General features: G+C 36.8%; 3 protein-coding genes across 3 annotated transcripts; 2 read left to right on the top strand and 1 right to left on the bottom strand.

Moving 5' to 3' along the window:
• The first annotated feature begins 28,628 nt into the window (after window positions 1-28,628).
• On the top strand, window positions 28,629-29,027 carry LOC139889347 (uncharacterized). Its single transcript, XM_071872305.1, has one exon. It carries the CDS (start codon window positions 28,629-28,631, stop codon window positions 29,025-29,027), a length of 399 nt encoding a protein of 132 aa, XP_071728406.1.
• Window positions 29,028-31,770: 2,743 nt separating this feature from the next.
• On the top strand, window positions 31,771-34,093 carry LOC139892558 (acetolactate synthase 2, chloroplastic). Its single transcript, XM_071875670.1, has one exon. The coding sequence runs from the start codon at window positions 31,841-31,843 to the stop codon at window positions 33,815-33,817; it is 1,977 nt and encodes a 658-aa protein (XP_071731771.1). The 5' UTR covers window positions 31,771-31,840; the 3' UTR covers window positions 33,818-34,093.
• Window positions 34,094-35,033: 940 nt separating this feature from the next.
• On the bottom strand, window positions 35,034-36,577 carry LOC139892559 (uncharacterized). Its single transcript, XM_071875671.1, has 2 exons — window positions 36,457-36,577; window positions 35,034-36,156 (listed from the first exon to the last, which is right to left on the bottom strand). The coding sequence occupies exons 1-2, from the start codon at window positions 36,541-36,543 to the stop codon at window positions 35,233-35,235; spliced, it is 1,011 nt and encodes a 336-aa protein (XP_071731772.1). The 5' UTR covers window positions 36,544-36,577; the 3' UTR covers window positions 35,034-35,232.
• Window positions 36,578-72,089: the final 35,512 nt, after the last annotated feature.

The following is a 72,089-nucleotide window of genomic DNA, read 5'->3' as shown; positions in this document are numbered from 1 at the left end:
TACATCTAACTGTGGACAACTAGTTGTAGGTTACTAACGAGGACAGCTGACTTAATAAACTTAAAACATCAAAATATATTAAAAGTGTTGTAAATATATTTTGAACATACTTTGATATATATGTATATATTGTTATAGGTTCGTGAATCAACCAGTGGCCAAGTCTTACTTCCCGATGAAGTAAAAATCTGTGAAAGTGAGTTATAGTCCCACTTTTAAAATCTAATATTTTTGGGATGAGAATACATGCAGGTTTTATAAATGATTTACAAAATAGACACAAGTACGTGAAACTACATTCTATGGTTGAATTATCGAAATCGAATATGCCCCTTTTTATTAAGTCTGGTAATCTAAGAATTAGGGAACAGACACCCTAATTGACGCGAATCCTAAAGATAGATCTATTGGGCCCAACAAGCCCCAACCAAAGTACAGGATGCTTTAGTACTTCGAAATTTATATCATATCCGAAGGGTGTCCCGGAATGATGGGGATATTCCTATATATGCATCTTGTTAATGTCGGTTACCAGGTGTTCACCATATGAATGATTTTTATCTCTATGTATGGGATGTGTATTGAAATATGAAATCTTGTGGTCTATTGTTACGATTTGATATATATAGGTTAAACCTATAACTCACCAACATTTTTGTTGACGTTTAAAGCATGTTTATTCTCAGGTGAATATTAAGAGCTTCCGCTGTTGCATACTAAAATAAGGACAAGATTTGGAGTCCATGTTTGTATGATATTGTGTAAAAACTGCATTCAAGAAACTGATTTCGATGTAACATATTTGTATTGTAAACCATTATGTAATGGTCGTGTGTAAACAAGATATTTTAGATTATCATTATTTGATAATCTACGTAAAGCTTTTTAAACCTTTATTTATGAAATAAAGGTTATGGTTTGTTTTAAAAATGAATGCAGTCTTTGAAAAACGTCTCATATAGAGGTCAAAACCTCGCAACGAAATCAATTAATATGGAACGTTTTTAATCAATAAGAACGGGACATTTCATCGTGTGCTCGTACAAGCCGCCGATCCTCGTATTGTCTTATTGTATGCTAGTTGATAGTTAGCATGTGTTGTTGTTAGTATATAGCTTGTGTGTGACTTAAGCTATATCTATTAGATAGATTCCATTCACTTAGCGGTGCGCTAATCCCCCACATATTCTCCCCTTGCAGGTTTAGGTACTGCTAGTCGGGAAAGGTGCTATTGCAGAAGACATGTTTGACAACCCAACTCTGATGTGGACTTTTGTATAAATAATGTTTTGTGATAACGTAACACCGTTGTGTAAACTTAAACGTAATGACGTGACTTATATTGTGTTTGTTAATAAAGTCTTCCGCTGTGTATTTAAAAAAAAAATGGCCGGTGTTACAAGTTGGTATCAGAGCATGGTTTGGCAGCAAATACGTACGCGTATTTTGTTCCCAAACCCTGAGGCAAGTCAAACATGTCTGTGGGAGTGGGGGCTAAGTGAAAATAGGATATACGTGTGTTAGTTGTGATTGAACTAACTGTTATCCACTAAGCTTTTGTGTGAGCTGTTTTGTAGCACAGCTATGGTTGATAGAAACGCAACTGGCCCATCCAACCCCGGAACATTCAGAGCGCCAGAAGAGGGTGTTGAGTCGGATGATGATCAGAGTAGTTACATCCTTCAGTTAGAAAGCAAGCTAAAAGAGGCTGAGGACAAAATTAATGAGCTTGAATTGGCGAGGCATTCTGGAAATGATGATACACCACCTGGATTCCCAACAGCACAATCCCAAACGATACCTAATGTGCCCCAGAACCAGTTTCAGAATCAAATACCTAACCAATATTATATGCCACCACAAAACACCTTTACTTACCAAAATCCCATGATGATGAATCCATACCAAATGCAAATGTTCCATCAACCTTACATGCAACCACCCAAAAGATGTACTTATAAGAACTTCCGTGATTGCAAACCCTCCGAGTTCTCTGGAAGTACTGATCCGACTGTAACTCTCAATTGGTTGCGAGAAGTTGAAAGGGTATTTGAAGCGTGTCAGTGTGAACCTGAGCTGAAGGTAACATATGCTAGTAGACTGTTGAAAGGTAGGGCTATGATTTGGTGGGATTCTTTGATTTCCAGTATACCGAAAGAGCAAGTGAGTATGATCACATGGGAGCAGTTTTATGGGAAGGTGTGTGAACAGTATTGTAATCCGTTTGATATGAACCGAATCAAGACCGAGTTTCTTGAAATGAAGATGACACCTCAAATGACGATTGATGATGTAGTAGAGAAGTATATGGATAAACTGAGATTTGTACAACAGTGGGTGCCAGACGAAGCTTCTCGTATCCAGCATTTTGTTAATATCATTCTGCCAGAGTACCGAACTTTTGTTAGAATAGCTACATCCTTGTCTCAAGCTGTTGTGATGGCTAAGATGGTAGAAAGTGATGTTCAGGCTGCCAGAAACAGAATGTTTGGTAATGTGCTACAACAAGGTGGGCAAGTATCTGGTCAATCAGGATCTAAATCCAAGAAGTCTAGTGGGTTTAAATCGAAGGGTAAAAGTGGTCAGAGTAGTACTGGATCTGGATCAGGTAAAGGGAATTGGTGTCACACATGTCGATCTTCTCACATTGGTCAGTGTTCTGAGGCTACAAGAAGATGCTTAAAGTGTGGTGTTGTTGGGCATGAGTCTTCAGCATGCCCGTATCCAAATAGTGTGTGTTGGAGTTGTCACAAACCAGGGCATCGTGCAATTAGTTGTCCGTCGAAGAGTGGTAGTTCCGGGGTAGGGTCAGGGGCGCGTTCAGCATCAACTGGAGGGTCAACTGCCTCGAGTGGGCAGAAGAGGAAGAACCCTTCAACAGCAGAGGCTAGAGCTTTTCAGATGTCGATTGAGAATGCTGTGACAACCGACGAAGTGATCACCGGTATGTTTCTAATCAACTCAATACCTGCTCGTGTATTGTTTGATTGTGGTGCCAATAGGTGTTTTATGTCCCTAGATTTCTGTGCTAAGTTGAATTTACCAGCTACTGTGTTACCTAAGCCGGTTAGTGTAGAAGAAGCCGATGGTAAGACCACACCCGTCACAACCTATGTGACTGGGGTTTGTATAGAGATCGAAGGGAAGTCTTTCCCGGTGACTTGTTTAGTGTTACCTATTCCTAGCTTTGATGTAGTACTAGGAATGGATTGGTTGAGCTCGCTTAGGGCTAATATTAAGTGTAATAGGAAAATGATTACCTTTCGTTCGACCGATGGAACCCGTGTTGTGGCCCGAGGGGAGCGGGGTGGGTATAATTTTTCGTTGATAACCATGATGAAAGCGAAAAAGTCGATGGCAAAGGGTTGTGAATCATTTCTTGCATATGTGATTGATGCGAAGAAAGAAAAGAAAACAGTGGCCGATATTCCGATAGTATCAGAATTTCCCGAAGTATTCCCAGATGAGTTACCAGGTCTGCCGCCGGTAAGGGAAGTCGAATATAAGATTGAGTTGGTTCCTGGAACAACTCCAGTTGCAAAAGCTCCATACCGATTAGCACCATCTGAAATTCGTGAAATGATGTCACAGATTCAAGAGTTATTAGATCGTGGGTTTATCCGACCGAGTTCTTCACCGTGGGGTGCTCCGGTATTGTTTGTTAAAAAGAAAGATGGGTCAATGCATATGTGTATTGATTATCGTGAATTGAACAAAAGAACAGTGAAAAATAAGTATCCATTACCTCGAATAGACGATTTGTTCGATCAGTTACATGGTGCTTTATTCTTTTCCAAGATAGATTTACGATCCGGGTATCATCAGGTTCGTGTTGCTGAATCAGATATACCGAAAACAGCGTTCAGAACTAGGTATGGTCATTATGAATTTCTTGTCATGCCGTTTGGGTTGACGAATGCGCCAGCAATCTTCATGGATCTAATGAATAGAGTGTGTCGCCCGTTCTTAGATAAGTTTGTGATTGTGTTTATAGATGATATACTAGTGTATTCAAAGACCGAAAGTGAACATGCTGAACATCTGAGACAGGTTTTGAACATGTTGAAACGTGAACAACTATTTGCAAAATTTTCAAAGTGTGAATTTTGGTTACGTGAAGTGCAGTTTTTGGGTCATGTGATTTGTGCCTAAGGTATAAAAGTTGATCCTACAAAGATAGAAGCGGTAATGAATTGGAATTCTCCGAAGACTCCGACTGAGATTAAGAGTTTTCTGGGATTAGCCGGTTATTATCGCAGATTTATCAAGGATTTCTCGAAAATAGCGGGTCCGTTGACTAAGTTGACTCGTAAAGATGTAGCCTTTCGATGGACTGATGAACAGGAAAAGGCTTTTCAGATTTTGAAACAGCTGCTGTGTCAGGCACCAGTGTTAGCTTTACCAAAAGGTTCAGACGACTTCGTGGTATACTGTGATGCATCATATGTCGGGTTGGGTTGTGTATTAATGCAAAGAGATAAAGTAATCGCCTACGCCTCGCGACAGTTGAAAGTTCATGAGAAGAATTATCCAGTGCATGATCTTGAAATGACTGCAGTAGTGTTTGCTTTGAAACTGTGGAGACACTATTTGTATGGAACCCATTGTGTTATATGTACAGATCACAAGAGTTTGCAGTATATCTTCTCACAGAAAGAATTGAATATGCGTCAGAGACGATGGCAAGAGTTGATCAAAGATTATGATTGCGAAATTAAATACCATCCGGGTAAGGCAAATGTGGTTGCAGATGCGCTAAGTCGTAAAAACTCAAGTGAAAATGTGAAATTTCTTCGTTTGAATATAACTTCAGATTTGATTAACAGTTTAAGAACCATTCAGGCATGTGCTTTAGAGGACGAACATATTAAATCTGAACAAATGACCAAACGAAAAGTGGACTTAATTGATGACTCACGTGGACTAAAGACCTTAAACAATCGTGTTTGGGTGCCTAAGCTTGGAGATTTGAGGGATTTAATCATGACAGAAGCTCACAAATCCAGATTGACAGTACATCCGGGTAGTAATAAGATGTATCATGATTTGAAAACAGTGTATTGGTGGCCAACAATGAAATCAGATATCGCCCGTTATGTCGAAAAGTGTCATATATGTGCTCAAGTGAAGGCAGAACATCAGAAACCTTATGGTTCGTTACGTCAGTTACAGATTCCAGAGTGGAAATGGGAACATATAACGATGGATTTTGTGACCAAATTACCTCGAACTCAGAAAAGACATGATATGATTTGGGTAATAGTGGATCGCTTAACTAAAAGTGCTCATTTTCTTGCTACTCGTGAAACAGCTTCGTTAAGTGAGTTAGCCGAATTGTATATAAACGAGATAGTTAGTCGACATGGTGTGCCATTATCGATCGTTTCAGACAGAGATTCCAGATTTGTGTCGAATTTTTGGAATAGTCTTCAACAGAATTTGGGTACACGTGTGAATTTAAGTACAGCTTATCATCCTCAGACAGACGGTCAGAGTGAAAGAACGATACAGACTTTGGAGGATATGTTAAGGGCTTGTGTGTTAGAATACGGTGGTTCGTGGGATACACATTTGCCGTTGGTCGAATTCGCGTATAATAATTCATATCATTCGAGTATAGGGATGCCGCCCTATGAAATGTTATACGGTCGCCGTTGCAGAACTCCGACTTGTTGGTTAGAAGCCGGGGAGAAACATTTTGCAGGTCCCGAAATTGTTCAAATGACAGCCAAAAAAGTTGCAATTGCGAGAGAAAAGTTAAAAGCCGCTAGAGATAGGCAGAAAATGTATGCTGATCCGCGTAGACGTCCAGTAACCTTTAATGTGGGTGAACGAGTGTATCTGAAAGTTTCGCCGTGAAAAGGGGTTATCAGATTCGGTAAACGTGGTAAGTTAGCACCGAGATTTATTGGTCTGTTTCCGATCAGTGAAGTGTTGAATGATCAGACTGTGGTGTTAAATCTTCCGTCAGAGTTATCTGGTATTCATAATACATTCAACGTGTGTTATCTTCGTAAGTGTAAAGTCGACGATGAAACACAACTTCTTCCTTTAGAAGATTTAAGGGTTGATTTGAATAAGAAATTGGTGGAAGAGCCGGTCCGTGTGGTTGACCAAAAGGTGACTAAGCTGAGAAAGAAAGAGATTCCGATGGTGTTGATTGAGTGGAAACACAGTTTGGGATCTAATCTTACGTGGGAAACGGAAGAGTTGATGAGAAAACGCTACCCTCGTTTGTTTGACCAAGACCAGATTCCGAGGACGGAATCTTTTTAAGGGGGGTGGATTTGTAACAGACTGAAACCCGGGCTAGTTGTAAGTTGCCTATTTTGCCCTTAGGGTTTGTGCTTAGTCTTAAGTGCTTTTATTTTAATTATTTTATTAGTATTTTATTATAATTGTGTTGTGACCAGTTTGTGACAAGGGTCTCAGAACAGGTTGGTTTATTTAATTTGAACTCCGTTAGGACCGCCTAAGGAGATACGAAAGGTTATCAGATAAGATAACTGGTAAATACCCGTGTGTTGTGGGGTATGGGTTTTAATACCCACTTAAGAGTGTAAACTGCTTCTATTTTCTCATTTCTAGACTTTTCTCAAACAAGTACGTACCAAACTTATCTCATCTCAAACCCTAATTGATCTAAGTCTTAAATTGGATTATGAGGCTTTAAGGATTGATTCATATCATCCTTGTGATCATTTATCCAGGTTTGTTAGCTTGAATTCGTGCTTTAATTCATAGAAATTGGGTTTTGGGTGTAAATGGGTTTTTGATGAATTTTGAGCTTGAATCTTCATATTATGTGTTTGTATGTGTTAATTGATGTTAGAAATAGGTTGTATATATGTTTAGTAGCTTCCATGTGCTTAAAAACGGATCAAAAACTCTCAAAAATCGAGTTTTGGGCGAAAAATGCTCAAAATCAGCGTAAGAAGTTCGAAACCCAGTTGCTACAGTATTTTGCTACAGTACCCGAACTGCTACAGTGTCACTATTTGCTACAGTGTCACTATTTGCTACAGTGTCACTATTTGCTACAGTACCCGAGTTGCTACAGTGCCCGAGTTGCTACAGTACCCGAGTTGCTACAGTCTCACTATTTGCTACAGTGCCGAGTGCTACAGTGTCACTATTTGCTACAGTACTTTTATGAAATTGAAACGGGCGTAACTTTCAAAACGTAACTCCGTTTTTGATGAATAAACTATCGTTAGAATCGTAATAAAGAATACTTTTTAATGGTGAACTTTTAAGAAACTAGATCAAACTGTTTTTGAGCCGGAAAAGGAGTTTTAGTGTGTATGTCGTGTTTTGCACGCACCTGTATGCCATTATTGAGTGGAGTCATGATGTAGACTCATAAAATTATGAATATATGGTGTTATGACCTAGTTAATTGTATGAAATGATTATATTATTTATTGAATATGTACATTAACTTTGTTTATGTTGTTCTCAGGTTATAAGGACAAGGAGGAAGCTCAGAAATAATAACTGAGCAGTTGCTGGTAATTGGTGAGTGGGTCTATCTACGGATAGAGTTTAAGTAGCATATCATGCTACTGTGGTTGACTCTTTTACCATGCATAGTGTAGAAATTGCCATGTTAGAATAATATAGTATGTCTGATGTTGTATGTGAATTATGTGTACACTGTGTGAATGGCACCAGTCGGGCCTAGGGAGACTGGGGACTCGAGACCGTGCCTAGGAGAGGTTAGAGTCCGTATGAGGTCAACCGTGCCTAGGGGAGGTTGGGTCCATAGGCTACTGATTGTAGAGTATAGTGTGAATGATGCATCCCCTGCATCTGGATAACTATACTGTGAATTGAGTAGCAGGGACTATCGGTAGACTCAAGTCTGATCAGCTAGGAGTCGTGTGCTCGTACAAGCCGCTGATCCTCGTATTGTCTTATTGTATGCTAGTTGATAGTTAGCATGTGTTGTTGTTAGTATATAGCTTGTGTGTGACTTAAGCTATATCTGTTAGATAGATTCCATTCACTTAGCGGTGCGCTAATCCCCCACATATTCTCCCCTTGCAGGTTTAGGTACTGCTAGTCGGGAAAGGTGCTATTGCAGAAGACATGTTTGACAACCCAACTCTGATGTGGACTTTTATATAAATAATGTTTTGTGATAACGTAACACCGTTGTGTAAACTTAAACGTAATGACGTGACTTATATTGTGTTTGTTAATAAAGTCTTCCGCTGTGTATTTTAAAAAAAAAATGGCCGGTGTTACAGTTACAAGCCTACTGAATTATAACACGTTATCAGCACGAAGTGCTCCGTATAATCATGGTTTATCTAAGCAAGCACACGTCACTAATCAAGTTCATGATGTATACTGCTGGAGTAAAAAATCAGTTAAATGGTGGAGATATTTGTATTGCAGACAGTGGTGCCACTCACACCATACTCAAATCTAAAAAATATTTCACAGACTTGAAAGCAACGGAAGGAACTATACATACTATATCAGGTCCTGTGGACTTAATAAAAGGAATGGAAAAGGCAAAATTCATGTTACCAAATGGTACGAATTTTCTGATAAATAATGCCTTATTTTCTCCAATGTCAAAGAGAAATTTGTTAAGTTTCTCTGACATATACCAAAATGAATATGATTATCAGTCAGTGACAACAGAAAATGAAAAATATTTAAGTATCACTGATAAGAATTGTGTAATTGAAAAACTACCAAGACTTCATTCTGGTTTACATTATACACATATAAATGTACCTGAAGTAAATGTGGTAGTTAAAGAAAAATCATGTGATCCTGTAATGATCAGTTTGTGGCATGAGAGATTAGGCCACCCAGGATCAACAATGATGAAAAGAATAATACAAAATACACATGGACATCCATTGGCGGATTAAAGGATCCCTCATGATGCACTTATCCCATGTACATCATGCTCACTTGGAAAGTTGATAATAAGACCATCACCTCTTAAGGTTGAAAAAGAATCACCAATGTTTCTTGAAAGAATTCAAGGTGATATATGTGGACCAAATTCATCCACCATGTGGACCATTTAGATATTTTATGGTTCTAATAGGCGCATCTAGTAGATGGTCTCATGTTTGTCTATTATCAAGTCGAAATATGGCATTTGCAAAATTTCTTGCTCAAATTATTAAATTGAGAGCACATTTCCCTGATTATACTATTAAAAGGGTGAGACTAGATAATGCCGGTGAGTTTACGTCTCAAGCATTTAATAACTTTTGCATGTCTATTGGGATTATTGTTGAACATCCTGTTGCCCATGTGCATACACAAAATGGTTTAGCTGAATCATTAATTAAACGATTGCAGCTAATAGCTAGACCATTGATAATGAGAACAAAACTCACAGTATCTGTATGGGGTCATGCAATTTTGCATGCTGCAACATTGATTCGTATTAGACCAAGCGCAAGTCATACATATTCTCCCTTGCAATTTGCTTTTGGCCATCAACCAAATATTTCCCACCTTAGAACATTTGGTTGTGCGGTTTATGTCCCTATCGCACCACCACAACGCACTAAAATGGGTCCTCAAAGAAGGATGGGAATATATGTTGGATATGAAACATCTTCAATAATAAGATATATTGAACCCATGACGGGTGATGTTTTTACAGCACGTTTTGCTGATTGTCACTTTAATGAAACATTATTCCCTAGATTAGGGGGAGAAATAAAAAATAAAGAAAATGATGTTTCATGGTGTGAACCTCAATTAATGTATCTTGATCCTCGCACAAAAGAATGCGAGACCGAAGTTCAAAAAATAATGCATATGCAAGAACTTAATAAATTGCCTGATGCATTTACAGCTACAAAAAGAGTGACTAAATCATATATACCAGCAGCAAATGCTCCAGCTCGAATTGAAATTTCAAAAACTGGCAATAATGTCATTCTTGAGTCTTTGCCACGCCAGAAACGTGGGAGACCAATTGGTTCCAAAGATAAAAATCCTCGAAAAAAAATCAGCTGATAATGAGGAAAAAGAAAGTGTTCAAGAAGAACTACAAATCAATACTCCTTCTGCAGAGGAGATTGATGATGTCAATACGGAATTTTCAATCAATTATGCACATTCAAAAATATTATGGAATCGAAATGAAATGAAAAATCTTGATGAGATATTTTCATATAATGTTGCATATGACATCATGAATGATGATGATGATCCAGAACCAAAATCTGTCATAGAATGTCAAAATAGACATGATTGGGATCTTTGGAAAGGAGCAATACGAGCTGAATTTGAATCGCTCAATAAAAAAAAAGTTTTCGGATCTATCATTCTCACACCTAAAGATGTGAAACCTGTGGGATATAGATGGGTTTTTGTGCGAAAAAGAAATGAGAAAAATGAAGTTACAAGGTATAAAGCTAGACTTGTAGCTCAAGGTTTTTCTCAAAGACCAGGAATTGATTATGAGGAAACTTATTCTCCTGTTATGGATGCAATTACTTTTAGATACTTAATCAGCCTGGCAGTTTCTAAAAATTTAGAAATGCATCTCATGGATGTTGTGACTGCTTATCTTTATGGATCACTTGATAGTGATATATATATGAAGATACCTGAAGGATTTAAGGTATCAGAAGCAACCAATGCAAAACCCAAAGAAATGTACTCAATCAAGTTACAAAGGTCTTTATATGGGTTGAAACAATCGAGTCGCATGTGGTATAAACGATTAAGTGATTACTTGATAAGCAAAGGGTATACCAATAATCTTATTTGCCCATGTGTTTTCATTAAGAAAACAACATCCGGATATGTGATCATAGCTGTTTATGTTGATGATCTTAATATCATAGGTACAAATAAAGAGATCCATGAAGCCATTCAACTTCTAAAGAAAGAATTTGAAATGAAAGATCTCGGAAAAACCAAGTATTGCCTTGGTTTACAAATTGAACATATGCCTAATGGTTTACTTGTACATCAAACAACATATACTGAAAAGATTTTAAAACATTTTAATATGGACAAGGCAAAACCATTAAGTACTCCTATGGTTGTTAGATCACTTAATGTTGACACTGATCCATTTCGTCCCTGTGAAGATCATGAAGATATCCTAGGACCAGAAGTACCATATCTTAGTGCAATTGGAGCTCTTATGTATCTTACAAATTGTACAAGACCTGACATTTCTTTTGCAGTTAATTTGTTGGCAAGGTTCAGCTCAGCTCATACCAAAAGACACTGGAATGGGATCAAACACATATTTCGATACCTTCGAGGAACTACTGATTCTTGTGGACTAGAACGCGATAAAAGTCCAACAACTATCTATGAAGATAATGTAGCTTGCATAACACAGATGAAAGAAGGGTATATCAAAAGTGACCGAACAAAACACATACCTCCTAGATTCTTCTCATACACTCAAAATCTCATTAAGGACAATCAGATTGAAATGAGATATGTTCAGTCCAGCAAAAACTCTGCTGACCTTTTCACCAAAGCACTTCCAACTGCTATTTTCAGAACACACATTCATAATATTGGCATGAGGCATGTTCAGAAGATGTAACAATTCAGGCGTTGCCTACTTGAGGGGGAGTCAACTCTATGCTGCACTCTTTTTCCCTTAGCTAAAGTTTTATCCCAATGGATTTTCTTTAGCAAGGTTTTTAACGAGGCAGTACTAGTTATTCTCTAATAAAATTGTCATCCAAGGGGGAGTGTTATAAAAGTTAAATTGGATGTTAATTTTATTATTATTATTGATATTGTATAGTAGATTTTTTTAGTATAAATATGTGTGTTATGAGTTTATAAAACACACACTAAATATATTCTCTCATATTCTCTCTATATACTTATTAGTCTACAGTCAAGAACTAGGCCACTAAAGGTAGTTATAAGCCTACTGAATTATAACAAAGCGAACATTTGGTTATAATTTAACTGTAATTATGAATATTTTGTTATAAGTTTTCTGATATGCTATTGTGTCTAGATAAGATTAATGGAAAGTTATTGTGCGACCAAATAATTGAAGTATTAATATCAACATCAATCACCTTTATTTCATAATCATAATCAAGGAGTAAAACATAAAGACTTCAAACCAACAATAATACAGTTTATGTTTTTTTTTTTAAAGCAAAACAGTATTTTATTAAATCATAACATTAAACAAGTACAAATGATAAGTATGCGATTAGATACTTTTGAAGGAAACAGACTGACTACATTATGAATAAGAATACATAAGAAAGAATTCGCTAGCCATGATCGTCAAAAGATGACGGGTTTAGAAGCCATTGATTCCAATCTAGCTTTATCTTCTTCGATCGACTCGATATCCATTCGAATGATTTGATTTGAATCTCATTAAGGATCATTGGACCGCTGCCTTTTTTCTTTCGAAATAGAGTATTGTTTCTGTTTTGCCAAATCAAATACCCACAAATCCATTCGATTGCTTGCCAAAGTTTTGAAGTTGAGTTCGGCACATTGTTATTTCTTTGCCCTTTGAATCTATCCCCAAGGTTTTTGTCCACCGAAAGTCCTAGATTCCACCAACGATAGACTCGACTCCAAATTTCTTTTGTGAAGGAACACTTGATAAGGATATGTTCCACCGTTTCAATGTCTTCATCACATATTGGGCACCTCAACGAGTATGTCTCGCTTGTCTAATTTGAATCATACCGGTATTTTTCCCGTAATTGCCCGCCATATAAAGATACCTATTTTTTGTGGTATTAGATTGTTGCACATTGTTCCAATCGAGTGAGCTGCAATTGGTAGAAGTTTTCCATCTATTTGGTGCGTTAAAGTTGAAACAGAAAACAATCCATTTGCTTGTAGGTTGCATTTCCATGTGTCCTCAACATTGGTGTTAAAAGAGAAATTGTTCAACATTCTTTGAAGCGTTTCGAATTCATCGAGCGTTCTTCCTGTTGGCCTTCTTAACCAGCCCCACAAACCAGTCCATGAGACACCATGACTTACCACTCTGTCAGCCTTGACGAAAGAGTCTACCAAATTGATCACAAAGTGCTTGAGAACCTATCCATTTATCCTTCCAAAAAAGTGTTGTATCACCTTTGTTTACCACCTTCACAAAAATGTTAGAAAACAAAATTCCCATGCTATTCAATTCATGCTCAATGCTGCGGATGGTATTCCATGTAGATCTACGGGTTAGATTTTGATTCGAATTCGGACAACCCAAACCCCCATCCCGCCCATAGATACTTTGTATAATTTTTGCCCAAAACAAGTTTTTTTCGGTTCGAAAACGCCACTACCATTTTCCCAATAACACCAAATTTTTGGCTTTAAGGGACCCAATGTTTAATCCCCCGCCCTCATATGGTAAAAGAATTGTATCCCATTTAACCCATGCAATTTTTGAGTTATCTCCCGACCCACCCAAAAAAAAGAACGTCTCAAACCTTCAAGCAAGTTTGGGACACACGATGGAGCACGGAATAGGGAGAACGCATAAAAGGAAAGGCTACTAAGTACGGCTTTTATTAGAGTGAGGCGACCACCGAAAGATAAAGCTTTTGCTTTCCAATCCGCTAATCTCGACTTGAATTTCCCGATTATTTTTTCCCAATCTTTCATACTACTCATTTTTTGGCCGATAACGAGGCCAAGATAGGTGAACGGGAGTAGACCAACACGACATCCAAGGTACGTTGCCATGTCATTCACTTGATTGTTAGGACTCCCAATTCCATAAAGACAACTCTTCGTCAAGTTTACCTTTAATCCCGAAAAAATTTCAAAACACTTTAAAAGTTTAAATTGATTACCAACATTCCTTTTATCCAAGTCACCAAAGAAAATAGTGTCGTCGGCATATTGAAGGTGAGAAACTTCAATACTATCGACACCAACTCTTAGTCCTCGAAACAACCTTGTCTCCAATGCTCTCTTTACAAACATATTTAACCCTTCCACCGCAATTATAAACAGATACGGAGATAAAGGATCTCCCTGACGAACACCTCTTTGGAGCGAAAATTCATTTGCTGGGGAGCCATTCACTAAAACCGAAAACGAAGCAGACTCTAAACACACTTTGATCCATGATATCCATCTTTTTCCAAATCCCATTAGTTCCATGATCTTGAATAGAAATTGCCAATTAATGCTATCGAAGGCTTTTTCAAAATTCGCCTTAAAGATCATACATTTCTTCTTATGATGTTTGGAATATTCAACAATTTCGTTTGCCACAAGTATACTGTCAAGGATGTACCTTCCTTTTATGAACGCACTTTGCTCACTTCCTACTAAATTACCGATAACCTTTTGGAGTCGATTAGCTAGAATTTTTTAGATTATTTTGTAATATCCTCCAATAAGACTTATTGGCCGGTATTCACTTAGCTTCAACGGGTCACCGTTTTTTGGGATTAGAGTTAGGAAAGATGCGTTGCATCCTTTTGAAATGCAAGCATACTCCCAGAACCATTGAATAGCTTTCATCAGATCGCCTTTTATTAGCCAGAAAAACTTTTTGTAGAAATTAAGGTTGAACCCGTCCGGCCCTGGAGCTTTGTTAGGTTCACACTCGTTTATAGCCTCCCATACGTCTTTTTCTTCAAAAGGTTCCTCTAACATCCTTTCCTCTTCGGTACTAATCTTCGAAAATTGCAGGCTATTCAAACTATCAAAGTCTGGCCGTGAGGTTTGTTTACACTTGAAACAGTTACTGAAAAAATTGAAGATTGCCTTTTTGATTAATGAAGGTTTTTCCTCCCATATACCATTTAAGTGCAGCCCTCTTATGTTTGTTTTACAGTTTCTTCTTCGGATTGTTGAATGAAAGAAAGCTGTATTGTAATCACCTTCTGCCATTCGTTTTAACCTCGCTTTTTGTTTGAGCATATTTGTAACACCCTCAGACTGGGCCTAGCTGAAATTGACTATTTTACCCTTATGTGTTATTAAATGTTATTTTAATAATTATATGTTTATAATTATTTGACTATTTGGTTGAGACCACTTTGTGACAAGGGTCACAGAACAGGTTTGTTTATTTAAATTGGGCCTCGTTTGGACCACTTAACGAGGTGTTTCGTATTTCAGATAACTGGTAAATACCCGTGCAAGACACGAAAGAGGTTTCCTCCCATTGAAGAAACCCCTTTAGCTTTAAAACTCCTGCTTATTCACTTATTTCCATTTTTGGAAATTTCAACACATACACACACAAAAGCTCTCAAATCCTCACAAACCCTAGTTCTTGATTCTCGTTTTTGTGTTAAATCGATTTGGGGTATTTATTAACAGTGATTTCGTGATCATTACAAGGTATTAACATGTCGATTTCATGTATAAATCTGTGTTTAATCTCTTGTTTTGTAAAGTTTTGTATCAAATGGGTTTTTGATCAAATCTTGATCTAAAGTGTTGTTTGTGTCAAATTAATGTTAGAAAACGCTTTTATATGAGTTATATATGTTTCCTAAGTGATTTGTAGTGTCAAAATAGTGTAAAAACGAGATTTGGGGCTCAAAATGACAAAAACATCGACCTGGTACTGATGAACAGCTCCCGTACGGTTGCAGGATGCATCCGTACGGTTACGAGGTGTATCCGGGACATTTTTAGTGCATCCGTGCGGTTGCAGGGTGCATCCGTACGGTTGCAAGTGCATCCGTACGGTTGCAGGTGCTCTCGTGCGGTTGCAGTCTGGCTGCTTTTTGAAAAACTTGTTTTGGCCGTAACTTTCAAACCGTAACTTCATTTTTGATGAATCAAATATCGTTGGAAATGTAATGAAGTGTACTTTCTAATGGTAAGGTTTTAAAATAATAAATCAGAATTTATTTTGGGTCAAAAAGACACGATAGCTTGTATGCTTTGTTTTACACGCGTATAAGGGATGTTTTGGCATGGACACTTATGTAGCCTTGTCAAATAATGAATGTAGAGTTATATAATGTGGTTTATAGTTTTAATTGATGATTATCATTGATTAGAGAAGTATACTAACTCAGTATATGATGTTCTCAGGTAATAAAGGAACGGAGAAGACTCAGTAACATTAGACCACTGAGTTCTTGCTGGTAATCGATGAGTGGGACTATCCTTATGGATATTGGTATTTAGTAACAGGTGTAGTTACTACCCGTTGTTATGCTATTAAATATTATGATAATCTATATATGCATGTTGATTACTGCTGTAATTATAAGTAGTAGGTGATGTTGCTGTTATCAGGTTGCCTGATTAGATTGAATCTATAGCATGCTTGATTAGGGTACCCTGTGGTTATTAGTGATGTTACCTACCATGAGGTTGTAGGTGATTTATGTGCACATGTGAGAACTATCCGTATATAGAAGGGACAGGAGAGGTCAACCGTGTATAGAAGGGTTGGGCTCATTGGTTATTGTAATGGCAGTATATTGCAATCGACGTATGTAAACGTCAGGAGAGGTATACTGTGTGACAATAACAAGGCTATCGGTACAGCTCTAGCTTGATCAGCTAGTAGTTGTAGACCTGGCAGGGTCAACGATCCTCTTTTATTTATAGCCGTTAGCGCTATGTATAGCCGTTAGTGCTATGAGAGTGAATAGCTGTGTAGAGCTATTGTTACTTAGTGAATAGCTTTGTAGAGCTATTGATACCCTCATTGTATAGCTATGTAAGGCTATGTTAGGGTAGTGCCTGTAGTGCCTTTACTGAATAGCTTGTTGATGTTATTACTGCTCTGATTGTTTGCCTAGCTCTATATAATACAGATGTGTAATGCTCTATTATATGATAGCCATGTAACGCTATGTCCACATGACCATGACCAGATGCATGATCCCTAAAATCTAGGCTTGGTACTTGATAGTAATATCTGTTGGGATATCTCATTCACTTAGGGTTATGCTAATCCCCCACATTTTCTCCCCTGCAGGTTATATTGTTGTACATGCTAGGGATGGGAGAAGATAGATGTGCTTGGGTTATGTTTGACACACTGAAGAACTCTGATGTTTAATATAACTATGTATAACTGTTTTGAAAAGTAACACCAGTTTTATTGTAATATATAAATGTTATATGCTTTAAATACTTCCGCTGTGATTTAAAAAAAAAGTACAGTGTTACAACTTGGTATCAGAGCATAGGTTTGGCAGCATGTACATTGTGATGAATGTCATGTTCCCAAATCTTGATTGGATTTGTGTCAAACATCCTAGTGGGGGGAAGAAGAAAGTGAATGTAGGTGGAATACGTGTTAGTTGCTAGGTACTAACCGATTATTCACTAAGTGTTTGTGAGATGTTGTGATAAGACAGGTGTGGATGATCAAACTCGAGACGTCGATACCCCCTTGATCCCCAGAATAATGAGAGCATCCCCAGAGGAGCATAGTGCAAAAGATGACTTGCAAAAGCATAATTTTCAGTTACATAGTCAGTTGAAAGAAATGAGGGATAGAATACAGGAACTAGAGCAACAGCAGTCAAAACCAGTTGATACCACTATTGCTCTAACCATAACTAATTCATCAACACCGTCGGGTTTTCTGATTCCACAATATGTGTCTTTGCCTGTTAGAGACGCACAACAGCAACCACAACCACAATTCCAAATTTTACCTCAGTTCAATTATTCACATTTTGACTAAATGATGTATCTATATCAGATGTTTCAACAACCCATAATTGAAACCAAGAAGAAGTGTACCTATAAACAGTTCTATCCTCCTACGTATTCGGGCAGTTCTAATCCGAATGTCACTTTAAATTGGTTAAGAGAAGTGGACCGGGCATTTGAAGCGTGTCAATGTGAACCGGAACTCAGAGTTACTTTTGCTTGTCGGTTATTGAAGAATAAAGCTATGGTATGGTGGGATTCTGTCGTTACCCATGTAACAAATTAACAATTTGGTCAAATCACTTGGGAGCAGTTTTATGAAAAAGTGTGCGAACAGTATTGTACCCCGTATGAGATTGGAAAGTTGAGGAAAGAGTTTTTGGAGTTAAAGATGACCGAGCAGATGTCTGTAGACGATGCAATTGAACAGTATACTAATAAACTAAGGTTTGCGCATCAATGGGTTCCTGATGAACAATCCAAAATTGATCATTTTGTGGAGATTTTGTTGTCGAAGTACAGAACCATGGCAAGAGTTGCCACTACTTTGTCTCAAGCTTTTGTTATGGCAAAAATGGTTGAGGATGATATTATGGCTGCAATTAATCGTAGAAAGGAAAATGTAAGTGTTTAGCAGCAAAGTCAAATAATAAGTCAACCTAGTTCCAAGTCAAAGAAGACTTTTTGGAAAAAGATGAAAAGAAAACAGACTCATGGTGTATCTAAGTCAAAATCGAAAACGTGGTGTGTTCATTGTAGAGCAACTCATGTTGGACAGTGTTCTGAAAGAACCTGTCGATGCTTCTGTTGTGGTTTGATAGGACACGATGTTCAGTCTTGTTCGTATAAATATAATGTGTGTTGAAATTGTCAAAGTGAAGGTCATCGATCTGATCAATGTCCATCCGCAAGAAAGCTATATTCTGGGGCAAGGTCAGCTTCAATCGGGGGTTCGACAGGAGGATCATCAGGTTCGGCGATGGGGCAAAAGAGGAGGAAATCCTCTTGAATAAAAAAAAGGTATGTTCTTAATAAATTTTATATTTATTATAGTATTGTTAATTGTTGGCAAACACCTTATGTGTCTATAGCATGTTCTGATTGACTATGATTATTGGAATATAATTGCGTCTTCCTAATGAGGAAGAAGTAGCTGGTAATGTAACAACTCCAGTTATAGCAACTGTGTTTAGAGTTGTTAAAAATATTTTTTTTGGGATCTTATTCCCTCTGATTTTTTGCCATGTTTCTTGTGATTGTCTTGCTTCCGTTGATACTTGTCAAGTATGATACGTGTGACTTGGTTGTTATGCGTATAGATTGTCTAGATATATATATATTGGTATACATGATTTAACGAAAGTGTTCAGGAATTATATGAAATGTATTCTATTTCCTTTGATGGACTGGACACACGTAGTGGTCTTTAGGGATTGGGATTGGGTAGTACCTTATAAAATCCTTGATCCTTAACTGAAATATGATTTATTTCGGGTTTGTGTGTTGTATAAAATTTTAAGCTATTATCACACTGTATGCCTTAAACTTCTGTGATATGAGGAAGTTGCATGTTGATTTGTTGTTCGAGCCTTAACTAGAATTGATTTGATGGCTCTAGTTACATCAGCTGTGTTTAGAGCAACTATTGATATTACTATGATCTTGATCCCTTTGATTAATTTTCATGACCTATTTGGACTGTAGACTGACATGCTCTCTGAGAATTGTCAAATGTGATGCATGATATAGATTTGACATGTTTTTGTGACTAGTTAGTTATCGTATAAAACTCGTCTATTGTATCTGACTTGTTATAGTGATATCCATGATTTAATAAGACTGCATAGGGCTTATGTGAATTGTGCTTCCTTTCTTTGAACTGATGGGAAACTTATAGTGGCATCATAAGAATGGGAATATAGTAGTATTTCCATTGTTTAGTGATAATGGACTCAAACCTTGTATGCAGTTGCTATGCGTATGTGAATTTCATGTTATATATGATGCTAGCCCTACTATATTGCTATACTTGTTGGGAATAATTGTGTAAAATCTGTAGTGAAGCTATAAGGAATTATTTTCCTTCCTTGGACTCGTTTGAGTTTGTGGTGACCCTTAGAAAGTAAGTGTAGGTAGTGTTCCCCGTGTTGTCTTTTAGAAGATAGGGAAACCCTTGACCTGAGTGGGGATTGATACCGGGTATGTATTATGACTGGAAGATAAAAGCAGGGTGTTAGACAATGTTTGGGAATTGTGACCAGTGAATCATTAAGATAGAATGATATGACTTGTTAAATTCCTATGCTTGGATAATAGTATGACATCTTCGTTTGACGGTTATAACTTGTGGGAATTGAACTGAGACTACCTAGATTGTTATTGGTTTACAAATAGTGTGACTTTCGTCAACTGAATTTGGACTATGGTGATATGTTGTAAATGATGACTTGATCGGGTTTACTATATAACCGCATATAAATCTTTTGATGGTTGATTACATACGACCGATGAGACTTGATGACCAGTGATATAATAAATTTCCCTATTACCGATGCTTAATAGAAAATTGTGTGCCTTGACCAATGTTTAAATCAATTAGGATTTTCTTTGACGAGTGACTCGGAATGAAGGTATGATTTAGAATAATATACTTGTGTCTGGCCAACAGAAGTATATTAGGGTAAGTCATACAAAAATTCTGGGAAGCTGAAGGAAATTTAGATGACTCGAATTATGCATGGAGTGTGGACTGACTGTTGGATAATGAATTGTTGAGTATGAAATGATTAACTTAGACGATTTTGATCGAACAAAGACGTATTTTATGAAAATCAAGTATAGATTTAAGTGAAATGAATGAAAGCTAGTTTCCATTGCTTGGAAATCGAGGGAATTTAATTGTATAAAGAGTTAAACCTGATAACATTCTGGTATATTTGATGGAACCGAGTGTTACAGTGACAAGGTTGGGCTCTTGATTGTTAAATTGACCTCGGAAATTGTGTATAGTAATGGTTAGTTGAATGACTTACGGAGCAAATGTCATTTTTTTTGGACGGTGATTTATCATGATAATTAGCTATCCTTTGCATTTTGTCGGGAATAGTGATGGTTTCGAATGACAAAAAGTTGGGATTGACTGGTGATTTTGGTATTTGATTATGTGGAATTTTTTGATTTAAAGCTTGTAGAGGGTAAGTCAACCGAGTACGTGAGCTATAGCACAGAGAGTATTATCATTTGGATGCAAAGTTGAGTTTGAAATTAGAGGTTGTGATGAACCTGTGACCTATGTGATCGTAATTTACTAGATTCCGAGGACGGAATCTCCTTTAAGGGGGGTAGATTTGTAACACCCTCAGACTGGGCCTAGCTGGAATTGACTATTTTGCCCTTATGTGTTATTAAATGTTATTTTAATAATTATATGTTTATAATTATTTGACTACTTAGTTGAGACCAGTTTGTGACAAGGGTCACAGAACAGGTTTGTTTATTTAAATTGGGCCTCGTTTGGACCACTTAATGAGGTGTTTCGTATTTCAGATAACTGGTAAATACCCGTGCGAGACACGGAAGAGGTTTCCTCCCATTGAAGAAACCCCTTTAGCTTTAAAACTCCAGCTTCTTCACTTATTTCCATTTTTGTAAATTTCAACACATACACACACAAAAGCTCTCAAATCCTCACAAACCCTAGTTCTTGATTCTCGTTTTTGTGTTAAATCGATTTGGGGTATTTATTAACAGTAATTTCGTGATCATTACAAGGTATTAACATGTCGATTTCATGTATAAATCTGTGTTTAATCTCTTGTTTTGTAAAGTTTTGTATCAAATGGGTTTTTGATCAAATCTTGATCTAAAAGTGTTATTTGTGTCAAATTGATGTTAGAAAACGCTTGTATATGAGTTATATATGTCTCCTAAGTGATTTGTAGTGTCAAAATAGTGCAAAACGAGATTTGGGGCTCAAAATTAAAAAAAAAGACCTGGTATTGATGAACATCTCCCGTACGGTTGCAGGATGCATTCGTACGGTTACGGGGTGTATCCGAGACATTTTGGGTGCATCCGTACGGTTGCATGGTGCATCCGTACGGTTGCAGGTGCATCCGTACGGTTGCAGTCTGGCAGCTTTTTGGAAAACTTGTTTTGGCCGTAACTTTCAAACCGTAACTTCGTTTTTGATGAATCAAATATCGTTGGAAACGTAATGAAGTGTACATTCTAATGGTAAGGTTTTAAAATAATAAATCAGATTTTTTTGGGTCAAAAAGACACGATAGCTTGTATGCTTTGTTTTACACGCATATAAGGGATGTTTTCGCATGGACACTTATGTAGCCTTGTCAAATAATGAATGTAGAGTTATATAATGTGGTTTATAGTTTTAATTGATGATTATCATTGATTAGAGAAGTATACTAACTCAGTATATGATGTTCTCAGGTAATAAAGGAACGGAGAAGACTCAGTAACATTAGACCACTGAGTTCTTGCTGGTAATCGGTGAGTGGGACTATCCTTATGAATATTGGTATTTAGTAACAGGTGTAGTTACTACCCGTTGTTATGCTATTAAAGATTATGATAATCTATATATGCATGTTGATTACTGCTGTAATTATAAGTAGTAGGTGATGCTGCTGTTATCAGGTTGCCTGATTAGATTGAATCTATAGCATGCTTGATTAGGGTACCCTGTGGTTATTAGTGATGTTACCTACCATGAGGTTGTAGGTGGTTTATGTGCACATGTGAGAACTGTCCGTGTATAGAAGGGACATGAGAGGTCAACCGTGTATAGAAGGGTTGGGCTCATTGGTTATTGTAATGACAGTATATTGCAATCGACGTATGTAAACGTCAGGAGAGGTATACTGTGTGACAATAACAAGGGCTATCGGTACAGCTCTAGCTTGATCAGCTAGTAGTTGTAGACCTGGCAGGGTCAACGATCCTCTTGTATTTATAGCCATTAGTGCTATGTATATCCGTTAGTGCTATGAGAGTGAATAGCTGTGTAGAGCTATTGTTACTTAGTGAATAGCTTTGTAGAGCTATTGATACCCTCATTGTATAGCTATGTAAGGCTATGTTAGGGTAGTGCCTGTAGTGCCTTTGGTGAATAGCTTGTTGATGTTATTACTGCTCTGATTGTTTGCCTAGCTCTGTATGATACAGATGTGTAATGCTCTATTATATAATAGCCATGTAACGCTATGTCTACATGACCATGACCAGATGCATGATCCCTAAAAGCTAGGCTTGGTACTTGATAGTAATATCTGTTGGGATATCTCATTCACTTAGTGTTATGCTAATCCCCACATTTTCTCCCCTGCAGGTTATATTGTTGTACATGCTAGAGATGGGAGAAGATAACTGTGCTTGGGTTATGTTTGACACACTGAAAAACTCTGATGTTTAATATAACTATGTATAACTGTTTTGAAAAGTAACACCAGTTTTATTGTAATATATAAATGCTATATGCTTTAAATACTTCCGCTGTGATTTAAAAAAAAAAAGTACGGTGTTACAATATTCGCCTTCTCCCTTTATGTCAACTAAAATAAAAAGTATGTTTAAACAATTAAAGTCTAAATCTCAATTTGTTGTTAGAAAATGATATACGTATAAGGCTTTTTTAGCAAATAATATGGAGTAATATATTAACTCAAAACAACGTACCCAGATCTACTTTCCATATCTTCATCGGATTTTTTCTTTCGATCGGAACCGTCTTCCCCTTTATTTTTATCTCTTGTAAGTTATCTAGTTTCCTTTTTGCTGTTTTCATCTCTTGGTTTTTGTATTTTTCTAATCTATATACCTCTGTCTTTTTTTATCCGGTCAACTTTTTCGTTTTTTTCCGGTAAGCTTTTCTCTCCTTCATCTCTATTCTTTGTTGTAATTCTTCTGTGCTTTAACCTGAACATTCTCCTCTTACATACGCTCCCTCTTTTCTTAACTTGACCCCACGTGTTTTTCCGGTTTGTAGTCGTCTGCAACGGCCGTTTCCGGCCTCCGGCATCTCGCCGGAGGTCCGGTTTTCCTTATTTTTCCTACTTATCCTTCTCTTTCCCCAAGATCTGATGCCTCTGTCCTAATAGCGTGAAGCCTGTCGTTTTCTTCTGGGTCTTTCCTCTCACTCCAGCGACAGGCGGCGAGATTAAGTGGCTCCACTTGATCTCTGTTTTCCGGGGCACGGATTGTCCTTCCAGGTTCGATTTTCTTTTATGTTATTAGTGTACGTGCTCTTGTTTTTGCTGATGGATCTTGTCGGTTCCTCTTGCCGGTTCGTTGGTAGGCGGCGAACTCCTTCGGAGTTCTACCATCGGGGTTGGTTAGGTGTTTCGGCTTTTTGAATGGTTCATGATATGGCCGTCAGATCTCTCTTTTTTGTTTCTTTCTTTGTAAAACTGGCGGATTTATTGGTTGGTTTGAGCTTCGGCCGGTTTCTCCGGTTTGGTTCTCGTTTCCGGCTACCCTGAGTGGGTTCTCCCTCCTGTGGTCCGGCTGCCGTGCTCACCTGCCTGAAATCTGGCCGGATTCCGGCCTGCTAGAGGTTGGGGTTCGGTTAGTTATGATGGTGGGTTTTGGGCCGGTTTTAAGTCGGGTCCTCGTGCTTTGTCGTTATTCTCACACGTCGCTCGTTCCATTTATCACGTCGTCGTCCTTGTTCGGGTGGGGTCGACGTCGTTGCCAGCGTTGCCGATTTATTTGGCTTCGGCAAATTCATGTTTCTGGGGTTGTCTCTCGGGGTTTTCGGATGCCCGAATGGTGGATTTCATTTGTTCAAAGATGCTCGGGGGTCGTGGGTTTTCGGTGGGTTCTTCTGGGTGTATTTTGGTATCGAGAGATCTCTTTGGTTACCGGCCTCGGGATAGGTGTTCTTGGGTTCCCCGACGGGTGTTTCGTGTTTGTGTTGTTGATGATTGGTGTTTGCTGACGAGGACGGGGTTGTTGGCTTGGCTTGAAGGCTTTGGGGCTCTGTCTTTTTGCCTTTAGCATTTGGTCTCTGGTGGTCATTTGTGAGGGTTTATCTTGCTTGGAGTAATATGTATAGAGGTCGCGTGGGTCACTGGGTTTACACTTTTAGGGTTGTTTTAAGTTTGTTTGCTTGTATTGTCAATCACATGTATTGATTGAGTTGTTTACAATGTTCAATAGGCGTTTGTTGGTTTAAACGCATGTAACGCATCACAGATCGTTGGATCTGCATAATTGTAATCCGTGATCTCTTGATCTCATATATATATATATATATATATATATATATATATATATATATATATATATATATATATATATTTGCCAAAAATAAAAAACAACGTACATATATCTTTAATAACATTGATTTTCTTTATCAAAATCCTACTATTAAATAATTTTTTTAATAACATCACATATATCTTTCTCCACAATGTTCGAATGTTTTTTTTGAAAAACTTAAATGTATATCCTTCTAGACCAGAAGCTTTGTTCTCATCAATATCAAACATGGCAAACTTAATCTCATCATCAGAAATATATTGCTTTTCAAAAAAAAAAAAATAATAAAAAAATAAAAAAAAATAAAAAAATTAGCACCACCGTATCATTAGCTACCGCCCTACTTAGAGTGGTTGTGAATATATTGCCAAGCTCATCAATGAGTTTGCAACTTCTATTTTCTCCTACGAAACTATTGAAGTGTTATATATACGTATAAGTTAAAACTATAAATTTGTGCTAAATTGAAATAGGAAAAATAAGTCAAAAAAGTAACATAAAAACTAAAATTACCGACAAATGAAATATTACCTTTTCTTTTGTCCATAAAGAACTTTCATTTCAATTTGATGTTTAGAATAGGAATGACTAGGAATGACGCCGCGGGTAACGGGCACGGGTTTCATATACCCGTAACCCGTCCGTCGGGTTTTTTTGCACGTTGAGACCCGTTACTCGTCCACGGGTAAAAACTTTTCGCCCATGCCCGTGACCCGCGGATACCCGTGACCCGCGGGTAAATAATAATCTACAACTTTTTATTACAAAATCCAAATAATTTTATTAATTATAAAACCATATGTATAAGCTATATGTATAATGACGTGAAAATTAAGTTTTTTTACTTGTATATAATTTTATATTTTTAATCATTATTCAAATACTAGTAAAATAGCTTTTTAAGTATTGATTCGTGGGTAAATTAAGAAACGTCTCATGTATTCACGGGTCGGGTTTTACCCGCGACGGGTAGTATATACCCTCGACCCGCCCGCGACCCATCGGCAGGTTTAAAATTTTACCCGTACCCGTGCCCACTGGTAAGATTTAATAATTTTACCCGCCCATCGTGGATCCAATACCTGCGGGTCAGGGGTTTTTTCTCGCCCATTGCCACCCCTAGTTTAGAAAGACATTTGAAGATGGCCTGAAGTATAGTAAACTCCATAGATTTCTCATCAACGACAAGTTCTATCATATTTGGAAAGATTTGACAGCGGTGGTTCTTAATAGGCATTTATCCGATCATTGTCCGATAGTTTTAAAGGATGATGAAATAAACTTTGGTCCAAAGCCATTCAAAGTATTCGATATATGGTTTGATGAAGCAAATGCCGAGGATGTCATTCGGGGGGCATGGAATACGGCTGTTTCGGGTGGGAATAGGAAAGATTGTATTTTCAGGAATAAACTAAAGAATGTCAAGGCGGCTCTCAAAGTATGGAGTAAGTGTAAATTCCATCATTTAGATGGTGAGATTGAACAGCATCAATTAATTGCAAATAATCTTGAAGTGCAAGTTGAGACTCGACCATTAAACGAGGCTGAATTAAAATTGTGGAGAGAGGCTAGAAAAAGTTGGTTTGAAAAAGAAAGGATTAAATCAAGTATGCTACGACAAAAGGCGCGTATTAAATGGGTAACGGATGGTGATGAGAATACAAGGTTTTTTCACTCGACATTAAGAAGAAGAGTCAACACTAATACTATTAGGGGGCTCTTGATCAATGGTGTATGGAATGATTGCCCGGTTGATATCAAAACTGAAACCTTTAATCACTTTAAGTGTAGGTTCGAAGAAGTGGATATTGACAGGCCATGTCTTGATGAGCTTAATTATCCTATCCTTTCAAGGTCAGAAGCGGATGAATTAGAGGATGCAATTGATGAAAAAGAAATTCACGAAGCCGTTCTTGAATGTGGGAGCACAAAAGCTCCGGGGCTCGATGGCTTTAATCTAAGATATTTTAAAAAAATTTGGGATATTATTAAGGGTGACCTCATTAGTGCAATTTTGTGGTTTTGGGAGACGGGGGAATTCTCCAAGGGATGTATTGCGTCTTTCGTTACCCTCATTCCTATAAAGAAGGATCCCTTAAAGCTTGGTGATTTTCGACCAATTAGCCTCATCGATAGCCATTATAAGATTATTGCCAAAATTCTCTCGAATCGTTTGAAAAAAGTCATTCCTTCTTTTGTGGGCCCGGAACAAAGTGCATTCCTTAAAGGTAGATTTATACTAGATGGCGCGTTAATTATGAATGAATGCATTGATTTCCTTAAAGCCAATAGGAAAAAGGGTATTTTGTTCAAAGTAGACTTTGAGAAGGCCTTTGACTACATAAATTGGGATTTTTTGATGGGTGTAATGAAGAGTATGGGGTTCGGGTGCAAATGGCGAAAGTGGATCTTTTCATGTCTTAGTTCGGCATCCGTGTCGATTCTTGTTAACGGGTCCCCGACCAAGGAGTTCTCCTTGGGTAGGGACGTTAGACAAGGCGACCCGTTGTCACCTTTCCTCTTTATTTTAGCGGCCGAAGGTTTGAATATATTAACTAAAGCGGCTATCGAAAGAGGTTTGTTCAAAGGGATTGAATTTGGTCGTGATAATGTCCCCATTTCTCACTTACAATATGCGGATGACACTATTTTCATTGGGGAATAGTCTCGCTCCAATGCTCTTAGTCTCCAAAATCTCCATAAGTGTTTTGAGCTTGCTTCGGGTTTAAAAGTTAATTTCCATAAGAGTTGTTTATATGGTATTGGGGTAAACTTGGAAGATGTTAATTCTATGGCATGTCATATGGGTTGTCAAGTTGGTTCACTACCCTTCACTTATCTTGGTTTGCCAATTGGGTCGAAAATGAAGAAAGTTAGTGATTGGCACCCGGTCATTGAAAAGTTCAAATGTAGGTTATCAAATTAGAGAATGCGTTCGATGTCTTTTGGAGGAAGATTGATCCTTATTAAATCGGTCCTTTCAAGTCTCCCATTGTACTTTTTCTCGCTCTATCGTGCCCCCTCGAGTGTTCTAAACATTCTTGAGAGTGTGATACGTTCCTTCTTTTGGGGTGGGTGTGATTCGGGGTCCAAAATGGCTTGGGTCAAATGGGAATATGTTCTTATAAATTACGGGGAGGGGGGCTAAATATCGGGTCCTTAAAAAGCAAAAATCTTGCTCTATTGGGTAAATGGTGGTGGAGGTTTAAAACCGAAACCAACGCCCTTTGGGTCAAGGTCATTCGGAGTATTTATGGCTCTTGTGGCGGTCTAAGCGTGGGGAGTGTCTTACCTAACTCTCCATGCTTAGGTGCGTGGCGAAATATTGTTATTGCAGGTACATCTTTTAGTGAGTTCAACATTGATTTCAGAGGCTCGTTTTCAAAGTCTATTGGCGATGGCGCATCTACCTCTTTTTGGAGTGATGTTTGGATTGGAGGTGCTAGGCTTCGTGATCAGTTTCCGAGAATCTTTCGTCTTGAAGCGGATAAAGAAGTCTCCATCAGTGACAGAATCAAAACCGAAGGGCAGCTGCATGTTCTAAATTGGTGTTGGCAGCGGGTCCCATTTGGTAGAGCAGGGGGGAGTTATCCGAACTCTCGGCTTTGCTCTCTGACTTCAAGCTGGTCCCGACATAAGGCGATTCATGGTTATGGCATCTATCGTCAAGCAACAAATTTTCGGTGAAAGAATTGGCAGGTATTATCGACCAAGCTTCACTACCTTTGAACCACTCCTTGTCTGAAACAATGAGAAACCCGCTGGTCCCGAAAAAAATTAAAATTTTTGTATGGCGGTTGCTCATGAAACGTTTACCGGTCCCGGTGGAACTTGACAAGAAAGGTATTGATCTACATAGTGTTCGATGTCCGATGTGTGATAACGATGTTGAATCATTGGATCATGCCTTTATTTTTTGTTCGAATTCTATGGATATTTGGTCCCGTGTTTTTAATTGGTGGGGGCTAGGTAACTTTTCAAATCTAAGCTTCAACGAGATCTTAAGGGGAAATGCCTCCGGCGCAGGAATGTCAAGCTTCGGTAAATCGGTTTGGCAAGCAATGGAGTGGATTTGTGCGTACTATATTTGGAAGATTCGAAATGACAAGATTTTTCGTGAAAATCGTGGAGTGTACCGGTTGTATTGAACGAAATCCAAGTTAAATCCTTTGAGTGGATCGGGCATAGGTCGAGGAAAAAGAAACTCGATTGGCTTACTTGGTTGAACAACCCGAGTGTTTACTTAATCGCATGATATTGTATAAATTGTCAAGTGTGTATATAGTCTAGTGTATTTGCAAGATTTTGGGTTGCATCCTTTGCAACACAAACCTTGTTTCTAGGCAATAATTCGTGTATCTCGTGTAATACTCGTGAACTCTGTATTGGTTTGTGATTAATATTATTGTTTTGCCTTTCAAAAAAAAAAAAAGAAAAAAAAAAGAAATATATTTGATTGAAAAATGGTTACAATTATGATAAAATCTAACAAGTGATTTTATTTTATTTTTTATTTTATGTATTTCTAGGACTGTAAATGAGTCGAGCTACTCGTGAGATACTGAGTTCGGCTCGTTAAAAACTCAATTCGAGCCGAGCCCGTGTTCGAGCCTAGGATATGGCTTGTTGAATAAACTTGATTTTGAACGACAGTAATATGTTCGATTGTAATTTAAAATGAACTCTATAATCTATGTGCGTATAACCAATGTATGAACGGTATAAGTATATAAGTGAAAAATGTAATTGTTTAATATTTGTTCTAGATATAATTTTAATAGAACGTTAAAGGAAATATATGTGTTGAATGATTATAAAAATAGCTGACTCTGAATTTTTTAGCACAAAATGTTGAATGGTTATACATCATTAAGACATCACAAATACATATGCTGAATAATTTATTCAGTGAACTATTTAGTTAATTATCATTATCAATATGAAATAATTTATTCAGTGAACTATTTAGTTAATTATCATTATCAATATGAAATGATATAATGAACAATTTTAATACTTCCGGGTTGAGAAAATTACAATTGAGAACATGGCCAGGAGGTTTGGTTGTAATGCGGGTTCGTTGCCTTTCACATATCTCGGCATCCCAGTAGGAGGAAAGAAGTCCAAAATGGAAAATTGGCTCCCGATTATTTCTAAATTTGAAAAGCGTTTATCGGATTGGAAAGCACGTTCGTTGTCTTATGGTGGACGCTTGACTCTTGTGAAGTCGGTGTTGAATAGTTTACCGTTGTACTTTTTCTCGCTCTTCCGCGCTCCGCAACGTGTGCTCAAAAAGCTCGAGAGTGTAAGACCTTCCTTTTTTTTGGGGCGGGTCGGGAAACAACTCGAATATATCTTGGGTTAAATGGGAAGAAGCAATTCTTCCTTTCGGGTCGGGCGGGTTAAATTTGGGTTCCCTTGAAAACAAAAATTTGGCTTTAATCGGTAAGTGGTGGTGGAGGTTCAAAACCGAAACCGACTACTTATGGGTTAAAGTCATCTCTAGCATTTATGGTTCGTCCAGAGGTCTTATTGGTGATAATCAAATTGAATGTAAATCATACAAAACGGTTTGGTCTAATGTGATTGCAACAGGTAATTTGCTCGAGACATTGGGGGTACAATTCAGAAGGTTATTCAGCCGGAAGATTGGTGATGGTCGCTCTACATCGTTTTGGAACGACATTTGGCTTGGCGATATTCCTTTGAATGTTAAATTTAGAAGACTTGCAAGACTAGATGCTAACCCGGAAGCAACTGTAATGGATAGGTTATCATGGGATGGTGAAAAAATAAGTACAAGCTGGCGGTGGGTAAGAGAGCCCGCTGGTCGTGCTAAGGGGGATCTTAACGAGCTCTGTGGTCTGTTAAACGCAGTTTCCATGGAACCAGATTCTTCTGACTCGTGGGGCTGGAAGGGTAGTAGCAACAGTAAGTTCACCACAAAAAATCTTACACATTTGATTAACGAAAAGACTTTTCATGCCGGTGCAAACGCGATACCAACATTGAAAAATAGTTTGGTGCCGAAAAAAGTGGAAGTGTTTATGTGGAGGGCGAGAAAAAGACGTCTACCGGTTCGCAAGGAGTTGGACAAGCGAGGGATTGACCTACACTCGGTTCGTTGTCCACTTTGTGACGACGATATCGAGACGGTGGAGCATTCCATGGTTTGGTGTAAAAGAGTGGAGGAGGTGTGGCATAAGGTTTTCGAATGGTGGGGTTTTAGTTTTACCAACACGGTGAGTTTTGAGGATCTTCTTCAAGGCATAGTGAGTCAACAATGGTCCGAATTGGGTAAACTTATATGGCAAGCGGTAGTTTGGATATCTAGTTATCTCATATGGAAGAATAGAAATCATGCGGTGTTCAAGTGCAAAAGTTGGAATACTCCGGTTGCTATTTGCGAAATTCAAAGCATAAGCTTCGAGTGGATCGCGAAGAGAGTCAAAGGAAAAAGGATTGAGTGGCATAATTGGTTTCATAATCCGTCGTGTCTTCTCATTTAAAATGTCGCGTAGGTATTAGGATGCTTCCTTAGCATCATTTTGTAAATATATATGAAGAATGTTAACGGTGTAGAATTGTGAACTGTACTGCTCGAGTGGCGTGCGTAGACTTTGCAGGTGATGTATTTGTATATTCATAATTGTGGGAATAAAATTACTCTGCTTTTCAAAAAAAAAAAAATAATAAATTTAATTTATCATACAATATAACATGGATGTATTTTCATTTCAATGCATTAACTTTAATTTTTATTCCCATGGGATAGAAAAACATGACACAATAATTTTTTTAATTATTTAAATGTTTTAAACTAAAGTTTGTAAACCCAGATACTTATTTATACGTGTATAAAATACAACAACATAACTCAAATAACAAGGATCCATTTATCACACTACATTATTTGGTTCCTACATTTTTAACCTTAAAAACACTCCAACCCTATCAAAACATGGCGGCCGTCGTTTCACCCAAACTCAACACCACCACCACTAAACCACCGTCTTCCACCACCCCATTCCACCCCCACTCCACCACTTTCCACCGTTTCCCCCTTCCCATTCCCTCATCCACCCCTAAACGACACCGTCTCCACATCACCAATGTCCTCTCCAATTCCAAACCCATCACCACCATCACATCCCCATCCCCACCACCACCTTCACTGGAAACTTACGTCTCTCGTTACGCCGCAGACCAACCCCGTAAAGGCTCCGACGTCCTCGTCGAAGCCCTTGAACGCGAAGGTGTCACCGACGTCTTCGCCTACCCAGGCGGCGCATCAATGGAAATCCATCAAGCTTTAACCCGGTCCCACACAATCCGCAACGTCCTGCCACGTCACGAACAAGGCGGCGTTTTTGCCGCAGAAGGTTACGCACGTGCTTCCGGACGTCCCGGCGTCTGCATCGCCACTTCCGGCCCTGGCGCCACCAACCTCGTGTCCGGTCTTGCTGACGCATTACTCGACAGTGTCCCCATCGTCGCAATCACCGGTCAAGTTCCCCGGAGAATGATCGGAACCGACGCTTTTCAAGAAACTCCGATTGTTGAGGTAACACGTTCTATTACTAAACATAATTATCTAGTGTTGGACGTTGATGATATACCTAGAATCGTTCGAGAAGCTTTTTATTTAGCGTCGTCGGGTCGACCCGGACCCGTTTTAATCGACATACCTAAAGATATCCAACAACAATTAGTAGTACCTAAATGGGATGAACCAATGCGATTACCTGGGTACTTATCTAGGTTACCGAAACCCCCAAATGATGATCATTTACATCAGATTATTCGATTAATTTCTGAATCGAAGCGACCCGTTTTGTATGTGGGTGGTGGGTGTTTGAATTCGGGTGATGAGTTAAGGCGATTTGTTGAGTTAACTGGTATACCGGTTGCTAGTACTTTGATGGGTTTGGGGTCGTTTCCCGCTTCGAGCGATTTATCGTTACAGATGCTCGGAATGCATGGGACGGTTTATGCGAATTACGCTGTTGATAAGAGTGATTTGTTGCTTGCGTTTGGGGTTCGGTTTGATGATCGTGTAACGGGGAAACTTGAGGCGTTTGCTAGTCGAGCGAAAATCGTTCATATTGATATTGATTCGGCTGAAATTGGAAAGAATAAGCAGCCTCACGTTTCGATTTGTGGTGACATTAAGACCGCTTTACAAGGTTTGAACAAGATTTTGGAGACAAAATCCGAGGTTAAAAATCTCGATTTTGCGCCGTGGAGGAGTGAATTGGATGAACAAAAGGTGAAACATCCCTTAAGTTTTAAAACGTTCGGTGAAGCGATTCCGCCACAGTATGCGATTCAAATGCTGGATGAGTTAACGGGCGGGAACGCGATTATTAGTACAGGTGTCGGGCAGCACCAGATGTGGGCCGCCCAGTTTTACAAGTATAATAGGCCCAGACAATGGTTGACTTCGGGCGGGTTAGGCGCGATGGGGTTTGGACTGCCCGCTGCGATTGGGGCAGCCGTCGCAAGACCCGATGCAGTTGTCGTTGATATTGACGGTGATGGAAGTTTTATTATGAATGTTCAAGAATTAGCTACGATTCGTGTGGAGAATCTTCCGGTTAAAATTTTGTTACTGAATAATCAGCATTTGGGTATGGTGGTTCAATGGGAAGATCGGTTTTATAAGGCGAACAGAGCGCATACGTATTTAGGGAACCCGGAAAAAGAATCCGAAATATTCCCAAACATGTTGAAATTTGCTGAAGCTTGTGATATCCCTGCTGCACGAGTGACCCGAAAGGCGGATCTTCGGGCAGCTATTCAGAAAATGTTGGATACACCCGGGCCGTACTTGTTGGATGTTATTGTACCGCATCAAGAACATGTTTTGCCTATGATTCCAGCTGGCGGTGGGTTTATGGATGTGATCACTGAGGGCGATGGGAGAACGAAGTACTGATGAGTGTTTAAAAAACGCGTTTTAGTTTCAAATTTCGAGTTTCGACTGCTGTATGTAAACAGAGGTAGCTTCTTTACTTAGGAGGTTTGAGCAGTTTGTTGAATTTGAAGTTGATTATCTTGATGTGTTATTTAGTTTGTCTGGTTGTTAAGAATGTTTTGTTATTATTTATTAGCAGTTGATAACTGACTTTTCTTTTAGTAGCCTTCTAAAAAAAGTTTCTGCTTCTTTTTAAAGGATCAAAATAATAGAACAAGTATTATAAGATCCTTTGATGCATAAGTTGGATTTCTGTATTTGCCTGTTTGGTGTTTGCCATTTTATCCAGAACCCATACTCTTTTGCTGGCTACACATATTTAAGTTTGATACACACTATATTAATATCAAATTTTAGTCGGTTACATTTTGCGTACTTATTCAAAAATTAGGCTGCTTTTGGATGAGAGTTGAAATATAATGGCATGAGAAAAAATTTTGAAAATTGAAACTGAACCGGTATTTATGCGACTGATGTGGTTTTGTTTTCGACTTTGGTTCTTGATTTGGGACGAGATCGGCTTCGGTACCTTTTGGTTTGGTACCAGTAAACTGAACATGGATACCAAATTAACGAATGTTTATGACTTTTTGATTCGGTTCACCGTTCACATAGCAAGTGAACTTTATGAGATTTTTTTATGCTCACAAATATCAATGAACACCAACTGTTTTCATATTCGTTTGTATAGTTTACGAATAAATATATATGAAAGTTTCATATATCAGTTAACGAAAACCAATTTTTGCTTTCACAAGGCATGATATCGAAGAAACCGGAACCGAACTGCAATCAAAACCACTTTTGTAAATCGATTCAGTATTCGGTTCTTGAAATTGTGCATTTCCAGTTTGATTGCTATTCAGTACCGGCAGGGGCGATTGTACATGTAAGTCGGTAGGTCCTATGACCCCACTATTTTAGATTGAATTTGTAGTATTTAAATTGTACAGGACACCATTAAATTTAACTATAGGATCCCATATATTTTTAAAACTTATAGGTTTTTTTGGAGGTAAACAACCACTAAATTACCCTTTAAATATAATTAACTTTGAAAAAATTTTTGGAACCCCATTGGATAGTCACCTAGATTCGCCACTGGGTACCGGTACCGAATTCATACGTAAAACCTGCCGTTTCATTTTCACAGATGTAAAACTAATATGAACTTGGTTAAGACTAGTATACAATTCTTTTAAGGGTACAATTTGGATAACTTACAGTACTATTTTCAACTAACCATTTTACATGCTGAAAACATTACCACAAGTTAAGCCAGTTCAAACAGGCCTAAATGTGTCTAACTTTAAAACACAAAGCTGTAAGTATATGTAACATGTATTGTTCTTACAAGAAACATACATTTAAAACATTTAAGGCAACGATGTACTTTCAAACGATTTCTTCCTAACGAGTAAGCAAGTAATCTTTGAAAAACGAGTGCTCGTATTATCAGGACTGCACAGCACAAAATCGGGTCTATGTAGTGTTAAATTCAGCTGATCTTCACCCATAACCATAGCAGTTGCATCAAGCAAAACATGCCATTGGTTTCTATGAGCTTCTGACGCCCAATGCATCGAGTAGTGGGTCCCGTTAACATTCGCAGGATAAGAAAACAACCCTTTTGGGCTATGCTTACTTTTTCTTCTAAAATATTGACTTAGTTGTGAACCTTTGATCCTTAGATCTAACCACGTTTCGGGTGCCGCGATTACCTTTGAATCCTTGTAGTTTGCAAATGCGCGTATGAAGTCAAATTCTTCGTTAATAATCGTCATGTAGTAATTCCCCTTAAAAAAGGGGTAACTTTCGCCAACTAACATCATCGCGTCACGATAACTTGAAGTGAACAGAACAAGATACTCTTCATCTGGTAATCCACAATGTTTTAAAACTTTGTTTCTAGCTTGAATCTCGGGTATCGAAATAAAGCTACCAAGATACGACGATTTCTTGGTGAGTATATCGAGTAATCTTGATGGTTCAAGTTGGATTCTTACTAGATCGTTAAAATTACTTGCGATTGTTTCACGATATACACCTCTTGGCGATTTTCGTTTGTTGTCATCTTGTGGAGGCTCTAAAGGCTCTTCTTTGACACAAAGCTCGTAAAGGTCGGTTTTGTCTTTACCTTGTACGAGTGCGTTTGAATATTCTGGATATTTTGCGACGGCGTATTGTTCCACGTATTGCATTTCTGCAGGCGTGATCGGTCCTGACCACCTGATGTCGACACCGTGTAGAGTTGATATGGCTTCTGCTATGATATGTGGAGGTATGACTCTATTCGGTTTCTGTTATTCGAGAAAAATCTTAGAAATATTTTGAGGGTGTTTGAGATTGCTTATCTTAAAAACTTCATCAGCTTAAAAAATTTCTTATTTTAAGTGCCTACTTTTCCTCAGATTACAAGGGGTTTTAGGATCAAACCTTATTCACAGTATATCTTGAGGTAGCCGAGTAAAAGGGTCAAAAACGGTTAACTTATACAGAGTATGTGGTAAAATTAATCAATAAGCAGATAAACACTTAAATAAAAAATCCCAAACGCCTCCTTAAAGAATAAAAAAATAACTTGAAACAAACAAACAAACCTTAATGATCAAACTGTTCGGTCTCGCGGTTTCGGTTGTCTTGAAAAGAGATTTCACCATATCTCGTTCCATTCCCCCCTGATTCATGTCAAGTTAATATCATAAGAACTTAAGAATAATATCATAGATTTATTTATTTATAATAATTTGACATAATAAAAAGATTAGTAAACTTTGTACCTTTGGTCTAGTTTGAGCGATCCTAGACTCTTCATTATTTCTTCCCATTCCAAACAAGCAAGATTAAGGTATTTGGTCAATGAACTTGATAGATCTATGTATCTATGTATCTATGTATATAAACCAAAAGTAAAAGGCAAGAATATATCCTATTTTTCTAAAAATTGATTCGGTTTGATGATAATAATATAGATATATGGTTTTGGTGACGTTTACAACACAAGTAGTTACTCTTATACTCTTATTAATTAACTACATTATTATTATTATTATATTATGGAACTTGCCAAGAAATGTAATTAAGAAACAGAGAGACCTAGTCAAAACTTCAGCCAAATTGCTAAAACTAATAAACAAAAGTTTATTCACCTGAGGTTTGTTTAAACTAGCTTTTCACAGCCTGGTTTGACTCGGTGAGTTGAGAGTGAGTCAGGTTAGAAGTAACGTGAAACGACCTCGACTCATTTTCGAAAAACACGACAAATTTTTTTTTTTTTTTCAGATCCCATTATGGGATCCCAGATTCCACTATGGGATCATGTTCTGATCGAAACAGTGAACATGGCCACACTTTTGCACCTTGACCCATTTTCATTTCTTCGACACCAGTTGCTGAACCAAATCATATCTCATTTCAAATGTATATAACTTTGGGTTAAAGCCAAAAATAGGCTACAAACTTACACAAATGTACCGATGTCGCCCACAAACTCATTTCCGTCCTACTGTCGCCTACAAACTTATAAAAAATGTGCTAATGTCGCTCACTATACTTTTTTTACCTGTAACGAAAACAATTGATGACGTGGCTTCTAGGTAGTCTTGACACATCGATGATACATCGGAACAGAAACTGAAAGTATATGGGTGACATCGGAACACAACTGAAAGTATATGGGCGACATCGGGACATATAATATGAAAAAAATAAGTTAAATAATTAAGTTTACCGGTTCAGCAGGTAACCCGTAACAAAATGTTAACATTGGTACATTTTTTATAATTTTGTAGGCGACAGTAGGACATAAATGAGTTTGTGGGCGACATCGGTACATTTGTGTAAGTTTGTAACCTATTTTTGGCTTTAACCCTATAAATTTTAACAAGCTTATATCATAATTATAATACTTGATATTAGACCAACCCGTTACAACATTAGGTGGAAATTTCAACCCATTTGACAAAACGACAACCAAAAGATCAAAGCATGATTCTTGGGATATTACTATTTCACCCAAACCACCTACCAAAGGCATCTAGCATAAGCACAAACAAATCTCAGCTACATCAAATTAAGCTTAACCGCATCGCAAAAGCATTATAGGCATAATTCGACTAATCATCTATCATATCCATTCTTGCTCAATCCGAAACCTATAAAAAAATTAAACAACAACGGAGTAAGCGAAAACGCTTAGTGAATACAATATGTGCATACGAGTTAATAACATCCATAAAGTTAGTCAATTATCCGCATATGACAAAAAAAATCAAGTCATACAATTTCACAATCATATGTGGTTCCCGATGTGTTCCCAACGTGAACCGAGAACCTTCTGGATCCTGATGTGTTCCCAACGTGAACCAAGATCCCGCCTGATGCGTTCCCAACATGAACTGAGCCCTCATACCAATCAACACAAACAATTTCACACAAATATCAACTTTATTAACAAATATAGACAATTAATCACATACCACAATCAATCAAGTCCTACTATATGCAATCACATATGGTTCCCGATGCGTTCTCAACGTGAACCGAGAACCCTCCGGATCCTGATGTGTTCCCAACGTGAACCAAGATCCCGCCCGATGCGTTCCCAACGTGAACCGAGCACCTCATACCAACCACAATACAAACAATCGCATACCAATACGAATCTTATTAACAAGTAAACACACATTGTACTCACCTCGATTTCCAAGCAAGCAAATATTCAACGATACTTCCAAATGGTCACTTTCAATCTTTCAAGCACAAGTTACCTAGTAACAAGCATATCCACACACATATATCACAATTTACTCATACATAGTCAGCAAGACCCAAATTCACAAGTGTTTACTCTATTGACCCATAATCATTTTGACACCATTTAGACAAGAACACAAGTCTTACAAATTGAGTCTTTCAATTTCACATTCAAAACACAAATTACTCCAATTTGGTCAACTAAGAGCAATTAAAACTAGGGTTTATCCTTAAAACTCACAAAACCCATTTTGACATTGTCTAGACATGAACACAAGACTTACAATTTGTAAGTCTTCTTATCTCATTACCAAAATCATACAAGCCTTTAACTTGCACATAAACTTTCTTAACATAATCAACAATTTCTTCTAAAAGTGAAGACTTAGATTTTGACCCAAACTAAACCACTTACAATTTTAGTAGTTAAAACTACCAATTTCATTAAACTAGTTCATCATCTTTCCAAAATCCTCAATTCCATAACCCTAACCCTAATTTTGAATTAAGGTTTTTAAGAAATCAAAACCTTTATTTCTAACAACAACAACACCATCTAACTCATAAATTTCGAATTTAAATAGTTAATTGTTCATACCTTAAGTTAGGGTTTTCAAAACCCCCAACTTTCTAGAAATAAGAAGAAGATGGAAATTCAAGACTTCTAGTAGAGCTAGAAAGCTTTAGAGATGTTAATTACACTCCTAAATCCATTTGCATGATCAAAATTCAAAGGATTCTTGGTCTTGGTCTCCAAAATCGCCACCCACTTCTCTCTACATTTTCACACTCTAATTTTCTGCACTATGAGAAATAAAGAGTTGTTTGGGGCTGTTTTATTAAACATATCTCAAGCCAAATTACCATTATACCCCTCCCTTAACTATTAGTTGCACACTAGGTCTCATTTCCTAACAAAAGTTAAGTTAACAATAATTATAATAATAAAATAATACCATTCAAAATTTGGTTGTTACATAACGATAGTGAGTCGACCAATTAGAAGATAACACTTGTGCGATAGTGATGGGTATAGGCGATTATATCAGAAGTGAGTGGAAGTTGATCCGAGTTAAGGCTATGTTCACACCGCCTATCCAATACAAGGATCTAATATTACTTTATGAACCCACTAATCATATGTCACCCTTTTAATTTATACTAATGACAACAAACAATGACCCGTTTTCCCATTTGAGGTACGAGAGGGTTCATGGCCTTAATTCAGATAGTATTATACATATAATATTAGCGCAGTGCTATGTTTAAGTTAACTCGAAATGATTATGTTGAAATGTATTCCATTTATTAGACAGATGAAAGATGATGATTAACGTAGTGATTATGTCACATAAGTTTATACGACGACCACTTCAAAATCATGTTATTTTAATGTTTTTTTAATAAAATAAGTTATGAAATACGTTATTGAAACTCAAACAAAGAAAAAAGAACTTTTTTCTCAAGTTTTATTCATTAATTTTACCATCTATGGATCACATCTTATTCAGTGTGAAACAATACTTACTAATAAGGTTTGAGAAAAACTTATATATAAATGAGTTAACTAGAATTTTTGTTGTTTCAAATCAATGTTTGTTCTTGAAAATGTTTTGAAATAGAGTTTTATTTTACAAGAAAAACAACAAAATAATTGTCAAAATATGCCATTATAAATAGTAATCTTTCTATGATTAGTTATTTAGTTTGTTTATATTTTGTAGGTTGTTGATAACTTAGTTAGTAATGATGTTGTGTAACAGTGGTGGTGATTGAAGTTGTTGCAATTTTTGGTGTTCAGAAGTGAAAGCCTCCTCTACAATGTATGTAAATATGTACCATCTATCCTAGATAATTCAGTAGTGTATATAGTACAATGTTGGTTAGTTAGATGTTAATTTGAGATGTATTTACACATGTTTAGGTAGTTAAAGGTTTATTTTGTCATTGTGACATTTTTAAGGGTCCGGATTGTGTTTTTAGTTTAAAACCGTATATGTATTAGATTAGGGGTTTTTGTTTTCATTCATTTTTTGTAATTCTCTATCTCTCTTTCAATTTCTTTGTTGTCGATCTAGTTGATCAGATATTGTTTGGTTGAAGATATGTTCATTAGTTAATGAGTCATTAATAGTTTCATATTGTCCTTCTTCTTCTTTTCATATTGTCCTCCTCCTTCTTCTTCTTCGTCTTCCAATATATTAATTCTCTAGTTGAGAATATAATTGGAGTTTTTTATTCTTTGGCTCTCTGACAAATAAGAACGTTAATTTCCCGTGTTTCTAGTTGTTAAAGTAGTATAAGATATCAAGAGGAGTACTATGTAAGCAATTCTTTCTTGTCTTGATTCTGTAGCAAGTCTCTGGCCCCGGGAGTTTCTGTTGCTTAACATGGCTCAACTGCCCCCAAGGTTTCATGCTTGGCCTATAGTCAAGACACTCTTCTTTAATTCGGTTGTTGATTACCTAGGTATAGTCAAGACACTCTTCTTTAATTCAATTGTTGATTACCTACGTTGTATTAAATCCTTTTGGTAGAAGAGGGGTATTTGAGTATTTCTTGACCGGATTTCTCTCGAGAGTCTTGAAATCTTGTTTACGCTCAGATTTACCTTTAGGTATTTGGCTCTGGGATTACTAGATTTTCTTTATTTATTTTATTCTTGTTTTTTCTTAATTTGTAAAGACGAGTGAGGATGAGGGAGGGTCATCCTCCGTGTAACACAAATTAATAAACTGAAATTTGGGGATCAGCAGTATTTGCATCCTAGTGATACAGCTAGTACTCCTATTTTTACCGTTAAATTGAAAGGAAGAGAGAATTATAGATTATGGGGTAGGGCAACGTTATTGGCTCTTGGAACAAAAAACAAGCTTGGTTTTATTGATGGAAAGTGCATAGAAAATAAACTGATGAGGTTTTGGGCAATAGATGGGAAAGGTGTAATTCGGTTGTCTTATCTAGGATTCTGTTGTGATTTAGCGCACTTTCAAGATCCGAGAAATTAATCGAACAATTAAGCAATAAATAAATACACAAGATTTTACGTGGTTCGGCGTGAGGCCTAGTCCACGGGCGGAAGCAGAGATGGATTTTACTAGCAAATATGGCAAAACCGAATTTACAATGTATCACTCTAATCTAGGCTCCGAAAATACTAACAAAGTATTTGGACCACTAACTAGATTATAACATTTCTCTTGTAACTCACTCGTATAGAATTTTATTTAACAATTCTATACCCTCTCTATTTTCTACAATACTCCTCACAAGAGTTATTAGTAAACTCTTTCAAGTATGTGTTTTTGATATGAGATTGGATTAGTTATCTGATGTTCCAGCCATTCAATTTATAGTGAAGGATTCACGTAGTAAAATGAATGCATGAAAGACTTTTGCTCATTCACTTTTGCAGTATTTGTTGAATGGAATTTGAGACATCACAAACATGTGGTCAAACATGCTTGGTAGGTGGCCACTAAAAGAATAGTAATGTTGACATCCTTGCATGCCTTTGTTGAATGTGAATTTTGCCAACAAAAACATGTGGTTAATGAACCACCGTCCAACAAATCTCCACCTTGGCGAACATTCCATTCATTTGCTATCCGTTCTCAACCTCCGCTATCCGCCACAGCCCTTTCGGGCTCATCACTTTCTTCGAACGCCAACCAAGTTCAAACAATGTTCGAACTTGTTTGTAGTAACTGGTTTAGTCAACATATCTGTCGGATTATCAGCCGTACCAATCTTCTTGAAAATTACAACTCCTTTAGATATGACTTCACGAATAAAGTGATACCGTACATCAATGTGTTTGGTTCTCTCATGATACACTTGATTTTTAGTCAAATGTATGGCACCCTGGCTATCACAATGCACCACAGTTTCATCCTGTTGCAAACCCAGATCACCAACCAAACCCCTCAGCCACTTTGCTTCTTTCACACCCTCAGTCATAGCCATGTATTCCGCTTCAGTTGTTGACAAAGCAACTGTCGATTGTAATGTTGCTTTCCAACTAATAGCACATCTTCCGAGAGTAAAAACATATCCAGTCTGAGACCTTCTCCGATCCAAATCACCAGCATAGTCTGAATCAACGTATCCGGTAACATTAGTATTACCATCGCTATCAAATACTAAGCCAATATCTGTTGTCCCTCTGAGGTACCGAAGAATCCATTGCACTGCTTTCCAATGAGCTTTCCCTGGACAATCCATATATCTACTCACCACGCTTACTGCATGCGCAATATCCGGTCTAGTACATACCATAGCATACATGATGCTACCCACAGCACTAGCATATGGAACATGTGACATATGCTCCACCTCCTCCTCAGTTTCCGGTGACAACGCCGATGAAAGTTTGAAATGTGCAGCAAGTGGAGTACTAACCGGTTTGGATTTATCCATCCCAAAACGCTGAAGAACCTTCTCAATATATTTCTTTTGTGACAAATACAATTTTCCTTCACGTCTATCTCTGATAATCTCCATTCCCAATATCTTCTTAGCTGCACCCAAATCTTTCATCTCAAACTCACTTTTGAGTTGAGATTTTAACTGATCGATCTCAGACATGTTATTCGAAGCAATCAACATATCATCCACATATAACAGCAAATAAACGTACGAGCCATCAGGAAGCTTCTTTTGATATACGCAACTATCATAATCACTCCGCGATAACATTTACTAGTCATGAATACGTCAAACCGCTTATACCATTGTCGAGGTGATTGCTTCAAGCCATATAATGACTTTTTCAGCAAACAAGCATAATCTTCCTTTCTTTTGACCACAAATCCCTCTGGCTGGCGCATAAAGATCCGTTCCTCCAACTCACCATGTAAGAATGCCGTCTTGACATCTAGTTGATGCAGCTCCATATCAAGTAAAGCAACCATGGCAAGTAACACGCGAATAGATGTATGCTTTACGACCGGTGAGAAAACTTCATTAAAGTCAACTCCCTCTCTCTGAGTAAAGCCTTTTGCTACAAGGCGTGCTTTGAACCTTTCATCTTCTACACCCGGAATTCCGTCCTTCTTCTTGAAGATCCATTTGCATCCAACAATCTTCTGACCTTTAGGCGGTTTCACTAGCTCCCACGTATGATTCTTATAAAGAGACTCCATCTTTTCATTCATAGCTACAGACCACTTTGCAGATTCTGGACCACTAATAGCTTCGCGATATGTAGCAGGTTTTTGGACCTCTATATCTTCTGCCATACTCAGGGCATAAGCTACCAAATCTGCATGCCCAAACCGTTATGGTGGTTTTATTGCTCGTCGTTCTCTATCTCTTGCTAGATTATAATTTTGTAGATCATGTTGCTCATCTGACTGATCTTCTAGTGTCATTTGATCAACACCATAGTCATGTACGTCTTCTACACCGGGCTCGACAGGAGTATCTTGTACTACTCCTTGTGGAACTTCTATTTCTTGCTCCACCTGCTCTTCAACTTCACGAACTATTCCAGCAACTACTTGTTCCTCCTCTGTCTTTTTCAACATAGCAGACTCATGAAATGTCACATCCCTGCTGATAAGAAATTGGGATGATTTACCATCAGGGCACCACAATCTATAACCCTTCACTCCATCTGCATACCCTAGAAATATGCATCTTTTGGCCCTTGGCTCAAGTTTACCATCTTTCACATGAGCATAAGCAGGACAACCAAATATCTTCAAATCACTGTAACTTGCAGGGGAACCTGACCATTTCTCCAAAGGAGTTTGACAATTAATTGCCATTGATGGAGACCGATTTACCAAATAACATGCTGTGTTGACAGCTTCAGCCCAAAATATATTTGATAATTTTGCATTTGAGAGCATACACCTCGCTCGCTCAAGGAGCGTTCTATTCATCCGTTCTGCAACGCCATTCTGTTGTGGTGTAAACCGCACTGTGTGGTGTCTCACAATGCCTTCGTTCTTGCAGAACTCATTGAATTAGCCTTTGCAGAATTCCAGTCCATTGTCAGTTCTCAAACGCTTGATGAACTTTCCAGTCTGCTTCTCTATCATCATCTTCCATTGCTTGAAATTGACAAAGACTTCATCCTTACATTTAAGGATATAAACCCACACTCTTCTCGAATAGTCATCAATAAAGGTTAACATGTATCTCGCACCACCTTTTGAAGGAACAGGAGATGGACCCCAAAGATCTGAATCAATATAATCCAAAGTACCTTTCGTCCTATGAACGGCTGTGCCAAACTTTATTCGGCTCTATTTTCCGAATACACAGTGCTCGCAGAATTCCAATCTTCTGATATTCTGACCGCACAGTAAACCTCGTTTACTAAGCTCCATCATTCCTCTTTCGCTCATGTGCCCAAGGCGCATGTGCCATAACTTGGCGGTATCTACATCTTTAGCTGATGAAGAAACTCCAGCTGCACCAGTAACAGTACTACCCTTTAACAGGTAAAGGCCATTAAACCTTTCACCTTTCATCAGGACAAGTGCACCTCTTGAAACTTTTAATAATCCACCTCGAGCTCGATACTCGCAACTGATGGAGTCCAGCGTACCCAAGGAAATAAGATTCTTCTTCAATGCTGGAACATGCCTGACATCTGTCAACGTCCTCACCGTGCCATCATACATCTTGATTTGGATCGTTCCTATGCCAACAACTGTGATGACCCGAGAATTTCCGACTAAATTTAAACTTAATCTTTATATGATTTCGATACGATAAGTAAAGTATGTAATGTTGAGTCTAGGAAACATTAGAACGATGTTCATATATACAATTGACCTTCGACTGCTCTCGACGATTCACGAACAATTAATTGTAAATAGATATGTGTATGTATATATAAATAATAATTCGAAATATAATTTGAAGTATTATATGTTGTTGTTATTAAAAATTAACAAAATAAAAATAGGGTATTATAATAATTATTATTTAAAATATATCTATATATATAAATAAAGTATGTTGAAAATAAATATTTAATGATTGTAATACTCGTTTGATGTCCCGATTGATATTAAGCAAGTTTAATTCAAACTTATATGATTTTAAAATAAACGGTGATCCGAAAATGAGTTATATAAGTTATAGTCTTATTAAAAGTATATTTAGGATCTAATTATTTAATTTTAACACTTTTTATATTTTACTCATAAATGAGAGGGACAGTTGATGTACTTTTTATTTATTAAATTAATGACTAAATTTTATACCATAATGACCTAATTAAATAAAGACATTTAATTTAAAAATTTGGAATTGTTCCAAAGACTTTTATCCGCCACTGTTTTCGCACGATACACCGCCCGTAAAAACCGTCGGCACATAATTACAACTAGGGGCGGCTAAGGTGTCATAATACTGTGTGCATGTGCTTAAATATGACTTAGATATATTATTATATTAATAATAAATTACTATTTGTGTTTTCTTTCCTTTTCAATTATAGTTATAACTTACGGGGTATACATGTTACACATAAACATGCATATCAATTGTAGACACACTACCATTTTTTTTCTTCACCTCTTGACTTGCCAACCATCTTCCACTCCATCAAACACCACTCGTCACCTCCTAGCTCCACGTGAGTATCATCAAGAATCACACCCATTAACGCTACTACAAGCCTTACCCTTTTAATCACTAGAGCACCACCATTGTTTCACTGCTTGTCCGAGAATCATCGACTACCACTAACCACCATGGTTCCATCACCTTTCTTTTTGTAATCGGAAACCATCAACCATGAAACCCAGTCTTTGTATTAGTATTATAGAAACCCAACCAAAACCATCACCACTTTCTGTACACCAACATCGAACCACCTTGTTTTCCATGAACCCGTCACCTAACCATCGTGATTCATAACCACCTTGAGACCACCCAAAACCACCGATGATCTTCACCTTTGGTAACCACCTCCATCAAGATCATCATAGCCACCACCTTACACGCCGTTAACATTGAGCTTCCATCACCTTTTCAATTTTTTTTTTTACGAACATCATCACCCAACATCTTGTCACTCTCTCTAACAAATCACTACCACTACCACTTTGAAACAACCTTACACAGCCTCGCTGCAACATGCTACAGCTATCCTACTATTTCATGATTTGTAACAGTAAAGATAAATAATAGCGAAGGTAGAAGACGATGAACAGTGATAATATGTTTTCACAGCTCGAATAGTACATGATGATGATTATGAGGTTCGATCTCGATAAAGAATGATGATGCAGCCTTTTTACTACTACTAACCATTAACTGTCGCTGCTACATCCTCCTTTCTGTTTCAGTTTCGTACAGACACAATTCAACATCACCACACAATCGCCTATTTTGTTTCATGCTTCTGTCAATCGAACAAAACCCAAACCCAATAAACCATTACTGTTTCTTTTCGTGAAACCATCACTATACTGCAAATATTCCTGTCGACTTCCATCACCATCGCCATCATCACTAAACCACGCTCACCACCGCCAGAAGAACCCCAAACAAATCACCATCTCTCTATCTTATACTCATTTTCTTTTATTCTTTTCCTGATTCAGCGAGAATCAAGATTTATGTTGATGAAACTGTTGACGATAGAAATAACGATGTGATGATGTTGATGACTGATCGTGATAATGATGATGAAAAATGTTTCTATTTTCCTTCGGCTACTACAAGCACATCCCCAAATTTTGTTTCAATTTCAATAATGATGATGAACGAATCCATTTTTTTTCCTTTTCTTTCCTGTGATCGAGACACAGCTACTGTTGTAGCTCCTGTATTATTTAAGAATTGGACCGAATCCTTTTTGTTTGCTGTTGGGCCACACTTCCATTAGACTGAGATCCAGAATGTATTTTGGGCCTAGAGTTATAATTAAATGATATTGGGCTTGGGATTATTCGGATTGGAAACAGAGAATTGGGTTATATAAATATAAGTCGGGGCTTAGTCAGATAAGCAAGGATGGAGGAGTGGTTAGGGGAGATGTAGGATTGAACGAAAGGTCTGGGTTCGAGTCACACATGGGCTGTTTTGTTTGTGGGATTCATTTTTGAGGTAGTCTTTATTTATTTACTTATTATTGATATTCTTTTTACTCATTTATATTATTATTATTATTATTATTATTATTATTATTATTATTATTATTATTATTATTATTATTATTATTATTATTATTATTATTATTATTATTATTATTATTATTAATGTAATTATAACTACTAAAGTTGTAATTGTCATTTATTATTAATATATGATCTTAGTTACATTTGTGGTTATTTTTATTATTGATAAGATATTTATTATTATCACTATCAAAATGCAAATTAATATTATTATCATTAAAATTATTATTAAAAGTAACATTATTATTAATGTTATCATTATAATTAAAATTATTATTTTAAAAAGTATCATCAAAAGCATCATTATTATGAGTATCATTATTTTTAATATATTATTATTATTGGTATTACTACAAATAAAATGACTAGAATTATTATCAAAATTTGTATTGACGTTATTAAAATTAATTATTATTATGAACACTATTTTAACAAACCAAAGTTATTTATATATCAAATGCATATATAATATCTATATAAATATTACATTACTATTTTAAAATAAGAAATATATAATTAATATATACAAACGAGTTGATTATCATTACATGTTAATTATATGTGTTAATATATATATAATTAATATAGGTTCGTGAATCTGAGGCCAACCCTACATTTATTCAATGATGTTATATGTATTTTTACTACAAAATGCAGTACGGTGAGTTTCATTTGCTCCCTTTTTACTCTTTACGTTTTTGGGCTGAGAATACATGCAAATGCTTTATTAACTGTTTTACAATATTTATATGCGTGAGTTCATTTGCTCCCTTTTACTCTTTATATTTTTGGGCTGAGAATACATGCACTGTTTTAAAGACTGTTTTACAATATTTATATGCGTGAGTTTCATTACTCCCTTTTTAAATGCTTTTGCAATATATATTTTTGGGACTGAGAATACATGCGCTGTTGTTATAACTGTTTTATGAAATAGACACAAGTACGTGAAACTACATTCTATGGTTGAATTATCGAAATCGAATATCCCCTTTTTATTAAGTCTGGTAATCTAAGAATTAGGGAACAGACACCCTAATTAACGCGAATCCTAAAGATAGATCTATCAGGCCCAACAAGCCCCATCCAAAGTACCGGATGCTTTAGTACTTCGAAATTTATATCATGTCCGAAGGAGGATCCCGGAATGATGGGGATATTCTTATATGCATATTGTGAATGTCGGTTACCAGGTGTTCAATCCATATGAATGATTAATTTTGTCTCTATGCATGGAACGTATGTTTACGAGAAATGGAAATATGAAATCTTGTGGTATATTAAAATTATGAAATGATTATTTATGTTAAACTAATGAACTCACCAACCTTTTGGTTGACACTTTAAAGCATGTTTATTCTCAGGTACGCAAGAAATCTTCCGCTGTGCATTTGCTCATCTTAGAGATATTACTTGGAGTCATTCATGACATATTTCAAAAAATGTTGCATTCGAGTCGTTGAGTTCATCAAGATTATTATTAAGTCAATTATAGTAAGATATATTACGAAATGGTATGCATGTTGTCAAATTTCGATGTAATGAAAGATTGTCTTTTCAAAAACGAATGCAATGTTTGTAAAATGTATCATATAGAGGTCAAATACCTCGCGATGTAATCAACTGTTGTGAATTGTTTATAATCGATATGGACTTCTTCCGGACGGATTAGGACGGGTCCTTACAGTTGGTATCAGAGCTGTGGTCTTAGCGAACCAGGTCTTGCATTAGTATGTCTAACTAGTAGTCGTTAGGATGTAGTAGCGAGTCTGGACTTCGACCGTGTCTGCATTTCAAAAGTTTTGCTTATCATTTCGTGTCGAAAATTATCTGCTTATCATTCTTAGAGAATCACTTGCTTATCATTCTTAGTCTAGACACGTTTTACTGCCTTGACTGCATGAATAGTGTATAGACCAAATTCATATCTTAGCGTATCTGTTACTGTAACTTTGACTGACATATTCCGTAGATTCCTCCGTAACTTATGGGATTTTAGTATTATATATGCATATGTAAATTATGTATTGCAGGGTACTAATCTACATCCTATAATCTATTTCTTATCGAAAATCCTTCATCTGATAGTACGAGATGAATCCTGCAACCAGTTCGAGTCTCTCAGATTCCGATAGCTATTCCGATAGTTATTCCGACAGCTATTCCAACATAGATGTTCACCTAAGCTCTGAAAATAGCGTCATCGGCATGAATCAACCAATTAGCCATTATCAATTCATCTGATGGGTTCGTAGTCGACTTAATTAATGGAAACGCGCAGAAGGCAATCCCTTCCAACAACCGAATTCATCTCTTGACAATGAACCTGAAGCGTTTACCGACGAACTTGTTCGAGACACCATTTTCAGTCTCATTTTCAGGGTAACTCGACAAGATTATATTCAATCCACAATTCTGAACCTTATTCATCCGCTCATTTCGACCGACAATCGTCCTGGAGTAATGAGTCAACGAACTTCGCACTCGAATAATCAATTCGGAGAATATGGTGCAAAATGTACCAGCTTCAGCAACATCACCGGCACCAACAGTACAATCAATAACAGCACCAGTACCATCAACAATCCATGCTTCAATATCATCATATGTACTTTGAGTATGATCTTCATTCTACGTATCGTTCTACCTCATTTATCTTCGTTCGACATGGCGAATATGTAATCTCTAAAGTTTTAAAGATTATTTATTCTAGTTCCAACCGAAAAGAAAATGAGTTTAATATCATAGTAACTCATTAAATCCATGAATACATCTGAAGAAAATATATATGTACATATGTTATCATAAAGATTGTAATTAAAAATTCTCTTGTACAAACTGTTAATGGTAAAAATATTTTAACGGGTAGGTAATACCCGAGGACTATTTAAATTTCACATTAATAAGTTACATTGTACGTTCTTCGAATCTGTTTCAAAAGTCATTTACTATTCTACTTACATCCACAGATATACGAATCTGTTCACCACAGAATAACCATTTTCATTCAATTTCATATTTGGATTTTGATCTATCATAATCCAACAAGTGGCATAATGAAGAAAACATTTGACATAATAAAATTTGTTAGAAACAAACAAATTAACTATGAGAAATTTTGTTAAGAATTCACGCTAACTGTTCCTAGCTAATTGTTCCCAGCTAACTGATTACACTTTATTTATCGCAATTTAATTATCGCAATTTACATTCTCGCAATTTTATTTATCGTCATTTAATTTCTGTTATTTACTTTACGCATTTTATTAATTGTCATTTAATTTCTGTATTTATTTTACGCACTTTAAATATCGGGACACGTATACAAGGTTTTGACATATCATATCGACGCATCTATGTATATTATTTGGAATAACCATAGACACTCTATATGCAGTAATGATCGAGTTCTCTATACAGTGTTGAGGTTTATTCTATAATAATATATGTACTTTGAGTTGTGATCGAGTCTGAGACGTATACGGGTCACGACACGTATTAATTAATTCGAATATTATATATTAAATTATATATAAATTTTTGAACTGTTAACTGTGAATTATCGACTGAGGTCTACCAACATTGGACAATTAAAATGAATTAAAATATTGATTATAACATATAAAACTAAACAATTCTTCAAGTTGCCACTTGATTTCATCTTAAACCTCATTGTATCTCGACGATTACATTCTGTGTTCAAACCTTTCATGATTCTTGAAAACACCTCAATCGATAGGATGAACCAACCGCACTTCATTTACAGGAGAAAAGATTAATGCATATAGTTATGCACCTAAAAACACTCGGAACCTGAGTAAACGTTTAACACGTAGCTGTGCTAATTCCTTTAGCGTTATTACTATCGAAAATAATTTTGCATCTGCTGTTCGAGATAGCCAGTTTTTGTCACAGCTCCAGCAAGACAACTTCGACTTTTTGTACGAAACAACCTTATTATAACCTTGATATTTACGCGTGCTCTTTTATCGTTACCGGAGAACCTTTTATATTCCACCATATTACCATCGACGTTTAATCACCTAAAAACACAATTCTTTTGAAACCACCTCGGATTGATAACCGATGATTCAGACATCGTAGCATTAAATGCAGAGGAAACAGAAAAATTGTAAGTGGTCTAAACCGTCAAAAGTTTGATGATAAAGAAAGGAGTGTTGGGAACGCTCGATAAAAATTTGGTACTGAAAAACAAATTGAGCTAACCATGAAGAAGACCAAGGACAAATACAAGGACCAAACCCTATATTCAAAGGATTCAGGTAATTCTGGATCCGTTGAAATCTTTAGAGAATATCTTGCTCCGAAGTCATGTTAAAATCTTGCGGAAAGTCTTTCTCCATCAACCATCGAACTTAGAAATTCCAAAATATCATCATCAATATCTTCGATATTTCTGAGGATATTTTCATAAATATTCTCGTCCGAAATTATATACCTCCTCGTGCTTCCTGTGTATCATTATATTGGAAACATTCAATAGAAAATTTAGTACCGAAAAGCAGATTATGCGAAACTAGGAAGATAGCCGTGGACAAATCACAAAGAATAAGTTTGACTTCAAAGAATCCAAATGATTCAATGTCTGCTAAAGTCTTTAGTGAATATCTTGCTCCTTACTCTAAATCCTTGCAGATAATAGTTTCTATCATCCTCTGATCTTAGATATTCTGAGATATTATCGTATCTTTCATTATAAATATCCTCCATATTTCTGGAGATATTTTTATAACTATTCTTATCTGAAATCATTAATCTCTTCGTGCTATCAGAATTACATCATATAGAAACTGTTAGTTTCTATATTCTGTAAACTTTCAAGCTTAAAAATGAATGTTATTGAAGTAATGTTGGGAACTGATGCATGAGTTAGTATAATATAATGGCACTTGATCAACGTGATTATATTATAGTAAGTCATGCTGAGTTTCTAATGGGACGTGACGATTCACAGATCATAACGTCATCATGTGCCATGTTACATAACTCTTTCATTCTGCTTAACTTCTGAACATATCAAGAAGGCACATTCTTGATAATTCTATTCTCAGTGAATCTGGTAAATTGACAAATCAAATTGTGCTATCACGTTCCTTCCTGCTTAGAACATTATAATCATTTGAAACTCCATACCTATGAATTCTAGACCGTTACTTGCGAAAAGTAAACAAAAGCATGAAGCTCCGAAATATAAAGGGGGTATAAATCGCAGCAAATAAGAGAGCGCATTAACTGTGGATGACAATAATTATAGGAGACTTTGAAACATAAGGGAAGATATAAAACCAAATAACAACACAGAAGTTACAAACCGTGAATATTAATACGAATAGCAATATAAAGCCACGGTATAATTAAGAATAGTATTTCCCCTAGGCAATAGTAGAAGTAAACAGATTTTCTGGTGGAAAATTGAAAGGAAGGATGACAGATACATAGATAGGAAAATATCAAGAATCAGAACTGGATGGAGCATGTCCATAATATTTTAGAAGTAGGAATAGAGGAAGAAAGTATAGGAATGGTGAAAGTAATAGAACGAAAGAAGTTCATTTATAGTGAAAATACCAGACAAAGAAATCAAGGCAGATTTCCGCATTATAGAGATCTTAATTTTCTTACTCGCCGAAGAATAAAATCTTTTAGATTTCGAAGATTTTCTTCAAATTCCTTGAATTCCGGAATTCAAGCAAAATAACGTCAAAAGTTAAGACGCGCCTTATTTTCTAAAATCAACCCTGCCTACGTCAAAAGATATGACGAAACTTTACTTTTCTCATTTCACTCTCTTTTGTGATAGCTTCACTCGTACGCTTCGATTAATCGAATCATTTTATCCATATTACTCAATGATGATAAAACTCAAGTTATCAACTCATATTCGTCATGTTAGCCATGACGACCTCACTCAAATTTCGGGACGAAATTTCTTTAACGGGTAGGTACTGTGATGACCCGAGAATTTCCGACTAAATTTAAACTTAATCTCTATATGATTTCGATACGATAAGCAAAGTATGTAATGTTGAGTCTAGGAAACATTAGAACGATGTTCGTATATACAATTGACCTTCGACTGCTCTCGACGATTCACGAACAATTAATTGTAAATAGATATGTGTATGTATATATAAATAATAATTCAAAATATAATTTGAAGTATTATAAGTTGTTGTTATTAAAAATTAACAAAATAAAAATAGGGTATTATAATAATTATTATTTAAAATATATCTATATATATATAAATAAAGTATGTTGAAAATAAATATTTAATGATTGTAATACTCGTTTGATGTCCCGATTGATATTAAGCAAGTTTAATTCAAACTTATATGATTTTAAAATAAACGGTGATCCGAAAATGAGTTATATAAGTTATAGTCTTATTAAAAGTATATTTAGGATCTAATTATTTAATTTAAACACTTTTTATATTTTACTCATAAATGAGAGGGACAGTTGATGTACTTTTTATTTATTAAATTAATGACTAAATTTTATACCATAATGACCTAATTAAATAAAGACATTTAATTTAAAAATTTGGAATTGTTCCAAAGACTTTTATCCGCCACTGTTTTCGCATGATACACCGCCCGTAAAAACCGTCGGCACATAATTACAACTAGGGGCGGCTAAGGTGTCATAATACTGTGTGCATGTGCTTAAATATGACTTAGATATATTGTTATATTAATAATAAATTACTATTTGTGTTTTTTTTCCTTTTCAATTATAGTTATAACTTATGGGGTATACATGTTACACATAAACATGCATATTAATTGTAGATACACTACCATTTTTTTTCTTCACCTCTTGACTTGCCAACCATCTTCCACTCCATCAAACACCACTCGTCACCTCCTAGCTCCACGTGAGTATCATCAAGAATCACACCCATTAACGCTACTACAAGCCTTACCCTTTTAATCACTAGAACACCACCATTGTTTCACTGCTTGTCCGAGAATCATCGACTACCACTAACCACCATGGTTCCATCACCTTTCTTTTTGTAATCGGAAAACATCAACCATGAAACCCAGTCTTTGTATTAGTATTATAGAAACCCAACCAAAACCATCACCACTTTCTGTACACCAACATCGAACCACCTTGTTTTCCATGAACCCGTCACCTAACCATCGTGATTCATAACCACCTTGAGACCACCCAAAACCACCGATGATCTTCACCTTTGGTAACCACCTCCATCAAGATCATCATAGCCACCACCTTACACGCCGTTAACATTGAGCTTCCATCACCTTTTCAATTTTTTTTACGAACATCATCACCCAACATCTTGTCACTCTCTCTAACAAATCACCACCACTACCACTTTGAAACAACCTTACACAGCCTCGCTGCAACATGCTACAGCTATCCTACTATTTCATGATTTGTAACAGTAAAGATAAACAGTGATAATATGTTTTCACAGCTCGAATAGTACATGATGATGATTATGAGGTTCGATCTCGATAAATAATGATGATGCAGCCTTTTTACTACTACTAACCATTAACTGTCGCTGCTACATCCTCCTTTCTGTTTCAGTTTCGTACAGACACAATTCAACATCACCACACAATCACCTATTTTGTTTCCTGCTTCTGTCAATCGGACAAAACCCAAACCCAATAAACCATTACTGTTTCTTTTCGTGAAACCATCACTATACTGCAAATATTCCTGTCGACTTCCATCACCATCGCCATCATCACTAAACCACGCTCACCACCGCCAGAAGAACCCCAAACAAATCACCATATCTCTATCTTATACTCGTTTTCTTTTATTCTTTTCCTGATTCAGTGAAAATCAAGATTTATGTTGATGAAACTGTTGACGATAGAAATAACGATGTGATGATGTTGATGACTGATTGTGATAATGATGATGAAAAATGTTTCTATTTTCCTTCGGCTACTACAAGCACATCCCCAAATTCTATTTCAATTTCAATAATGATGATGAACGAATCCATTTTTTTTTCTTTTCTTTCCTGTGATCGAGACACAGCTACTGTTGTAGCTCCTGTATTATTTAAGAATTGGACCGAATCCTTTTTGTTTGCTGTTGGGCCACACTTCCATTAGACTGAGATCCAGAATGTATTTTGGGCCAAGAGTTATAATTAAATGATATTGGGCTTGGGATTATTCGGATTGGAAACAGAGAATTGGGTTATATAAATATAAGTCGGGGCTTAGTCAGATAAGCAATGATGGAGGAGTGGTTAGGGGAGATGTAGGATTGAACGAAAGGTCTGGGGTTCGAGTCACACATGGGCTGTTTTGTTTGTGGGATTCATTTTTGAGGTAGTCTTTATTTATTTACTTATTATTGATATTCTTTTTTCTCATTTATATTTATATTATTATTATTATTATTATTATTATTATTATTATTATTATTATTATTATTATTATTATTATTATTATTATTATTATTATTATTATTATTATTATTATTATTATTATTATGTTTAATAATTATTAATGTAATTATAACTACTAAAGTTGTAATTGTCATTTATTATTAATATATGATGTTAGTTACATTTGTGGTTATTTTTATTATTGATAAGATATTTATTATTATCACTATCAAAATGCAAATTAATATTATTATCATTAAAATTATTATTAAAAGTAACATTATTATTAATGTTATCATTATAATTAAAATTATTATTTTAAAAAGTATCATCAAAAGCATCATTATTATGAGTATCATTATTTTTAATATATTATTATTATTGGTATTACTACAAATAAAATGACTAGAATTATTATCAAAATTTGTATTGACGTTATTAAAATTAATTATTATTATGAACACTATTTTAACAAACCAAAGTTATTTATATATCAAATGCATATATAATAACTATATAAATATTACATTACTATTTTAAATAAGCAATATATAATTAATATATACAAACGAGTTGATTATCATTACATGTTAATTATATGTGTTAATATATATATAATTAATATAGGTTCGTGAATCTGAGGCTAACCCTACATTTATTCAATGATGTTATATGTATTTTTACTACAAAATACAGTACGGTGAGTTTCATTTGCTCCCTTTTTTACTCTTTACGTTTTTGGGCTGAGAATACATGCAAATGCTTTATTAACTGTTTTACAATATTTATATGTGTGAGTTCATTTGCTCCCTTTTACTCTTTATATTTTTGGGCTGAGAATACATGCACTGTTTTAAAGACTGTTTTACAATATTTATATGCGTGAGTTTTATTACTCCCTTTTTAAATGCTTTTGCAATATATATTTTTGAAACTGAGAATACACGCGCTGTTGTTATAACTGTTTTACGAAATAGACACAAGTACGTGAAACTACATTCTATGGTTGAATTATCGAAATCGAATATGCCCCTTTTTATTAAGTCTGGTAATCTAAGAATTAGGGAACAGACACCCTAATTGACGCGAATCCTAAAGATAGATCTATCGGGCCCAACAAGCCCCATCCAAAGTACCGGATGCTTTAGTACTTTGAAATTTATATCATGTCCGAAGGAGGATCCCGGAATGATGGGGATATTCTTATATGCATATTGTGAATGTCGGTTACCAGGTGTTCAATCCATATGAATGATTAATTTTGTCTCTATGCATGGGACGTATGTTTACGAGAAATGGAAATATGAAATCTTGTGGTCTATTAAAATTATGAAATGATTATTTATGTTAAACTAATGAACTCACCAACCTTTTGGTTGACACTTTAAAGCATGTTTATTCTCAGGTACGAAAGAAATCTTCCGCTGTGCATTTGCTCATCTTAGAGATATTACTTGGAGTCATTCATGACATATTTCAAAAAATGTTGCATTCGAGTCGTTGAGTTCATCAAGATTATTATTAAGTCAATTATAGTAAGATATATTACGAAATGGTATGCATGTTGTCAACTTTCGATGTAATGAAAGATTGTCTTTTCAAAAACGAATGCAATGTTTGTAAAATGTATCATATAGAGGTCAAATACCTCGCGATGTAATCAACTGTTGTGAATCGTTTATAATCGATATGGACTTCGTCCGGACGGATTAGGACGGGTCCTTACAACAACCTTACAAGCTACATCATTTCCCATAAGGACTTTACCACCATCTATTTGTTGATAGGTAGTAAACCAGTCCCTAATAGGACACATATGATAAGAACAACCCGAGTCAAGAATCCACTCATTACTTGAGCGGCAATCGGTAACAATAAGAACATTTGCACCATCAGAATCATTTTCTGAAACCGCGGCAACTTTATCGGCTCCCGATGCATTCCAAGTCTCTCTTTTTCCTTTTAAGTCTGGACAGTCTCTACGCATGTGACCTTCCTTGTGACAATTGTAACACTTGATCTTTCTAGATCTTAGTTTCGATCTAGAACGACCTTTGTTGTTACTACTTGATGCTCTATCATTACTTCTTCCTCTCACCATCAAACCATTTGCACTTTCTTCCACATAATCCGCCGAGGATTTCTTCCTTAACTCAACAGAGTTCAAGGTAGATTTGACATCCTCCATGGAAATAGTATCTTTACTATATAGTAGAGTTGTAACCAAATGCTCGTATGATTTTGGGAAGGAACATAAGAAAATTAATGATTGATCTTCATCATCAATTTTCACACCAATATTATTCAAGTTCAAAATTATTTTATTGAACTCATCGATGTGATCATTTAATGAACCTTCTTTCATCCGAAGAGTATACAACCGTTGTTTCATATACAACCGGTTCGTAAGACTCTTAGTCATATATAGAGATTCTAGCTGTTTCCAAAGTCCAGCCGGTGTGGTTTCTGCCGCAACTTCTCTAAGCACACAATCGGCAAGATTTAGAATAATCATGCCGTATGCCTTTTCCAGAAGTTCATCCTTCTCTTCATCTGTCAAATTTTTGGGTAAATGTTCTCTCCCTTTTAAAGCTAACAAATAACCTTGTTGGCTCAGTAGAGCCCGCATCTTCATTCGCCAAAGACCAAAATTGTTCTGGACATTAAATTTCTCTACATCAGACCTGATTATCGTCATATTGAATATTTAATCACAGCTACGCTCTGATACCAGTTTGTTGTGATTTAGCGCACTTTCAAGACCCAAGAAATTAATCGAACAATTAAGCAATAAATAAAGACACAAGATTTTACGTGGTTCGGCGTGAGGCCTAGTCCACGGACGAAAACAGAGATGGATTTTACTAGCAAATATGGCAAACCCGAGGTTACAATGTATCACTCTAATCTAGGCTCCGAAAATACTAACAAAGTATTTGGACCACTCACTAGATTATAACACTTCTCTTGTAACTCACTCGTATAGAATTTTATTTAACAATTCAATACCCTCTCTATTTTCTACAATACTCCTCACAAGAGTTGTTAGTAAACTCTTTCAAGTATGTGTTTTTGATATGAGATTGGATTAGTTATCTGATGTTCCAGCCATTCAATTTATAGTGAAGGATTCACGTAGTAAAATGAATGCATGAAGACTTTTGCTCATTCACTTTTGCAGTATTTGTTGAATGGAATTTGAGACATCACAAACATGTGGTCAAACATGCTTGGTAGGTGGCCACTAAAAGAATAGTAATGTTTAACATCCTTGCATGCCTTTGTTGAATGTGAATTTTGCCAACAAAAACATGTGGTTAATGAACCACCGTCCAATAGATTCTAAGTTCTGTTTATGAAGAATTGTATGTTAGTCAAATATTTAATACCAATGTTACTAATGTTGTGGATGAGTTAAAAGAAACATATGATAAAATAGATGGGTATGTTGTGTTTAATTTGCATCATCAAATGAATACTTTAAAGCAAAATGAAAGCCATATTTCAAACTATTATCATAAGCTTAATTCCTTGTGAAAACAATATGACGTTATTGATCAGTTGCCTATGTATACATGTGAGGGTGCTAATGTGTATAATGAGCATGTTAAATTGTTAAAGCTAATGTAGAGTTTGACGAGCTAAGACGATATATACATGCAAATAAGATGTAACTTACTTACAATTGACCCCTTACCTGATGTAAAATTTATTTACTCAATCATATCTAGAGTAAAGTCACACCTGGGTGTGACTGCTTCTAAAGAGTGTAATAATAATGACTCTAATTATGTTTTTGCAACACAAGGGTATAAATCAATTTGAAATGTACAAATTGTGATATGACTGGCCATACTGTAGAAAAATGTTTTGAAATAATTGGATACCCTTCTTGATTTAAAAAGAGACCTCAAGGTCAAAATAAAGCTAGAACTGTTTCTAATAATACTTAAAGCACAGAGAGTGTAGGTGGTTATACCTCTTGTTCTCCTTTCACGAATGATCAGATTTCAAACTTCATGTCTCTTATTGGTGAAAAGTGTGGTGGACATCTTATGGGTTGCAAACTAACATGGAAGGTAGTTTTATGAATAGAAGAAAAAGTTTAATTTCAATTTTATTAGATTTTTAGTCATAATGTTAATGTTAATGTTAATGTTGAAAAGAATATTGGTGTTCCAAGATGGATTGTTGACTCAGGTGCCAATCAACATATTATTAACACCTCTCATTTTTTTGGTTAATGTTGCGGATATATCTAACTTAAAAATTACAGTTAATCATCCTAATGGGACTCAAGATTTTATAACTAAATCTTGGAAAATAAAATTTAATAGTCATATAACTAAATTTGATGTGCTGGTTATACCAAAATATCGTGTTAGTTTGTTGTTTGTTCAAAAATTATCTAAGGATTGTAAGATGTTTGTTGATTTTGAGGACTATAACTAGTATATCCAGAATTTGAAAAGCAAACAATGGTAGGAACTGGTAAAGAATCTGGTGGTGTGTATGTTATTGATGTAAGTTCGTTGTTTGCTATGCAATAATGTGAATATATACTATTTGTCTAAGTCTTTATGGCATGAAAAGGGCTAAGACAACCTACAGATCAGGTTATTGATATTTTGAGACCTAAGTTGTAAGACATAAATTTTGGAACAATTTTTTTTTTACTCTTGGCGTAAAAATAAGCCTATGGCACAGTATTTTTACGCCAATAGCGTAAAAATTTGCCCCAAACTCTCTGTTTGACATTTTCAGCCCAAATTCATACTTTGACTCTTTTTTAACTTTTCTCTGGTTTTACTTATCTGTTTGACTTGAAAACTTTCGAATCATATCAGTAACTTACTTAGTCCCATCAAAAGTTTCAAAACTAGATTCGAGTGATGATTCATTCGAATCTGAATTTTCACAAATGCGACTTAGCCATTTTGACACCTAACTAAATTGACACCTAAAACCATTTTGACTCATTCAAGGCTTACCAAGACTTGGAAGTGACTCAGTAGGGTCCCGGTTGCTTTCCTTGATTTACATACAAACCATTCTACAATATAAGTAACATTCATCATAGCATACATTACTAGCGTGTCCACTAATGGTCACAATTAGCATACCAATTCTTATATCTAAATAACGCCCTCAATCACATACATTGCAACATTATGTTAAAGCTCAACTTGAACCTTAGCACATAGTTCATACCACAAATTCAACATACCATTATCACATAGCCACGAACGATTCATTCAAATGACTAAATCTGAAGCAATATTTGAGTATTTGAATTTACTTACTCGAGCTGGATTTTTACTTAAAATTTTTGCAACTCATTACTTTCTTGACACTTGCTAAATACCTTTAGGAAGCTTGCTAGTTCAGTACTCTTCACTTCACCCAATGCTTTCATGAAAGCCCACTTTAAAATCCTTTGCCGTTTCCAAGAACCTACAACATGTCATTAACTAATAGGGGGTAAGCAATAGTTTACATAGGAATTAAAATAATCTTTAGCATAACAACTTGTCATTCGATGAAGAACAAACGTTTTACTCTTTAGTATATATATGATTTTAAACAGTAAAGAATATATTGATACGCATACCCGATCAGCTCGTGTAGCGCATCAAACAGCATCGTCGCAATAGCTGTAAGAAACGCGCGCGTAGGCAGAAAGCGCTAAGGTAACCTGTATAGCGCTAATCCCATTCGTATGCATTGGTGACGTGCACATGTCAGGCGATGCTGTAGCTGGCAGAAGACACCTAGCAGACAAGAGGTCAAGTCCGACAAGAACACTTTTTACTTTTGTCTAGTCAGCTCACTCAAAGATGTACTATTGGCAGGCAACGATCCTTTTAACCTTATTATGTGGCGATAAAAGACAAGAAGGATTACCCTATAAATAACGGACTTCATCTACAACACAGGAGGACTTTTCACTTTTGCACACACACACTATCAACAATAGCGCATAGCGTTTCTCTACCCGCGCTACCGGACTCATAGCATATCACGAGATATTCTCGATATACAGGTAATGTTCTATAAACATAAACCCTATTCCCTGCGCGAGCCATCACTAACCGGACAACCCGTCGATGGTGGGTCTATTTTTAACCACCCCTACAGAGATCATCATCTCGTGAGGGGTTATTCACGGTACTCCGGACCGGAGAGTTAAACCCAATTGACCCTTAAATCCCCCTTCTTTGATGTCAAGCATGGACCGAACCTGACCAGATTATTCTATGCTTGATCATTTGGTGCCATCTGTGGGACACACAAGTTAAAAAGATTTTGATTTGATCTTTTCTCTGTATGTACACTAGCAACTCGCTTGTTTCTTTTTGATACAATAACAGGTGTTGAAATGACTAGCAAGCCAGAAGTACCTAAATCTACACAAGCGAGAGCTACCTCGCCCACAGGACCTAAGACGACAATCAAAGGATCTGTAGGAACCTCTGACAGTGCGCCACCAAGGGGCGCCCAGATACCTCCCCTTGGTGCGCCCACATCACCTTTCAAGACCCCAGAGGCGATCAGGCCAATGCCCTGGGCCTCGAACACCGCAAGCGTGGGGTTCACCCCCGCCTACCCAGCACCTGAGGCCACACACAGTAGCCCAAGTCACACTAGCAGCCCTGCCGGCCCACAAAGCACAAGGCCCTCACCCTCACCGCGAAGGGATGCCTCCCCAACAACCCCTGGATTTAGCGCCACTACTTTCACACAAGGAACTTCGCCCGCAGGAAGAGGCGCATCCACCGAATCACCAGCTCGAACGCGTGAACAACGCGCTCTCAGCCAAGCCAATCTGATATATGCTTTGATGAATGCTGCGCAGATGACATGGTGCACGAGTTCGAACAGCCTGGGAAGGCCGAACTCATGATCAAAAACTTGGACGCGGGAATGAAAGGAGTACCCGTCAAACCCTCTTTTGAAACCACTCCCACTGGGGAAAAGTTTTCAGCGCACATGCTGAACCACGTCTCGACGCCGTTGCCCGTGATACCGCTCACCTTGGGGTATTACGATGGGTTCTCGGACCCGGATGACTTCCTGCAGAAGTACGAGGGAATAGCGCGAAACCAGCGCTGGGCTGACAAAACAAAATGCATGGAGTTTCCTCCGTTTTTTGCAGGTGTGGCTCGACAATGGTTCAATAACCTTCCAGTGCCCGTTATATGATGTTATGATGATCTTCGCACCCATTTTCTTCTTAACTTCCATAACATGCGCACAACTTGAAGGACGCATGTCGAATGCCATGACATCAAGCATGAACGAGGAGAGTCCCTGGGACAGTTCATCAATAGGTACTGCCAAGAAGTAGCCAAAATCCCTAACTGTGCTGAATCGTTAAAGGTATCTGGCTTCGACATGGAATCTGCCGAGAACGCCACCTAGTGTTATGGAAGAGGCTTCAGAAGCGCCCTCCAGAGACGCTAGCAGAAGCAATTAGAGAAGCGCACGAGCACATGCACGCTGAAGAAGATACTACCATGTATTCGGGTTACCGTGGTTCAAGAAATGGTCGGTGTGACGGCTACGATTCGCCAAGGGGTGGACGTCAGTCAGGCGGTTTTGGAAGAAATCAACATGACTCCATCCCGTACCGCCACCACGGTAACAATCATCACAGCGATAGAAGGCATTAGTGAAACCATCAAGGGAACAACAACAACAACCAGCAACATCATCGGAACAGAGACAGCGACACAAGGGAAAACAAGCAAGCCCTAATCAGAAGCCTTACCAAGAGTCTAAAGGAGATATATGTAACGGATCCCATCCCCAAAATGTTTGAGAAACCTGAGCGCATGTCCGAATATGCGCGGCGTGATAAGTCAAAATTCTGCGACTTTCACGACAACTTCGGACACGAGACCAATCGTTGCAAAGCATTGGTTGATAAGGTGGTCGTTTGCCTCAAGCGCGGAGAACTAAAACACTTGAAGCCGGGGAAGGATGAATCAGGTGGGAACAAGAAGGAGAAAGAAGGAACTGAGTAGGACAAGGTTATCTATGTCTTTTCATGGGAGAAGAGGAAGGAAATCGAGAAAGAACCGTTGATGCCATATGAAACCCTCAAGGCGCACCTTCCACGCGAGTCTATTTATGAAAGGAAATGTACCCCGCTGGTTGTGGAGGGTTACTTTCCTGAGTGCGGTCAATACATCAACAACATTCTTATCGACACTGGCAGCTGTGTCAATGTTATGTTCTTCCACTGCTTTGATGACCTATCCTACAAAATGAAATACAACATAAGAGAGGTGAAGTAATAATTTAGAGGAATCAGTGGGGACCCAACATGGTCAAAAGGGATACTCGGAGCAGCGCTGACCCTACGGGATGATCATGACAGGGAAAGGGAGCACACGTTGGTGGTTGACTTTAAAGTGATACGCGCGGAATTGGAATACGATGCTATCCTTGGGCAACCGGCATTTTCACACTTTGCAATCAGCACCTGCCTTTATCAAGGCATCATAATGCTACCTACCCCGCTGGGAAAAGCCACGCTTAAGTCTAAAGTAATAGCGGAGGACTACCGACTTCAACAGGTACATCTATAATTAATTGTTTTGAAAATTAAAACTACAGATCATACGCGATCACACAATGGCGAAATCGGTACTTACATACTTAACCGGATGGGATCCAATAACGCGCAACCAGTCTACATGCTTACCGCATTAAAATGAGCACAATCTTACATAATCCGAAACATAAGACGCATATTAGAGTGCGCTTGCACACATACTCGCGCATTCGTTGATTTGTAACAATATTTGACTGGTATCCACAGATCCGAAGTATTCAAGCCGCAGCCAAGTGAAAAAAGATGGGGCCAGTTCTTCAGGAGCTGGAAATGACGAGGGAGACGAAATCGCCGGCGTGGACTATGAGTTCGAGGAATACAAGGTTGAGAAGTTGAGGGAGAGAGCATGTGGTTTCAGCTACGATCATGGTGGATACGGTTACTATTGATGTTAGAAAAGTTTGGATGTTTGTCGTAATGCGCATTGTGTCCAGCGCAAATTTGAAGTTTGTACTTATAACAATGATCCTAAGCGCTTTGTGCACAGTTTAATTTATTTTATGTTTGCATGTCTCCAAGTTATTCTCTGCTAAAATCTTTGAGCCATTTACATGCAAAGTAGTTTTGTAACTTGAAAACGGTGCGCACAATCTTGTAGGCAGCGCACTCCTGCCTTTGAAGGGTTGCTTTCTCCGGCACCCGTGCAGCAGAAGCTTATTTGGCGACAAGCTAGTCCATTATAACCGGACGTTTAAGCGTCATTGGGTTGACCTAACCTGAAATGTCCCGTTCTTATTGATTAAAAACGTTCCATATTAATTGATTTCGTTGCGAGGTTTTGACCTCTATATGAGACGTTTTTCAAAGACTGCATTCATTTTAAAACAAACCATAACCTTTATTTCATCAATAAAGGTTTAAAAAGCTTTACGTAGATTATCAAATAATGATAATCTAAAATATCCTGTTTACACACGACCATTACATAATGGTTTACAATACAAATATGTTACAACAAAATAAGTTTCTTGAATGCAGTTTTTACACAATATCATACAAGCATGGACTCCAAATCTCGTCCTTATTTAAGTATGCGACAGCGGAAGCTCTTAATAATCACCTGAGAATAAACATGCTTAAAACGTCAACAAAAATGTTGGTGAGTTATAGGTTTAACCTATATATATCAAATCATAATAATAGACCACAAGATTTCATATTTCAATACACATCCCATACATAGAGATAAAAATCATTCATATGGTGAACACCTGGTAACCGACATTAACAAGATGCATATATAAGAATATCCCCATCATTCCGGGACACCCTTCGGATATGATATAAATTTCGAAGTACTAAAGCATCCGGTTCTTTGGATGGGGTTTGTTAGGCCCAATAGATCTATCTTTAGGATTCGCGTCAATTAGGGTGTATGTTCCCTAATTCTTAGATTACCAGACTTAATAAAAAGGGGCATATTCGATTTCGATAATTCAACCATAGAATGTAGTTTCACGTACTTGTGTCTACTTTGTAAATCATTTATAAAACCTGCATGTATTCTCATCCCAAAAATATTAGATTTTAAAAGTGGGACTATAACTCACTTTCACAGATTTTTACTTCGTCGGGAAGTAAGACTTGACCACCGGTTGATTCACGAACCTATAACAATATATACATATATATCAAAGTATGTTTAAAATATATTTACAACACTTTTAATATATTTTGATGTTTTAAGTTTATTAAGTCAGCTGTCCTCGTTAGTAACCTACAACTAGTTGTCCACAGTTAGATGTACAGAAATAAATCGATAAATATTATCTTGAATCAATCCACGACCCAGTGTATACGTATCTCAGTATTGATCACAACTCAAACTATATATATTTTGGAATCAACCTCAACCCTGTATAGCTAACTCCAACATTCACATATAGAGTGTCTATGGTTGTTCCGAAATATATATAGATGTGTCGACATGATAGGTCGAAACATTGTATACGTGTCTATGGTATCTCAAGATTACATAATATACAATACAAGTTGATTAAGTTATGGTTGGAATAGATTTGTTACCAATTTTCACGTAGCTAAAATGAGAAAAATTATCCAATCTTGTTTTACCCATAACTTCTTCATTTTAAATTCGTTTTGAGTGAATCAAATTGCTATGGTTTTATATTGAACTCTATTTTATGAATCTAAACAGAAAAGTATAGGTTTATAGTCGGAGAAATAAGTTACAAGTCGTTTTTGTAAAGGTAGTCATTTCAGTCGAAAGAACGACGTCTAGATGACCATTTTAGAAAACATACTTCCACTTTGAGTTTAACCATAATTTTTGGATATAGTTTCATGTTCATAATAAAAATCATTTTCTCAGAATAACAACTTTTAAATCAAAGTTTATCATAGTTTTTAATTAACTAACCCAAAACAGCCCGCGGTGTTACTACGACGGCGTAAATCCGGTTTTACGGTGTTTTTCGTGTTTTCAGGTTTTAAATCATTAAGTTAGCATATCATATAGATATAGAACATGTTTTTAGTTGATTTTAAAAGTCAAGTTAGAAGGATTAACTTTTGTTTGCGAACAAGTTTAGAATTAACTAAACTATGTTCTAGTGATTACAAGTTTAAACCTTCGAATAAGATAGCTTTATATGTATGAATCGAATAATGTTATGAACATCATTACTACCTTAAGTTCCTTGGATAAACCTAATGGAAAAGAGAAAAATGGATCTAGCTTCAACGGATCCTTGGATGGCTCGAAGTTCTTGAAGCAGAATCATGACACGAAAACAAGTTCAAGTAAGATCATCACTTGAAATAAGATTGTAATAGTTATAGAAATTGAACCAAAGTTTGAATATGATTATTACCTTATATTAGAATGATAACCTACTGTAAGAAACAAAGATTTCTTGAGGTTGGATGATCACCTTACAAGATTGGAAGTGAGCTAGCAAACTTGAAAGTATTCTTGATTTTATGAAACTAGAACTTTTGGAATTTATGAAGAACACTTAGAACTTGAAGATAGAACTTGAGAGAGATCAATTAGATGAAGAAAATTGAAGAATGAAAGTGTTTGTAGGTGTTTTTGGTCGTTGGTGTATGGATTAGATATAAAGGATATGTAATTTTGTTTTCATGTAAATAAGTCATGAATGATTACTCATATTTTTGTAATTTTATGAGATATTTCATGCTAGTTGCCAAATGATGGTTCCCACATGTGTTAGGTGACTCACATGGGCTGCTAAGAGCTGATCATTGGAGTGTATATACCAATAGTACATACATCTAAAAGCTGTGTATTGTACGAGTACGAATACGGGTGCATACGAGTAGAATTGTTGATGAAACTGAACGAGGATGTAATTGTAAGCATTTTTGTTAAGTAGAAGTATTTTGATAAGTGTCTTGAAGTCTTTCAAAAGTGTATGAATACATATTAAAACACTACATGTATATACATTTTAACTGAGTCGTTAAGTCATCGTTAGTCGTTACATGTAAATGTTGTTTTGAAACCTTTAGGTTAACGATCTTGTTAAATGTTGTTAACCCAATGTTTATAATATCAAAAGAGATTTTAAATTATTATATTATCATGATATTATGATGTACAAATATCTCTTAATATGATATATATACATTAAATGTCGTTACAACGATAATCGTTACATATATGTCTCGTTTCAAAATCATTAAGTTAGTAGTCTTGTTTTTACATATGTAGTTCATTGTTAATATACTTAATGATATGTTTACTTATCATAATATCATGTTAACTATATATATAACCATATATATGTCATCATATAGTTTTTACAAGTTTTAACGTTCGTGAATCACCGGTCAACTTGGGTAGTCAATTGTCTATATGAAACCTATTTCAATTAATCAAGTCTTAACAAGTTTGATTGCTTAATATGTTGGAAACATTTAATCATGTAAATATCAATCTCAATTAATATATATAAACATGGAAAATTTCGGGTCACTACAGTACCTACCCGTTAAATAAATTTCGTCCCGAAATTTTAAGCTGTTGAAGGTGTTGACGAATCTTCTGGAAAGAGATGCGGGTATTTCTTCTTCATCTGATCTTCACGCTCCCAGGTGAACTCGGGTCCTCTACGAGCATTCCATCGAACCTTAACAATTGGTATCTTGTTTTGCTTAAGTCTTTTAACCTCACGATCCATTATTTCGACGGGTTCTTCGATGAATTGAAGTTTTTCGTTGATTTGGATTTCATCTAACGGAATAGTGAGATCTTCTTTAGCAAAACATTTCTTCAAATTCGAGACGTGGAAAGTGTTATGTACAGCCGCGAGTTGTTGAGGTAACTCAAGTCGGTAAGCTACCGGTCCGACACGATCAATAATCTTGAATGGTCCAATATACCTTGGATTTAATTTCCCTCGTTTACCAAATCGAACAACGCCTTTCTAAGGTGCAACTTTAAGCATGACCATCTCTCCAATTTCAAATTCTATATCTTTTCTTTTAATGTCAGCGTAGCTCTTTTGTCGATTTTGGGCAGTTTTCAACCGTTGTTGAATTTGGATGATCTTCTCGGTAGTTTCTTGTATAATCTCCGGACCCGTAATCTGTCTATCCCCCACTTCACTCCAACAAATCGGAGACCTGCACTTTCTACCATAAAGTGCTTCAAACGGCGCCATCTCAATGCTTGAATGGTAGCTGTTGTTGTAGGAAAATTCTGCTAACGGTAGATGTCGATCCCAACTGTTTCCGAAATCAATAACACATGCTCGTAGCATGTCTTCAAGCGTTTGTATCGTCCTTTCGCTCTGCCCATCGGTTTGTGGATGATAGGCAGTACTCATGTTTAGACGAGTTCCTAATGCTTGCTGTAATATCTGCCAGAATCTTGAAATAAATCTGCCATCCCTATCAGAGATAATAGAGATTGGTATTCCATGTCTGGAGACGACTTCCTTCAAATACAGTCGTGCTAACTTCTCCATCTTGTCATCTTCTCTTATTGGCAGGAAGTGTGCTGATTTGGTGAGACGATCAACTATTACCCAAATAGTATCAAAACCACTTGCAGTCCTTGGCAATTTAGTGATGAAATCCATGGTAATGTTTTCCCATTTCCATTCCGGGATTTCGGGTTGTTGAAGTAGACCTGATGGTTTCTGATGCTCAGCTTTGACCTTAGAACACGTCAAACATTCTCCTACATATTTAGCAACATCGGCTTTCATACCCGGCCACCAAAAATGTTTCTTGAGATCCTTGTACATCTTCCCCGTTCCAGGATGTATTGAGTATCTGGTTTTATGAGCTTCTCTAAGTACCATTTCTCTCATATCTCCAAATTTTGGTACCCAAATCCTTTCAGCCCTATACCGGGTTCCGTCTTCCCGAATATTAAGATGCTTCTCCGATCCTTTGGGTATTTCATCCTTTAAATTTCCCTCTTTTAAAACTCCTTGTTGCGCCTCCTTTATTTGAGTAGTAAGGTTATTATGAATCATTATATTCATAGATTTTACTCGAATGGGTTCTCTGTCCTTCCTGCTCAAGGCATCGGCTACCACATTTGCCTTCCCCGGGTGGTAACGAATCTCAAAGTCGTAATCATTCAATAATTCAATCCACCTACGCTGCCTCATATTCAGTTGTTTCTGATTAAATATGTGTTGAAGACTTTTGTGGTCGGTATATATAATACTTTTGACCCCATATAAGTAGTGCCTCCAAGTCTTTAATGCAAAAACAACCGCGCCTAATTCCAAATCATGCGTCGTATAATTTTGTTCGTGAATCTTCAATTGTCTAGACGCATAAGCAATCACCTTCGTTCGTTGCATTAATACACAATCGAGACCTTGCTTTGATGCGTCACAATAAATCACAAAATCATCATTCCCTTCAGGCAATGACAATATAGGTGCCGTAGTTAGCTTTTTCTTCAATAACTGAAACGCTTTCTCTTGTTCATCATTCCATTCAAATTTCTTCCCTTTATGCGTTAATGCAGTCAAGGGTTTTGCTATTCTGGAAAAGTCTTGGATGAACCTTCTGTAGTAACCAGCTAGTCCTAAAAACTGGCGTACGTGTTTCGGAGTTTTCGGGGTTTCCCACTTTTCAACAGTTTCTATCTTTGCTGGATCCACCTTAATACCTTCTTTGTTCACTATGTGACCGAGGAATTGAACTTCTTCCAACCAAAATGCACACTTTGAAAACTTAGCGTACAATTCTTCCTTCCTCAATACTTCTAACACCTTTCTCAAATGTTCACCGTGTTCTTGGTCATTCTTTGAGTAAATGAGTATGTCATCAATGAAAACAATGACAAACTTGTCAAGGTATGGTCCACACACTCGGTTCATAAGGTCCATGAACACAGCTGGTGCATTAGTTAAACCAAACGGCATGACCATAAACTCGTAATGACCGTAACGTGTTCTGAAAGTAGTCTTTGGAATATCATCTTCTTTCAACCGCATTTGATGATACCCGGAACGTAAGTCAATCTTTGAATAAACAGACGAGCCTTGTAGTTGATCAAATAAGTCGTCGATTCTCGGTAGTGGGTAGCGGTTCTTGATGGTAAGTTTGTTCAACTCTCGGTAGTCGATACACAACCTGAATGTACCATCTTTCTTCTTGACAAACAAAACAGGAGCTCCCCACGGTGATGTGCTTGGTCGAATGAAACCACGCTCTAAAAGTTCTTGTAATTGGCTTTGCAGTTCTTTCATCTCGCTGGGTGCAAGTCTATAAGGAGCACGAGCTATTGGTGCAGCTCCTGGTACAAGATCTATTTGAAATTCAACGGATCGATGTGGGGGTAATCCCGGTAATTCTTTCGGAAATACATCGGGAAATTCTTTTGCAATGGGAACATCATTGATGCTCTTTTCTTCAGTTTGTACTTTCTCGACGTGTGCTAGAATAGCATAGCAACCTTTTCTTATTAGTTTTTGTGCCTTCAAATTACTAATAAGATGTAGCTTCGTGTTGCCCTTTTCTCCGTACACCATTAAGGGTTTTCCTTTTTCTCGTATAATGCGAATTGCATTTTTGTAACAGACGATCTCTGCTTTCACTTCTTTCAACCAGTCCATACCGATTATCACATCAAAACTCCCTAACTCTACTGGTATCAAATCAATCTTAAATGTTTCGCTAACCAGTTTAATTTCTCGATTCCGACATATATTATCTGCTGAAATTAATTTACCATTTGCTAATTCGAGTAAAAATTTACTATCCAAAGGCGTCAATGGACAACTTAATTTAGCACAAAAATCTCTACTCATATAGCTTCTATCCGCACCCGAATCAAATAAAACGTAA

Source organism: Rutidosis leptorrhynchoides, chromosome 2 (genome assembly GCF_046630445.1).
Source record: "Rutidosis leptorrhynchoides isolate AG116_Rl617_1_P2 chromosome 2, CSIRO_AGI_Rlap_v1, whole genome shotgun sequence".
NCBI lineage: Eukaryota > Viridiplantae > Streptophyta > Magnoliopsida > Asterales > Asteraceae > Rutidosis > Rutidosis leptorrhynchoides.
Note: the sequence above shows the minus strand (reverse complement) of the source record. Positions and strands in the feature narration are given on the sequence as shown.

Bases quoted from the DNA above. Each gene is read 5' to 3' on its own strand.
- LOC139889347 (XM_071872305.1), top strand. From the start codon at position 28,629: ATGAGAAACCCGCTGGTCCCGAAAAAAATTAAAATTTTTGTATGGCGG.
- LOC139892558 (XM_071875670.1), top strand. From the start codon at position 31,841: ATGGCGGCCGTCGTTTCACCCAAACTCAACACCACCACCACTAAACCA.
- LOC139892559 (XM_071875671.1), bottom strand. From the start codon at position 36,543: ATGAATCAGGGGGGAATGGAACGAGATATGGTGAAATCTCTTTTCAAG. The intron at 36,157-36,456 runs GTTTGTTTGTTT...CTCGAATAACAG, and splicing joins CGAACAGTTTGATCATTAAG to AAACCGAATAGAGTCATACC.